This window comes from Cetorhinus maximus, chromosome 8 (genome assembly GCF_964194155.1).
Source record: "Cetorhinus maximus chromosome 8, sCetMax3.hap1.1, whole genome shotgun sequence".
Taxonomy (NCBI): Eukaryota; Metazoa; Chordata; class Chondrichthyes; order Lamniformes; family Cetorhinidae; genus Cetorhinus; species Cetorhinus maximus.
In genome coordinates, this window is record NC_135886.1 from 9,771,651 (window position 1) to 9,843,739 (window position 72,089).

General features: G+C 42.5%; 1 protein-coding gene across 1 annotated transcript; it reads right to left on the reverse strand.

The window, feature by feature from the left end:
- Window positions 1–3,513: 3,513 nt before the first annotated feature.
- On the reverse strand, window positions 3,514–54,619 carry LOC144683420 (lamina-associated polypeptide 2, isoforms beta/delta/epsilon/gamma-like). The gene is made up of 7 exons (XM_078546414.1): window positions 54,356–54,619; window positions 22,539–22,662; window positions 21,288–21,413; window positions 17,112–17,147; window positions 10,667–10,746; window positions 4,685–4,752; window positions 3,514–4,555 (listed from the first exon to the last, which is right to left on the reverse strand). Exons 1-7 carry the CDS (start codon window positions 54,569–54,571, stop codon window positions 4,207–4,209), a joined length of 999 nt encoding a protein of 332 aa, XP_078402540.1. The 5' UTR covers window positions 54,572–54,619; the 3' UTR covers window positions 3,514–4,206.
- Window positions 54,620–72,089: the final 17,470 nt, after the last annotated feature.

The window sequence follows — 72,089 nt, forward strand, 5'->3', positions numbered from 1 at the left end:
GTCAGGATAACTTATTCCTACCTGTCCTGTGTATACATAGAAATATATGCATGCATACAAAAAATGAAGGCTCACTTTAAATATACAAACTTTATTTAAATTTGGATAAGGAATTTTAATAAATAAGGCACATTCAAGACAAGAGCTAGCATTAAAAAAATTTCCAAAACAAAGCACTTTAGATAGAAACATCACGAAATGAGAAAAACAGGAGTTAAGATGTGAACGCTGAGCCAATTGGACACCATTTATGGATAAAACAAAATGGTGTTTCTCAGGTCCTGATTGAACTTTGAGGGGACATTAGCAAAACAGCTCCAAACCAGTAGAAAATATAGTCACTGAGCTGCTTGCAAGATATCTTTTGTAGCTTGGGCTACATACAACATTGCACTACTTAAGTCCACAAAGATTTATTTTCCCAATTATCCATTGGAACTAAAAGCTGGTGTCTTTTAGCTGCTGAAAGCCGCTTGGAAACCAGAAACAACTGTAGAAAATACACAAAACAGGAGAAGTCGTGTTTGGAAACGATTCTCCATGTTGATCAAACACGCTAAATTCAACAGTGTCCAAAAGGCATACTTCAAGTAACAAGAATTAATCAACGCAACATTTTTTTCCCATTCTCAGAATGCAAATCTGTATCCTAAGAATACAGGTGGTATTTTCAAATCTGCAATTTAATGAAAAAAAAGTCAATTCTTATCTTAGTTTCATTCAAAAGGATATGGATGTAGATTTAAAAAGAAAGCAACATAAGTTGTGATTTTACAAACATATGGAAATTTTTCAGTTCTGTATTACCGCAGTGTTGCAGGCCCAGTCTGTGCTTAGGGTTTGGAAACTGCTTGACAAGCTGTGCAATAAAGAACATTATGGTCTTTATGCTATTTATTTAATGGAGTCAAGCTTATTGATGTGCCGCCGTTTTAATATTCTAATTTCAAGTTTCAATGATTGAACTATAAAAAAAATCCTGTGTACCAGGAACTTTGTATTTCACCACTTGAGGACAGAATTGAAAACTATGCAAATTCTTACCGAGTTTTAACATTTTTGAGGATTCCTTTTTCCCTTCTTCCCAAAATAAAACAAAATAAGACCAAATGTCTAATAATAAAATTATTGTAGTGGCATACCTTAACTGGCACACACAATCAGAAATCGAATCAGGCCTGGATAGTTAAAAAATAAAATTCTGCAGCAATGAACCATGTTTACAGGAGTCTGACAGTGCTTTTCTTCCCTGGATCAGCTAACCTTTATCTAAATACACAAAGATAAAAAGTTTTTACAATGAAAATTGAACAGGGTTCATTACAAAAAGAATGCATACATTCACACAGTAAAATCACAAAAAGGTGCACTGACAGAAGAACAGCATTCGTAATTTTGGACCAATATCCAGCAAGCGAAGCTGCCCCTTCCTCTGCATATTAAGCATTGTGTACGTGAACCTCACTGTGTATTAGTAGGTGTAGTGTACCGATAGCATTGTTAATAATAACTTGGGGTGCAGGTAAGCTTTTTTGGTGATACTTATAGCCAATTTGGAAAAACATATCCCAGAATATTACCTTTCTAAAAGACAGTTTACAGGAAGCAAAGGTGCGCTCCAGTTAACTTTGAAATTGATGCTTAGATGGATTTAGGGCATGTTAAGTTGGAAATCTGTTCCACAGTGAACTCTACAGCCTTGCCACAGATGCAGATACAAGGGGCTATTGCAGTTAGGTTATTTTGGAGTTGGAAGATCACCATGGCTTGTGCCTGCATTATGCATCTGTTACAGGAAACGCACCCTCCATAAAAAAAAATTAGCTGAAATGCCTACATCACAAAGAGGAATAGTAATTAAAAACTCAAAAATACACAATGGAAATTCCATGTGTTTTAAAGTACTAGGTTACTAAAACAGAATATATAACACACTTTCAAGAATGCCTCTCTATTTTTTCATGAATTTTGTACTTTTAGTTTTTTTTAAGAGAAGAACAAGAACAACCAGCATGTTGCCTTTGCAAGATCATGAAAATCTGACGTATTAATACTAAATGTAGACATTAGTTAGATTAGAGGGCCCATTAGTTTTGGTGGCCTATACAACTCCCATGCAATACAAAGAAAAGCAGCACAATTAGGATCCAAACTATTACAAGGTGTTCTCAACATTCAGGATACTCAGCAATGTGTAACATTTTAGGGGAAAAATACAAAACATTAGGGTTTTGTTGACTTTATCCCCCCCATCATTTTGTAATGTAACTCTGCGGATAAACATTCCAGCGACCCAGCTCACATTTTGCAGAGTCTCATTTCACAGGAAAGCTTAATGGAAAATTGGGAGCACCAAACTGGGTCCATTAACTTGTACACAAAATTGTTCAATTTCTGCTTTTCTTGATTCAGGTTCCACACTGGAAGCAAAGTATCTGATAAATTACCTCCAGGTCTGTTGGTAATATTTGAAATTCAAGCTTAAGGCAGAGAGATACAGGTAAGCTAATATCATGAAAGATGTCAATTTGTAAAGCATGTGATGTAACGTTACGGGAATAACATCAAATACCTCTTTTAAAGAAAAACAGAACACCAGTAGTGTTTCTAAAATTTGCAAAACCATTGGAGTCAGGACACATCTCGCTCTTGTCAATATCCGAAAGCCACATTTTAACTGGAAGAGCTTGATAAGACTTTTCTTTGGGTCTTTTTCTCTCCATATTCCCTGCTAGGTAGCAACGTCGCTCCTAGGCACCTACCGCTACGCAGTCTGCTGCTACAAGGGACATGAACACAGCTTGGGTAATTTGACCAGTTAGTACCCTCTCTGAGGCAAAGATAATCAGAAATTCATACCTCATTGATCTGGGACAGCACATCAATCATCAAGCACACTGCATTAACATCTGTCCTGAACATTTCTCATCGTTACTGATCTCAACAACGATCAATCCCAACATTACAGATTTTGAAGCTATTTATGTTGATTCTATTACTCCAGCAGGAGATTTGGCCACTGCCTGAACATGTAAACAATAGGGAATAGAGCAGTGGGAGGGAAGACAGATTTACAACCTAAGAAATGGAAACACAAATTTTTCTTTACTCATTACTTACTGACAATAGGCATCAAACAAAATATGGAAAAACTGTAAAATGAAATCAAAAGACTGAACTGGATTATGCTACTCTTAAAAAATGCAGCAACTGGATGGATAGCTTGATGTGCCCCAGTTACTGTGATCAATAATAGATAAGTGAAGAATATATACACTTCTGAATGCAAAGAGTTTTGAATTAAACCATGCATTAAATGGAACAAATAGACATTCAAATGATTATGAATAAAACTTAAGAAAATTGAATCTTTCAATAGTTTATTTAACTGGGCGATCTAATTTCCAAGACATATCAAAATGAACCTGGTTAAGAGAATTCTACCCATAAATTTAACAACTTGGAACAATTTTCTGATTTTTAAAAAAACAAAAACACTTTTAAAGATAATCCTGAAGTTTCAATTATAATTTAACCCAGAACATTAAAAAAATCACTACAGATTTAAGAGTACATAATAAGCCAGCATTAACAGTAAGTTATATATAAGTACCATTGTCCCTAAATATGCCAGTACTGAAAAGCTCAACACTTGGAAAATCCAAATTTTTTAAAAAAAAGCTATTCTAATCTCAAGGTTTTCTCTCTGTCCAAAAGTAAAATGACCAAGACACCGTGCCAGAAACGTGTACATACTAAATGGCACCGCGTAAATTTAATTTTGTTATAGTATGACTGGGACTGCTAAACAGTGAAATTGCTAAAGAATGAAATTAGAAAACCTGCTGGGGTGCAGAATTGACATTATAATTTGGGTAGGTCAATAAAAATGTTAGGGTTATGATGTCTTGTGAATCAGATGGTATAGAGACAGAAGTCGCACAACACATACAGCTAAACCGCCATTTTGTCAATTTTCTTTCCAATTGTTTGAATAAATTGGACAACAGTCTTCCTTAGATTAGAAATCTAACAGCCTCTTCATGGTTTAAATCGGTGGTTGGGAAGAAACTTTTTATTTAAAAAAACTGGCATGTCTGGATATTATGATATAACCCTCAATTTGATTAAAGCAGTGAAGTTCAACAATGTTTAACTACTTTACTGCACTCAATTCTGAGACCAATGCTGCTTTGTTGTGTACATCTACTTTGGAGCCACTTGTGGATCAACATCTGGTGCGGTTCGAGTATCCAGCTGCTCCGGTTCAGATGTCGCTGGGTTGCCTGTTTTATCCAGAAAGTACGCAAAAGGATTTTCTTGATTGCTTTCCATCGCTTGATAGACCAGGAAGAGGAGAAACACCACAAAGATAAACAGCAGGATCTGTAGCCACACTGGTATGAGACGTTGCGTTGGCTTTTTCTCCTTTGTAACCAAATAGGTGCTTCTCTCTTTATAGTTCTGTCTCTCTGTAGCCCGCGTCAGCAGATCATCAAAGTTGTACTGAATTGGTCGACCTGCTGCTCCTTTGATTGGTCGTCGTCGTGTTGCACTGTGCAGAGAACAAAAATGTGCATGTAGATTCATTAGAGGCGGGGTTCTTCGTCCCCGTACCCTGTCCCCTCCCAAACTACTGGTATTTGAGATCGTCAGGCTTAATTAAGAAAGATATGCATCTTACTTGATTCCTGATGGAGAATTCATTTCATCTGGAAACATCTGGGTCAGCACATCCCCCATCTCCTTTGGCTGCAATTAAAGAATAAACAATTTTTAAACCTTGCTTTAATACTTGTGATGCACCAGCTGGGTATAACAAGCTGAACAGCAAGTACAAAAACGCATTCTGCTTTATATTCCCAGATGCATTCAGATGTCGCCGAAGGAAATAGTACAGTAATCATTTTACACCTAGTCGGTGTAGATGAGGATTTGTAAAACTTTTCCTTCCAGTACAGCAGTAGACAATGAAGACCAACATTGCAGCAATAGTTCTGTTTTACCAATGATTGTAAATTAATTCAACTAAATGCCAAAATTAATCAACAAAATGAAAACCTACAGCATTGACTAGATTGAAGACAACAAAATGCTTTAATTATTCTATATAGCAATATGACACACCCAAGAGGCAATATTCCCTTTAAGTTACACTGTGCAGCAAACTAAGAATTCCTGCCCAGGCCACACACAATTATCCCCTTTAAAGTGGCAGTGCAAAACAAATTTAAAGGGGCCATGCACTTAAAGAAATCGTCATTTGAAATAAAAAATTACAGGGAATGTTGCCTAGAGGAACCAGCTTCAGTAAGTGAATGCCAAAAAGTAACAGAAGGTATCAGCTGTTCTACAGATGTTGACACCAGAGTAAATCCCCTCACATGTTTCCCAACTGCCCCCTCCCTACCCCACCAATAGTTGTTTCTTCTCCCCCTGTATATGCAGACTCATGCAAAGCTGCTGGTAGTAGACAACTGCATGGCATTTCTTCATGAGAGGTTGGATGGTAGTTATGGCCAAGCCAATTCCACTGTTCAGAACATTTAGATTTTCCTTCTGTCAATTCTAGCAGCAATTTCACAGCCAATTCTACTGTGGGAATTGTCTGAGAGATTGCTGCTAGAATTGCTGGAGGGAAAATCTAAAGGCTCCTGCGCATTCTTTTAAATTAATAAAGCATAGTAATTACGGGTAAGTAATTAATAATCACAACAGGGTTTTATCCCGGAAAAACTGAAAAACTAGGGGTGACATTTACATGAGGTACATGAAAATTGTGTTTTTATAAGTCAAAAGTCTTTAATTTTGTAAAAAAAAAAATGCTTTTCTGAAAGCACCCATTCTTGATAGGGAACTTCTTTGGGCTCTAGAAGTCTTCCAGTATCTTGCTAAGTGGATATTGTGAAATTAGATAGAAATTGCAGCAGGCTATGAAACTACAAAGAGCATTAGAGCTGTGTCATATACTTATTATCAAAAGAGTGGTCAAGAATCAGGAGCAGGATGTCTGGCTGATATTTTTTCTTTCCCTCTCAAGCAGAAATCAGTTAGCAATTACCATTGCAATAGCCATTTGTTCCCACCCTCTCTAAAAAGTACCCTTAATGTTGAAAACATTAATCAGAGCTTCACAGAAATGAGTTTTAAGGAAGATGTTAAAGGAATAAGTCCGGAGAGGAAGGTGCAGCCACCAATGGCGAAGTGGGATGCCCAAAAGGCTGATGCCAGAGGAATGGAGAACTCTTGGGTGAGTAGGTCAGTGCCATTTCTTTGAAAGTTATCCAATTAGTCCCACTTCCCTGATCTTTCCCCATAGTACTCCAGGTTTCTCCTTTTCAAGTAAATTCTCTTTTAAATTACTACCGAATCTGCTTCCACTACTCTATTAGGCAGTGCATTCCAAATCATAACAAATTTGCTGCATTAAAAACTCATTTTCCCTCGAGGATATTTTGCCAACTGTATTAAATCTGCATCCTCTGGTTACTGACCCTTCTGCCAGTGGAACTAGAGTAAATAGGGAAAAGCTATACTTTTGAACGCCTCTATTAAATCTTCCCTTAAACTTCACTGCTTTCACAATTGTATAGGGAAGGGGGCAGGGATGAGAGAGAGAGAGAGAGAGAGAGAGCGAGCACACTCATCGAGGAATTTAAAAGGGGAAAAAATAAAATCTGAAGCATTGGGGGAACCAAGAGACATGTCAGCAAGAACATGAATGAACTTGACATGCTGTGGGACTGGATACAAGAAGCAGTTTCAGGTGAGGTGCAGTTCATAGAAGGGAGACAAGAGCACTTAAGCTAATCTGGAGATGATAAAAAGAATACATTGGACCAGGAATCAAACTGGGGGATTTGTTTTATGGCTTGGTAGTACAGCAGCTTGTGCTTTTACTCTTGTATTCGGACAATACCATAGTCTCAGCACTCTGAAAATAAGGACTACTGTGAAAAATAGGTGCATCGCACGGTGCATATACTAAAGGAAAAACAATATAGTCACCCATATAGAAAAATAAGAATAATTTTATTTGGCAATAATATTTGCCAAGGTTAATTTCACAAAGATTAAAATATTAAAAAAGGACTGAATTCTTTAAAAAAATTCAATAATGCAGTCAGAAGAGGAAGACTGGCAGAGAATAAATACTCTGCTGTCAATAGTTGACTGCAAGCTAATTATAGGCTTTCTCATCAGTGACTTCCTCAGGTGATAGTGAACATTGAGTTTCCTCTGCTTAGCAATAATTTGCAAAAACCACAATATGTACCTGTACCCTGCAGTCACTTCCATTTACATTTACTAAAATATTAAACTAATATTTACATATGAATCTAAACATTCAATAACACAAAAAGGTACAGTGAGACTGTTGTTCATGTGTGCTGGCTAATTGTTTTTGTCTAGTATGAGATGACAGCTTACTGGACTGAAACATGCTTCGGTGTAACATGAATTGGAATGTGGAAAGAATCAGACAACTCACGAACACTACACAACACTAATATTTTTTAAATGCTTTCCATGCTTGTAAGGTGTACAATTCACATTAAAACAGCAACATTCCTCGTTTTGATGCGGTCATACATTACATCAGACTTTTATAAATGCAAGTCAGTTCTGCTGGCGAGGGAATAGACAAAGAATGCAGGAAAGAGAGAGACTGAGAAAGAGAAATTAAAAAAGGCCTGGTTCTCTGTTAGCTCTATGGGCCCTATGCAAATTAAGTTTGCAAAAACTACTACCATCTTTAAATGTCACAATCAGAATTTGTTGAACTTTTTTCTTTACACCTCTCTCTCTTCATCCTCCAAAATATGCTTTCAGTTAACAGGTTTATTATAGATATAAAAACAAAAAACTACTGTGGATGCTGGAAATCCAAAACAAAAACAGAATTACCTGGAAAAACTCAGCAGGTCTGGCAGCATCGGTGGAGAAGAAAAGAGTCGATGTTTCGGGTCCACATGACCCTTCAACAGAACTGAAGTATAGTTAGGAGAGGGGTGAAATATAAGCTGGTTTAAGGTTGGGGGGGGGGGGGGGGGGGGGCGGCGGGGGGAGAGAAGTTGAGGGTGGGGTGGTTGTAGGGACAAGCAAGCAGTGATAGGAGCAGATAATCAAAAGATGTCACAGACAAAAGGATCAAAGAGGTGTTGAAGGTGGTGATATTATCTAAGAAAAGTGCTAATTAAGAATGGATGACAGGATACTCAAGGTACAGCTCTAGTGGGGGTGGGGTGGAAAGATTGACAAGGTATTAGTTGTAGATTTAAAAATAATGGAAATAGGTGGGAAAAGAAAAATCTATATAAATTATTGAAAACAAAAAAAAACAAAAGGGAGGGGGAGGAAACGGGGTGGGGATGGGGGGAGGGGGAGTTTAAGATCTAAAGTTGTTGAATTCAATATTCAGCCCGGAAGGCTGTAAAGTGCCTAGTCGGAAGATGAGGTGCTGTTCCTCCAGTTTGTGTTGGGCTTCACTGGAACAATGCAGCAAGCCAAGGACAGACATGTGGGCAAGAGAGCAGGGTGGAGTGTTAAAATGGCAAGCGACAGGGAGGTTTGGGTCTTTCTTGCGGACAGACCGCAGGTGTTCTGCAAAGCGGTTGCCCAGTTTGCGTTTGGTCTCTCCAATGTAGAGGAGACCGCATTGGGAGCAACGAATGCAGTAGACTAAGTTAGGGGAAATGCAAGTGAAATGCTGCTTCACTTGAAAGGAGTGTTTGGGCCCTTGGACGGTGAGGAGAGAGGAAGTGAAGGGGCAGGTGTTGCATCTTCTGCATGGGCATGGGGAGGTGCCATAGGTGGGGGTTGAGGAGTAGGGGGTGATGGAGGAGTGGACCAGGGTGTCCCGGAGGGAACGATCCCTACGGAATGCCGCCGGGGGGGGTGAAGGGAAGATGTGTTTGGTGGTGGCATCATGCTGGAGTTGGCGGAAATAGCGGAGGATGATCCTTTGAATGCGGAGGCTGGTGGGGTGATAAGTGAGGACAAGGGGGACCCTATCATGTTTCTGGGAGGGAGGAGAAGGCGTGAGGGTGGATGCGCGGGAGATGGGCCGGACACGGTTGAGGGCCCTGTCAACCACCGTGGGTGGAAAACCTCGGTTAAGGAAGAAGGAGGACATGTCAGAGGAACTGTTTTTGATGGTAGCGTCATCAGAACAGATGCGACGGAGGCGAAGGAACTGAGAGAATGGGATGGAGTCCTTACAGGAAGCGGGGTGTGAGGAGCTGTAATCGAGGTAGCTGTGGGAGTCGGTAGGCTTGTAATGGATATTGGTGGACAGTCTATCATCAGAAATTGATTTATTATTTATTTAATTGGTTTATTATAGAGCTGATTAACAGCATAAAGATTTAGCTCTGTGCCTGATGCGAGAACTTTCAATCTTTTTAAAAATCTTTGTTCCTGATGCACTAACCCAATAAATGAAGACTGCAGATTTGACTGGAATATTCACACTGCAAAGGTAATTATGCATTTAATACTGAGATATAATTAGGGCAGCAGAGTGTCATACTGTAACTATGGATGAAGATGCACACCTTGAATGAACTGATTAATTTAATTGGTGATTATATTCAGAACTGTGCAGTTCCCAAAGCCTAGACTGTATACTAGCTGCATCATAAAACTGGTTACAATTGCAATTAAAAATATTAAATTACATAGAATTTTCAGCACAGAAACAGGCTATTTGTCCCAAGTAGTCTATGCCAGCATTTATGCTTTGCATGAGCCTCCTCCCTTCATCTATTCCTATCAGCATAACCTTCTATCACTAACTCTCATTTTTATCTAGCTTCTCCTTGAATGCCTCTGTGCTATTTGCTTCGACTACCCCTTGTAGTAGCAAGTTTCAATTTCTAACCACTCTTTGTGTAATTAAGTTTATCTTGAATTCCTCATTGGATTTAGTAAAGACAATTTATATTCAAGGCTCCTAGTTTTGGTTTCTCCCACATCTATCCTATCAAACCCCTTGATAATTTTAAAGACTATTATTTGGCCACCTAGAGAACAACCCTTAGCTTGTTCAGCCTCATCCTTGTAAATCTTTTCTACACCTTCTCCAGTGCCTCCGTGTCCTTTTATTCATCGAAACAAGAACAGTACATTTTTGTGTGTGCTCTCAACAAGGTTTGGTACAAATTCAAAATAACTTCACCACTCCCTACTTTTCCTACCAAAATGTAAGAACTCTCACATATTTATACTGAATTTGTCAATTACACACCCATTCTTCAAGTTTATTAATGTCATGTATTTTGTTGCAGGCTTCATTAAGTATCACCACAATTTGATGATATTTTCAAATTTTGAAACTGTACTCCCAATTCTACAGTCCAAATTTTTTACTCGAGTTGTTAATAGCAGCAGCCATAAAAGAACACCAGGTTCCACCTTTTGCCAGTCTGAGTGGGGAAGCATAAATAAATAGTATACAAGGATAAAGACTGCATTCACTTCTCAGGAGGGTGCAGTTAAAACTATTTCCTCACTTCTGCTTCCATTCAGGTATTTTATTAATGGGAGTGGTCCATTTTAGTAATTTAATCAGACAAAACAGACCAGCCAATTGGGAACAGTTTATTAGTGAACTGATCATATGTTCAGTTATGCTTCTGCACCACATTTATATGGCCATCATTACCTGGATTGGTTCTGATTTGCTTGTACTACTTGCAGCTGTGGCAGTGACTTTCATTGTGCTTTGTCTTTGGTATGAAGAATCTAAAGAGAAATACATTGATAATATGATTATCACAATTTCCTAAATTCAGTAGTCAGAACATAATTGGGGATTAATGCCATTAACTAAATCATTCGAAGAGGCAGTTTTATAATTCAGAATCAAATGTTGTTATGCCTCACAAATCCACTCCACATTATGATGTTATGATTTGAGAGACAGCATGTATTCAATGTCCTAAAGTGAACAAGGCTCTATTTTAAAGTCAAGGCTCCATAAATGATGTCTTGAGATATTAGAGTCTAAATTTTTAGTGGAAATTCCCAAAGTAGATGATACAGGACAAGGTGATTCAGAGGATACAATGAACCAGTTGGGCAAAAGTTGGGAACAGTTAAAGACATTGCGCACTACTTTATCATGGATTGCCTCAGTAATTCAAAAGCAATGCAAATCAGTTAAAAGCAGTGGCAAAATTATCTTGATTACAAGTGAATGTTGATTAACTTGATTTCATTATTTCAAAATTCTAAGAAGGTGAACAAGATCACGAGCATGAATCATAATTAGGGCTCTAAATTTGCATCTGTTGTACAGAATTCATGGGAACAAAAAATGAGAACCTGGGAAATTCAAAGTTTCTTAAAAGCAAAAGCATGAAACAAAAAATCCTGTCCATCTTTAGCTTGCTATACTAAATGTTCATAATCAATCATTTGATAGAGTGTATTGATTCACAGTGAAATACTGCCTGTTTCTTGTCTCTTTTGTATAAAATGTAGAAGTGTAAAGGTACAGGTAAACACACAAGCAACAGAATGTCCGTGTGTTGTTAACCTAGAAAGTTGGTGAGTGGTGGTTACCTGCAGAGAAGGGAGATACACACACACATTCTTCCCGACAGCTGAGGTAATGGAACAGTGGGCGGAATCGTTCCAGATTTGCACTAAGTGCAATAGCAGTCAGGTAAAACGATGTTTTATCCGCTGGCCACAATGGCGGCTTTTCATGCCCGTATCATCCCAAACCCGCCGCATTAATTATGCATTTCCGGGAAATGTGTCGTTTCCATGGCAGGCAGGCTCTCATTTGCCTGCCAGGCCATCACCTCGCTGCTTCATCATGCCGGGTACCATATTTCAAGTCCAGCCGTACGCAGTGGTGGTCAGCGTAAATGCCCTGCAAAAGAGGTCTGCCACCCAGTGCTGCTACAGGGTGAATGGTCTCATCCGTTCAGCCAAGGTAACTCACTCTTCTCATCACTCTCAACAACCCATCATACATCTACAGGGATCGTACATCTCAAGGGGCAAAACCACTAACGCTTGAACACACCCTCATATCTCCATCAGGCTCATATCCTTGACCTCGCGTCCCCATCCTGTCCATGGCTCTGCTCACCACACAAACATTCCATGCAGTGTTATGCGCCCTGCTCACACTCTCTCCATCTGTTTCCATGCAGGAGAAGCTTGCTCACATCATCAGAGAGAGGTTTCAGACTGGGGATGGAGTGGCTCACGTTAGGCCCCTCACTCACTTTGAGGAGTGTGCCATTGCGCTGACTGGTGAGGACATGGACTCTGCCTGCAGTGACCGTGAGGTCGGTGGAGAACACCCACGTGAGAATCCTGCATCATATCATCCCTCTCTCAACGCAACTGAGTGCTCTCTCTCCTGCTTTAGACGCTGCTGCCAGGTTCACAGGGAGCTCTGCCAAGCAACCGACACCCTCAGCCAGCCAGTCCCTCAGATCCATCCATGTCCTTGCCGCCAGCCAAGAGGACACCTCCTCCATTGAAGAGCTGGAAATAAACAGCCTGGAAGACCCGTCACAGTTCTTACCCACACTCTCCACCAGCGCAGAGATTCACACCTTGGTGGAACCTAGATCTAGAGCTGACTCGGGTTCACAATCTAGTGGTCACCGTACGGACACACAGCAGCATCAGGTGGAGGCAGGTTGAACCGAGCTCCCAGGCACTCTGAGGGCTGCTGGTGAAGAGACATCTGTAAGGTCCGAGTCAAATAACGAACCTCTGGATTAGGCCTTCCAACTCATCCTGGGGAGTAGGCAGAAGGCGGGGAACATCACGTGGAGCTATCGGAAGCCCTCGACAGAGTAGCTCGCAAGTCGGAGGAGTGCATCAGCCTGCTCTCTGATGAAGTGGTGCCCACATTTGCGCGTATGGAGTTCTCATGGGGAGGATGGCGGATGCCTGGAGACCCTTGTCCAGCAGAACGCCGAGATGCACGCAGACCTGCACTCCATTGCGGGACCCATGGGCGAGTTTATGCAGTGGCAACCCAAGAGGGAAATGGAGCACCTCAACGTCCCTCCAGGTGCTTCATCCCCTCAGCGAGTAAGGCCGGGCCCTTGGGCACCTGAAAGGAGGAGGAACGGCAGCTGGACACCCCTGGGTCATCCACTCAGGAATCTCAGAGGCTGCCCACTCCCTCCGATTCCCGTTTGCCTGTGAACTCCTCAACCTTGTCCTCTGTCACCACAGAGGGAGCAGCCAGCCCACGAGTGATTCTGGAGGGAGGGAGGAGCGTGCGTGTAGCAGGGCCTTTCGGAGATTCGTACAAGCATTCTCCCACGCAAGCAGATCTTTCCCCATCACACTCATCTCAATGTGCTGAGCATTTTCAATGCTGCCTGCTGGGGTTCACTTTCAGTTGTCCATCTGTGCTGACCTGAATCTCCGCCCACCCACTGATCACACTCCCATGCAGCACCTGATCTCGCCCACCACAACTCTCATTTCATTTTTGAGTTGGACAGCATGGTGCCAATTCAGTTTTACTTTTGCTCCCCTGTTCTTTCCCCTCCCCAAGTCACCCATTTCCTTTCCCCCATTACAGTTGACCCCCTGGTATCACATTCCACCTCCCCTCCGTGACCTACCAGCCACAACCCTTTTCCTTCAGGGATGTCCTCATGAACGTGCAAGTTCCTTTCTTCCTGAAAATCCCACCCCCATTAACCACCTTGACCTCTTCCTTCCCACCTCCAAGGTCCATGTCTGCCTCAGAGTCCCCACCAATCACTCTCACCATTCCTTGTACTGCTACCGTCGAACGCTCACCCTACTGCCTCACTCTAGCCTCAGTCATTCTCACTATTTCCTCATACCACACCCACCCTCAGTTCGCTCCCCAGGAGGCAGTCATGCCCTCCCTTGCACATTCACCTTGACATCTCCCACTCTGGACCCCCCTCCCCTGCCCCGGACCCCTCCCCTACAACCCCCCAACCCCTGACTCCTTCCTCCGCCATTACTCCTTCCCCCCTTCCTGACTCCTTCCCCCTTTCTGACTCCTTCCTCCACCGTTACTCCTCCCTAGTCCCAGACTCCGTTCCCTCTCCGCACTCCCCTCCCACCCCCTTGGACTCACTCCCCTCTCTGCACTCCCCCCTCACCTGACTTCCTCCTCTCTCCTTCCCCCCACGCCTTCTACCCCACCTTACACCTATCTCCCCAGTTGCCATCTTCTCCCCCACCCCAATACTTCCTCCCCCCAGAACCCCAATACTCCCTCCCCCCAGACATCTTCATTTCCAACCCCGCCAACCTCACCTCCCCGACACCTCTTCCTCTCCCAGTCGATCGTAGGCCTTCCTCTCCCATCCCCTCGACCATCATCCGTTGTGAGCATCAACGATGACTTTCCAACTTCCGTGAGCTGCTTCACAGCTGAGCCATGCCAAGATAATTAACCCAGCATGCCATGGATGTTCCTCCAGTCTGCCATTGCTGAAGGGCTCAGCATCTTCTGCTCCTCAGATGTCTGCAATGTGAGCAAGGCCCTGGCGCCAAGTCCCGACTTCTGCACGTCACACTTGTTAAGACGGGTCCTGCACTGGCGTATTTTTCCGCTGATGTGGGTGGACGATCCGGGGGAGGGAGGGGGAATTGAATCCGGCAGGCTGGACTTATAATGATATGCTTATGTATTACAATGAGGTTCCCAACGTTTGATAGTGGGGAACGCAGCCTGCGATCAATGGGCAGAGCAGACAATTGCAAACTGGTTTCACAACATCGTGAAACTAATTTTTGGCCTCCTCGCCATATTGTCTGCTCACACCACAGAGCACGCCCAATGCCAGCGGGCAAGGACAATTCCGCCTAGTGTCTCCTTGTCATAATTGTTTAAAAATAAGTTACTGACCTTCAGGAAAAACCTCACTCAAACCCTATTTTGAATAAATAGAGCACCTGCGTTTTGGCCCAGTCAGTACTCAATTTTCTAATTGGCATTATCTGTTTTTAAAAAAAAATTTGTATATAGATTCTAGTGAATAGTTGAGCTATAGAAATATAAAAAATTCAGGATGGAAGGCAGCTTTTAAAAAATATGTTATTCATTCATTCATGGGATGTGGGCGTCGCTGGCTAGGCCAGCATTTATGCCCATCTCTAAATGCCCTTGAGAAAGTGGTGGTGAGCTGAGTGGCTTGCTAGGCCATTTCAGAGGACATTCAGAGTCAACCACATTGCTGTGGGTCTTGAGTCACATGTAGGCCAGAACAAGTCAGAATGGCAGATTTTTTCCCTATAGGACATTAGTGAACATATGGGTTTTTACCCATCATGCCTGAAGTGATGCTGTTTCCATGTCAGAGTAACCTCCTCTTTCCAATTTCCCTGCATGTGTCCTATATCTTTTCATATTTAGATCTTCTATAATTTTCCTATCCTAGTATCCTACATCACTCTCATCATAAAAATGGGCACCCTCCAACTCTGGAATGTGACTATTCTCCAAATTGCACTTGCTTGGTTGAGGTTTTCACATGCAGCAGGATAGTGTTATTCTTCTAGCTTTTTTTTTATTCGTTCCTGGGATGTCGACATTACTGCAAGGCCAGTATATACTGCCCAACCTAAATGCCCTTGAGAACGTGATGGTGAGTTGCCTTATTGAATCGCTGCAATCCATACGGTGAAGGTATACCTAGTGCTGTTAGGGAGGAAGTTCCAGGATTTTGACCCAGCGACAGTGAAGGAATGGCAATATAGTTTCAAGTCAGGAAGGTGAATAACCTGGAGAGGAACATACAGATAGTAGTGTTCCTGAGTCTACTGCCTTTGTAGGTGATATAGAGGTTTGGAAGGTGCTGTCAAAGGACCTTTGACATACTTCGGGCGGTTCTAAATTTTCCTCATCGTGACTGGCTCTATATTTCCTGTTTATTATAATGTATTTTTATGTCACAAGTGTCTCATGTTATAAATTGAAAAGCTTCCTAATCATGCTGGATCTGAATAATGATTAAACGAGTATATAACTTAAATTTTCATATTTAAAGCAGAAATATATGGCATGGATTCAGCTCTGTTTATGAGTCCCTGACTGTTTATGCTGTTTTCTAGGGGTAATCTCCATATGTCATGAGGATAATTGGGCGCATTTTGACATTGGCAAGATGGGCACAACACTGAGTCCATTTTTGGATCTAAAGTTTGGGTTGCTTCCAAGGAGGAAACTCCAGGCCATCGGTTATGCTTTGTGATTGTATTTAGGGGAGCACATACCCAAGCATGTGTATGGCCACAGGTATATGGAATCAACCAAGGACAAAGAAGGGCACAGTACATCCGCAATTAGCTGAAATTAGCCAGGGTACATTTGATTAGAGTGCCTCTGGGGTGAGGGGAGAAACTGACCAGAAATCCTGCTTTTGATGCTTTTTCAGCCACTGTTGGAAATGCATCTAGACTAGATATTGAGTGAGGGCAGGATTGGGCTCATGTTATGATACAGCCCAATGGCGCTCACCATCAGGGGTCGATTATGATTTTCTCACACCTGGGCAATGTACTGGAGGGTGCTTGTGAGCCTGCACTTGGGTAAGGGGTTGATATTTTTCATCCTCCCTAAATGTAGCTAGACCTTTAAGAAAAAAAAGTGTCCATGCTTCACCTGGATTTTTTTCTTTTCCAAGTGTGAAATTGTAAAATTTTACCAAAAATCTTAAGGAAAGTGTACAATTCCAAGAATAATCCAATGATTTATATGCAAGTATAATATCTGATTTACATTCAGCTGCACCAAGAAATTCTAAAATACACTTTTTTGTTCCTTCAAGCAAATAATTTCATCTGCAGATCAACACAACCTTTTGCATAAAACATCAAATGGATATCTCACTTCTAGAAACAGTCTGAACTGAAAATTTCATACGGTCTTTATTCTGAGCGATCTAAGCAAGCAATCAAACACAGTCAGACAGTGTTGGAAATAAACAGCAGACTCAATTTCCAATACACTATACAGAGAAACTGCAACTTAGGTTAGGGGGTAAATAAATCTATACTGGGACTATTATAAATTTTAATGGTCTGTTCAGGCAAATAAGAATGCCTGGCTTGTGATACATAACCTAGCTTCAACTCACCAATTATGCTATGTGTGGGGCCCTCGGGAGGAAAGTCTGCAAAACAGAATTACAATTTTGTAGAATTTTCAATTTAAAAAAGCAAAACATTTTAGAATAGATGAGTCAGAAAATCTAGCAGATATGATATTTTAATAAATGATCAAAGCATATATATTTTGGGAACTCAAACACATTGATAAACATCAACCAACCTAGGTACATCAACCAACCATTTCACAATCTCCACTCTAAATACAGGCCATTATAACATGGTATTATCTGAGGTCCTCAGAACTTGTTATATACATGAATTGGAAGATGAATTTTGAAAAATTAAAAAAAATAATTTGGAATGTTACAAATATAAGCAAGGATCTCTCCTTAAAGCTCCACCTTCATACACTTGCCAGATCTTCTGCATACTACATGCTAGTTTTCAAAAGAATATGACCCTCATATTCTTGTTCCTCATTCCATTCTGGCACTGATTGATGGATGCATCCAACAACTGATGAGCACTGACAAGTTGAAACTTCAGGCTATACAGAGATTACATGGAACAGGGCAATATATTGTTCTTTTACTTACTAGTCGCAAATTAAACTGCAGTATAGACCAACGCTGTTATGGCTCGAACTGAAATGAGTTTGTAAATGCTCAATCCTACTAGGTAAGAATCCACACCATAAATATTTGGCACCAAGTGGCAATCTGTCTCAGTGTGAGAAATGGAAATGCATTACTAGTGCTGTAAAGGATATCCTTTTAGATTGCAATACAAATAGGGCAAGGTGAACCAAAACTTCATTCTAACTAACCTGTTCTGTACTTAAAGTTCCAGATGTAGAAAACAGTTAGCTAAAAATGCAATCTCCAAACTGCCATTTTTTTCATCTGGATAATCAAAAAATTCATTCCAAACTCATGCATTTAATTTGATTACATTATTGAAAGCAAAGCCAGATAGCATCACTAATAAAATAAAAACATCAATATAATACAATAAAAACACCAATAAAATGTTTTCCGCTGAAATATACAATCCTAAACACTAGGAACGGAAGATAGTTGTATATTTAGTGCTGTCTCAGGGTCACTTCATTGGTTTATTGAGCTTTTATTTTACAAGTTATGAAGGGAGACAGTCCAGACAGTTAATGATTTGGATTTGTGAATCAAAAATACAATTTCTAGATTTACAGGTGACACTAAATTGGTGGTGGTGGTGGGTGGGATATACTGAGGAGAACTGCAACAAATTTAATAAACATAAAGAGCGGGCAAATAATTGGCAAATCAAGTTCAACAAAATTGTGAAGCAGCACATTTTGGTAGAAAGAATAGGGAGGTCACTTATGTCTTGGAAGGTGCCAAGTCTGGGTTGGGTAGAGGAACAAAGATATCTTGAAGTACAAGTACACAAATCACTAAAAGCTGTACCACAGGTTAACAAGGTCATTAAAAAAGCAAACCAAGCACTAGGTTTTATTTCTAGAGAGATAGAATGGAAAAGCAGGGAAGTTATGCTAAACCTGTATCTAACCTTGGTTAGAATACATTTAGAATACCGAGTGCAGTTCTGGTTGCCATAACATAAAAGGATATAGAGGCACTGGAGAGGGTGCAGAGAAGATTGACAAGGAAGATTGACTAGGAAAGGATTGACAGGCTGGGCCTATTTTCTCTTGAAAAATGGCTGAGGGATGACCGAATAGAGGTCTTGATAAGTTTTGATAGAGCAGACAGAGAGAATGTTTCCTCTTGTAGGGAAGAGTACAGCTAAAGGCCATCAACATAAGATATTCATCAAGAAAATCAATAAGTAATTCAGAAGAAACTTCTTTACTCAAAAAGTGGTAAAAATGTGGAACTCGCAACCGTAGAGAAATGACTGAAGTGAATAGTACAGATGTATTTAAGGGGAAGCTAGATCACCTTGTGAGGGAGAAGGAATGGTTACAATGGTAGATTTAGATGAGAAAAGATGGGAAGTGATTTGAGTGAAGCATTAACACCGGCATGGACTGGCTGGGCCATATGGCCTGTTTCTGTGCTTTACATCCTATGTAATGATAGTGATAGACTTCAAAAGGATATAGACAGGCTGGTGGAATAGGTAGACACATGGCAGTTTAAACTTACTGCAGAGAAAAGTGAAGTGGTGGGAGGAATGAGCAGAGGCAGTATAAACTAAAGGATGCAATTCTAAAGGCAGTGTAGGAAAGGAGAAATCTGGGAATATATGTGCACAAAGTGTTGAAGATGATAGGGCAGCTTTAGAAAGTCATTAAAAAGGTAAATGGAATCCTGAGGTAAAGAGTACAAAAGCAAGGAAGTTATGATGAGCTTTTATAAAACACTGGCTCGGCCTCAACTGGAGTATTGCATCCAATTTTAGGCACTACACCTTAGAAATGATGAGAAAGCATTGGAGAGGATACAGAAGAGCTTTATGAGAGCGTGTCAGGGATGAAGGACTTCAGTTACAAGGACAGATTGGGGAAGGTGGGATTATTTTCTTATAGAAGAGAAAGTTGAGTGGAGATTCGATAGAAATGTGCAAAATCATGAAGATCTAGACAGAGCAGATAGTGGAAAAAAAACATTCCGTTTGGCAGTGAGGTCAAGAACCAGAAGCCGCTAACGTAAGGTGATTGGCAAAAGAACCAAAGACGACATGAGAAAACATTTTCTTACCGAGCGAGTGGGTAGGATCTGAGAAGTACTGCCTGAGGGTGCAATGGAGGCAGAGTCAACTATAGCTTTAAAAAGGGAATTAGATAAGCACTCAAAGGTAAACAATGTGCAGGGTAACAGGGAAAGGTAGGGGGAGTGGAACTAGCTGAACTGCTCTAGCAAGGGCCAGTGTGGACTCAATGGGCTGAATAGTCTCCTTCTATGCAGTTAGCATTCTATGATTCCACAGTGGGATGATAGTCCAAAATGTGTACTCCTGGGCTGCATTTAATCATATATTTAAAATACTAAACTCAGCAACCATGTATACAGCCAGGTGCCAACTGCACTGACACCATCCTTTTATCGGGATTAGTACAAGGATTACATAAATGTTACAAATTCAGACCTGTCATAGATATCCTCCTGAGCTCAATTTCACCAGCCATTCCTGCAAGTAGTCTCTGCATCTTTCTTTTATCAAAGTTGACTTACAGTGCTCTATATTTATTTCTGATAATATAGTTGGGGATGTAATAATAGCACTGCCTTGTAACTGGGTATTAATTTCTTTCACAAGTGTGTTTCTTCAATATCTTCACAGATGGACAAAGCAAATATTTGGTAAGACAAGGGCAGATATGAATCGTTAAAGTCTTTCTATTCCACAGTAAAAATCACTTAACTCAATCCTTAAAACTAATCTTTGAGTGCAGTGTCAGCATTGCCTTGGTGGTAATACTTTTGCCTGAGTCTGAAGGTTATGGGATCAAGTTCCACTCCAGAATCTAGACTGGCAATTCAATGCAGTACCGAAGGAGTGCTGCACTGCCAGGGGTTGGTTGTTGTTTATTAATTTCCAGAAAAATATAGTATAATAGCCACCATTTGTCTAGCAGTCTCTTTAAAAAGTGGAGTATACTTTGCTAAAATAAAAGCCTGTATTAAAAATAACTTTTCACATGACACATGGCAACACAGTAAAATGCAATTTCTCTTTCAGGATTACTTCTTCACGAGTAAGAAATTCTTAGTTTATAGACTGGTCCATTGCATGATGCAGCAAATGTCAATTTGACAAGAAAGGGCAGAGTTGGATTTAGCAGGAGGTAGAGAAACAAGCTTGCCACCAGAGGAGGTTGGAAACAAAAGCAGTCAGCAAGACTCATGAAAGAAACCGGAGCTCTACTGGAGGAAGGGTCACATTAGAAAAGTTACTCCATCTTTTTCTTTTAAATGCTGCTTGGCGTGCAGTGCTTTTCCAGTTTATAGACATTATTACTTATGTAAACATGCAAGAAATTAAAAATGAAATATAAACAGAAAAAGCTCAAAATACACAGTAGGTCGGGCAGCATCTGTTGAGAGAAACAGAGCTAACATTTCAGGTCTATGGCTTTTCATCAGAATTGGAAAATGTTAACTCTGCTTCCATCTCCACAAACGCTACCTGACCTGCTGAGTATTTCCAGCAATTGCAGGATTTTGCCTTTATATTGAAAATGAAGACGACTTTACCATCTTCCTCTTCACTGTCTGAGTATTGATCAACATCTCCTGTTCCATTTTGTTTGAGTGGGGGCACAGCAGGGCCTTGTCCCATCAATTTCAACAGCTTCTTCTCATAAACCATCCTGGTAGTGGCTACAAAAGAGTAGAGAAGGCAGCAAGGTCAACAAAAATCAACACTGAAGAATGATTATTAAATAGACAATCTGTGGAATATTTGGGAGGATGCAGCAGGTAAGGAAAGTGGCAAAAATCAGGAAAATGTCTGTTTAAGGTTAATCAATTGTGGAAGGGGAAAAAATGGAAAGTTGAGAGAAAAAAAGACACAGCATAGCAGAAAAGGGCAATGACTTATTTGTAAAAAAGTTGCATTTTTGTTTGACTAACAGACTCAACTGAGACAAGGGAATAAACTTTATCACCAACTAGCACTTAGTAGTACAACAGAGATCAAGAACTTGTCATGGGGGGGTAAAATTACAGCTTCAAAGTTAAATTGCTAAATTATTACACCACTGAAATCAAGAACATTTCTACAGAAACAGAACAACAACAATAACTGGCATTTATATAGTACCTTTGACATCGTGAAGCACCCTGACACGCTTCAAAGAGGTGTAAAATCTGACAGAATTTGACACTCAGCCAAAGGGGGAAATATTAGAGCAGGCGACCAACACTTGGTCAAAATAGGCAGTTTCTAAACAGAGTCTTGAATGAATGAGAAGTGGAGTGGTATGCCAGAACCTAGGGACTAAACAGCTGATAGCACAGTCACCATTGATGGGGAAAAAGCAGGAAATACATTCCCTGATTGTTGTACGGCTGAGGAAGTTTACAGAAATGAGGAATGAGGCCCTGAGTGGACTTGAACACATGGTTGAGAATTTTAAAATCGAAACACTGATGTACTGGGAGTCAACGCAGAATTTTAAACAGAAGTAGTTATCAGAACATAGCCTGGCTGCATCCAACAAAAGTACTCTTTATCCTATTGTAGTCTACAAGTGGCCACTTCTACATAAAGCTTTTTAAAATTCATTTACAGGGTCGGGGCATCGTTGGCTAGGCCAACATTTATTGCCCATCCCTAATTGCCTTTGAGAAGGTGGTGCTGAGCTGCCTTCTTGAACCACTGCAGCCCACATGATGTAGTTAGATCCACAGTGCTAGGTACATTTTTAAAATTTGCATTGTTTTTGTATTCAGAAACAGAAGGCAGTGACTGAGCAGTGTAGAAAAATATCTTTGTGTACCTACCCACAATAGGACCAGGTGTAACTCCATGTTTCATAAGCTGCTCTTTTAATTCTTCGTTGCTCAGCTGTGTGACATCCATTTTGTTTGTATAGTTACCTTCAGCCTCTTTTAGTTTGGGCAGTTCCTTAGTTACAAAGAAAACAAAAGACAACTGTAAAGTTTAATTGCAATTGCAACAAAGGCTGCAGTATCACTGGCCTTTAAAATAACAGCAAAAATTGTCTTGCAACACAAAAGGAAGCTGACTAGAGATAGAAGTTACTTTACATGTGCAAAATAGCTTCTTAAAGAGGGGTATGTAAATCAGTAAGATAAACACACTAGTAATGAATCATAGAATGACACGGAAATAACCACAGATCCAAATGGATTCATTAGGTAAAAATTTAGTTTGGAAACACACATCAGCATGCGTGTGTCCAATTTATAAACAGCAAAGTCAGCAGTTTTGTTAAAAGACAGGTCATAGGCTTTAAAATGCAGCCATTCTATTCAAAAACATGTCAATAATCCATAGGATATATAAAATAGTTCTATTTTATTTCCATTGCTAATTGGTGCTTGAGGGTGTGTTTACCTTTCAATAAATTCCACACAAACTAAATGAATGCTAAAATTTCATGAGGACAAATGATTCAACATTACATCCTATTAAGTTTCAGTAATTTAACAAAACTATGAGGTGGCTAGCTTTATAAAACCATCAGAACCTCACAAGTTGCAGGTAGGACTGAATTTTAAAGGCAATGGTTAAAAAAAAGATGGAAATTGCCCCAGCATATGATGAGAACACTTCTCAAATCAGAGGAATGTATTAAATTACCAAAAGGGAACAGTTAATATTCCTTATTGATAGAATAACCCTCGTCTCATTTCTAGTGAGTCGATAGAGGAGACTTGGGAGAAAAGTGCACCGTCATTAAAATATCAACGTTTTAAAGTTGGAAATTACAGTCATTCTGGGACCTACTGTAGGGGAAAAAAATAAATGCCAAGGCATTGTTTGTAACTTCTCCCTTCCCCACCCCACAACAGAGATTGGAGGTCTGCAAACATTGTACCATTATTTAAAAAGGGTGCGAGGGATAGGCCAGAAAATTATAGGCCAGTCAATCTGACTTTGGTGGTCGGCAAATTACTGGAAACAATTCTGAGATAAACTGTCACTTAGAAAGGCACGGACTGATCAGGGATAGTCAGCATGGCTTTGCTACGGAAAGATCGAGTCCTACTAACTTAAGAGGATTCCTGAAGGAAGTAACAAGGAGGATTGATGAGGGTAGTACAATGAATATTGTCTACATGGATTTCAGTAAGGCATTTGGCAAGATCTCACATGGCAAACTGGTCAGGAAAGTGAGATCTCATGTGATACAGAGGATGGTGGCAGGTTGGATCCAAAATTGACTCAGTGCTAGGAAACAAAGGGTAATGGTCGATGGATGTTTTTGCAAATGGAAAATGGTTTCCAGTGGTGTTCCACAGGGCTCAGTGTTGGGGCCCTAACTGTTTGTTTTACATAATAATGATTTAGACTTAAATATGGGAGGCATGATTAGGAAATTTGCAAATGACACCAAAAATTGGCCATGTAGTTGATAGTGAAGAGGATAGCTGTTGACTTCAGAATGATATCAATGGTTTGGTTAAGTGAGCGGTGAAATAGCAAATTGAATTCAATCTGGAAAAGTGTGAGGTAATGCATTTGGAGAGGGCAAACAAAGCAAGGGAATACTAAATAAACTGAAGTTATTGAGAGGGGTTGAGGAAGTGGTAGTCCTTGCGGTGCATGACCACAGGTCCTTGAAGGTGGCAGGACAGGTGGTTAAGGTGGTCAAGAAAGCATATGGAATGCTTTTCTTTATTGGGCGAGGTATTGAATACAAAAGCAAGGGTGTAATGATGGAACTGTATAAAATGCTGCTTAGGCCATGGCTGGAATTTTGTGTACAGTTCTGGTCAACACATTACAGGGAGGACATAATTGCTCTGGAGTGAAGATTTACAAGAATGTTGCTTTTCTTAGAACAGAGGAGGTTAAGGGGTGACCTAACTGAGGTGTACAAAAGTGTGAGGGGCCTAGATATGGTAGACAGGAAAGACTTGTTTCCCATAGCTGAGGGATCAATTACCAGGGGACATAGATTTAAAGTGATTGGTAGAAGAATTAGAGGGGACATGAGGAAAACTTTTTCACCCAGAGGGTGGTGGGCGTCTGGAATTCACTGCTAAGTTGGTGACTGAGGCTGAAACACTCAACTCATTTAAAATGGTACCTGGATCGGCATCTGAAGTGTTGTAACCTGCAAGGCTATGGACCAGGTGCTGGAAAGTGGGATTAAAATGAGTGGCTAGTTTCCTTTTTCTCTTTTTAGCTGGCACAGACATGATGAGCTGAATGGCCTCTTCCTGCACCGTAACTTTTCTATGGGAAGAATTTTCTCCCTGTCGTGCGGGCTGGGCGGGAGCAGGCTTGCAGCCAATTGCCGGCCTGCGATCGGCTGCACGCCGCCATTTTACGTGGGCGGGCCAGTTAAGGACCGCCCAGTGTGACGTGCACCCTGAAGCGCTCAGCACTCCCTGTGCGGGCGGGGGGGGAGGAGGGAGAGTCAGGGCCTGCGCTCTTTCGTGCATGTGCGCGAAAGAGCGCAGAAATCTCTAAGGCACAGAGCTGCCTTGGAGTTTAATTTCATTGTGAAAACCTGAAAAAAAGATTTGGAAAAATTATTTGGACATGTCCCCTCATATGACAGTGTCACGAGCTGGGACATGTCTATGAATTTTATTAACATTTTTTAATTAAAGTTATAAAACCTTCATGAAGTCTCATCCCGCCCGTGAATGAGGTTCCATGAAAAATGCGAAGGCCATCTGGGCTCTTCGCCTGCCCGCTAACCTTAAGGTTGGACAGGCAGCCCTGGGGGTCAGTTTAATTAATTAATTAATGGCCGTAACAGGCCTTTGACAGTTCAGCGGGCATGCAGTGGAGTCGGCTGCTCGCCCGCTGAACTGAGGCTCGGAATGATGTGCGGTGACGTCAGGACGCACGCCCGATGTCACCGCTTGTCATTTTACTCATCGGTGAGTGGGGCCCACTCCTACACGACGACCAGAAGATTCAGGCCTATGGTTCTACACACACATTTGAACTATTTTAGAGCATGGGCAAAAGAGCTCACAGATCTCCCCGAAGCAAGTGCTGCCTCAGGGAGATTGGCTCAGATTTGAGGTTTCATGCTCTCTCAGAAGCCCGCCAGGGCTCCTGGCCTGCCCGCCAACGTTAAGGTTGTAGGGACGCCTGCCCGACGTCACCCTGCGTCATTTTACACATCGGCAAGTGGGGGCGGGACCTGCCCCCACTCGCCGAACTGAAGGTTCCACCCCATGGGTATTTTAAATTGGGGTCAGGTTTATTGTTGGGGGCAGCTAAGAAAATTAAAATGAAAAGCACTTGCAGGCATGCTGTTTGCACACCCATTAATAGCATCAGCCAGCACATATTCAGAGTTAAAAGTCAGGAATCCTTGCAAGTGGTTTATACAGTATTAGCACATGTCCCAATCAGCATCAACATCTTTCCTAGTGATATTAATTAGAGCACATGACAATTAAGCCATATAATTCCACGCCAAATCTAACTTCATTTTATCACTACATGATGAATGGATCCTCAACCCCATTCTTCAAAAAAAAATCTTGCTACCTAATCCTGAAAGATTAGCACATTACTGCATGATCTATTTCTGGCCCTCACCTTTTCTCATCTCCTCACTGCCCCATAGTGACATCATCTAAAGACATGTTATCAGGTTCTATACATATGTGATGATACCCATCTCCATGTCATGACTAACTCTCTTGGCCCTCCACTGCCTGTTTTATCAGCCTGCTTGCTTGACATCCAGTCTGGATGAGTAGCATTTTCTTCTAATTAAAATTAGGAAGACCAAAGCCATTTCCTTCAGCTACTGCAACAAATTGTTCTCTCACCAACAAGCAATTAGGGATGGGCAATAAATGCTGCCCTAGTCAGCGACACCCACAGCCCACAAATAAATAAAAGAAAGCCCATCTCTGTTCTCAGCCAGTCTCAGTGTTGGAGACCATTCGCGAGCCCAGCATCCTTTTTGACCTGAACTGGGCTTCTGACCCAATAACTTTTCCATTACAAAGACAACCTACTCCCACCCCTGTAACTTCAGCATATATGCTGCTGAAAGCATCATCCATGCTCTTGTCACTTCCAGACTCAAGTACTGGAATGCTCTCCTAGATGGCTTCCCAACTTCAATAATTTTGAGCTTAACCAAAAATTTGCGACCTGTATCTGAACTCATACTCAGTCCCACTCACCTGTAATTCTGCTTGCTGGCATACATTGGAGTGACAAGTCTACCAACACCTCAAATTTAAAATACTCCCCCTTGTTGAATCACATTCTCTCAGTCCTTGCTATCTCTCCATCCTTAAAGAATGATAGGTGCCTTCAACTCTGGGCTCTTAGACACCTCCCACACTCTGCCCCATTATTGGTGGCCATGCTTTGATCTGTATAGCCACCCAGGGCCTCAGAATCCCTTCCCAAGGCTCTCAACTTCCCTCTCCTCCTCAAAACCTAGTTCCTTGACCAAGCTTCGAGCCACTCTCCTAAACTTTTTTGGCTTGGTGTCAATTTTTATCTGATTACGCTGTGGTGAGGCACCTCGTACTTTTTTTTAAAGTTAAAGGGCTACATAAATGCAAGTCATATTTCTACAATCTAGCTATGTTCGCACATCAAAAACACGACTGGCAGAGATGCATGTGTTAAAATATTACAAAAAATAAAATTTACAGATATTTCAAGACCAACTAGTTACATCAGCCTTGGCTCAATGTTAGCATTCTTCTGTTCTCGCCTGAAGGTTATAGGTTCAAGCCCCACTCCAGAGGTTCATAATCCAGGTTGACACTTCAGTGCAGTTCTGAGGAAAAGCTGCACTGTCTGAGGTGTCATATTTCAGATGAGATGTTAGACAGAAACTTCATCTGCCAATGGCACTATTCGAAGAAGAGCAAGTGAGTTCTCTTAGTGCTCTGGCCAATATTTAACCCTCTATCACAAAAAAAACTACCTGGTTATGTATCTCATTGCTATTTGTGGAAGTCTGCCATGTGGGAATTGGCAATTACAGTTTCTAAATTTCAAGAGAAACTACACATCAAAAATGTTTCATCAATGTAAAGAGCTTTGGGGTATCCAGAATGTTGTGAAAGGTGTTATATAAATTTCAATCCTTTCCTTTCTATATTTGCAGTATTTTATACTGCTGTTACTAAAAGCTTTCATCTTAAGCACAATGCAGCACCTACATTCCAAAATCAACTCAAACACCTACTTCAGCACAAAATCCATCAGAACATTTGTTTTTTCATTGATTTGCTCAGAAGCCACAACTAATTTTGAAGACTATATTTTCTCTGCGTCACAAACAGAATTTGTGTGCTTCCTTTGGAGGGTCTGCAGAATTCACTTCCCCAGAGAGCAGTGGAGGCTGAGTCATTCAATATGTCCAAGGCAAAGTTAGACAGATTTCTGATAGATAAGGGAGTCAAAGGTAATGGGACCAGTCAGGAAAGTGGAGTTGAGACCACAACTAGATCAGCCACAATCTTACTGAATTGCAGAGTAGGCTCGAGGGGCCAAATGGTCTCCTCCTGCTTCTATCTTCCTTTCACTGCCTGTCATCAGTATTTTCATATGAGGTGTGTGTTTTCTTACCTTCAGTGTCTGTATCCTAATTAAAATAATTTAGACAACATGCTTTTTGTGAGTTTAAAAATAAAGGAGATTATTTATTATCACACATTTACCCCGAATTTAACATGTTTCGCTCACTCGTCTCACACACAAAGATTAGATACAGATGAAGGTAATATATTTATTACCTTAGCTTATAATTATCTCAGTCTCTTTCATGGCAGGCCTGTAGTTTCTAAGATGCAGTTGATGCTTTAAAGTTAAAGTGAAGGTCTTGTAAAGCATGGGATTCTCAGCAGGCTAAGAGGTTTCTTGAGGTCCAATTTCTAGGAACATGTTTCTAAGGCGAACCTTAACCAGAATAGGTTGGGAAATCCTTCCCTCAGACTCAGACATTTACAGCACAGGAGGAGGCTATTCAGCCCATCATGTCTGTACTGGTCAACAAAGATCTAACTATACTACTCCCATTTTCCAGCGCTTGGCCCATAGCCCTGAAGGCTATGGCAATGCAAGTGAATATCTAAATACTTCTTAAATGTTATGAGAGTTTCTGACTCAGCCACCCTTTCAGGCAGTAAGTTCCAGACTCCCACCACCCTCTGGGCGAAAACCTTTTCTCCTCAACTCCCCTCTTAGCCTTCTACCTCTTATCTTAAGTCTATGCCCCCTTGTTATTAGCCCCTGTGCTAATGGAAAAAGTGCCTTCCTATTCACCCTATCAATACCCCTCATAATCTTATACACCTCAATCAGGTCCCCTCTCAACCTTCACTGCTCCAAGGAACACAGCCCCAGCCTATCCAATCTTTCCTCATAGCTCAGATCCTCCAGCCCAAGCAGCATCCTGGTAAATCTCCTCTGCACCCTCTCCAGTGTAAACACATTCTTCCTATAATGTGGTGACCAGAACTGCACACAGTACTCCAGTCATGGCCTAACTAGCGTTTTATACAGTTCCAGCATAACCTCCCTGCTCTTGTATTCTATGCCTCGGCTAATAAAGGCAAGTATCCCATATTCCTTAACCACCTGATCTACCTGTCCTGCTAGATTCAGGAATCTGTGGATATGCACACCAAGGTCCCTCTGATCTTCAGTACTTTCCAGGGTCTTACCATTCATAGTGTAATACCTTGCCTTGTTAGTCCCCTCCCACCCCCCTCAAGTGCATTACCTCACACTTTTCTGGGTTTAATTCCATTTGCCACTGCTCTGCCCATCTGACCAGTCCATTGATATCCTGCTGCAGTTTAAAGCTATCCTCCTCACTACTTACCACCCTACCAATTTTCGTGTCATCCGCGAACTTCTTGATCATACCCCCTACATTTAAGTCCAAATCATTTATGTACACCACAAACAGCAAGGGCCCTAGCACTGAGCCCTGCGGAGACCCACTGGAAACAGACTTCCAGTCACAGAAACATTCATCTACCATCACCCTTCCACTTCCTGCCTCTCAGCCAATTTTGGATCTGACGTGCCACTTTGCCTTGGATCCCATGGGTTCTTACTTTCTTGACCAATCTGCCATGAGAGACTTTATCAAAAGCCTTGCTAAAGTCCATGTAGACCACATCTAATGCATTACCCTCAGCAACACTCCTGGTTACCTCCTCAAAAAATTCAATCAAACTTGTCAACACGACTTTTCCTTAACAAATCCGTGCTGACTATCCCTGATTAATCCGTGTCTCTTCAAGTGCAGATATATTCTGTCCCTCAGAATTCTTTCTAGTAACTTCCCCACCACTGAGGTTAGACTGACTGGCCTGTAATTTCCTGGTTTATCCCTTTTTAAATAATGGGACATTAGCAGTCCTCCAGTCCTCTGGCACATCACCTGTGGCCAGAGAGAATTTGAAAATTACTTCCAGGGCCCGATATCTCTTCCCTTGCCTTCCTCAAAAGCCAAGGATACATCTCAACCACTTTTAAGCTAAACCTACTAGTTCCTCGTCTATATGTTAACTTCCTCTAATATTTCCACAATCCTCCACCCTGATGTATACAACTGCGTCGTCCTTTTCCAGTGTGAAGGCTGATGCAAAGTATTCAATGAGGACTGTACCCATGTCTTCCGGGTCCATATACAGATTAGATCTATGGTCCCTAATTGGCCCTATTCTTTCCCTAGTTATGCTCTTGCTCTTTATATATTTAAAAAGCCCCTTTGGGTTTTCCTTTTTCTACCCACCAATGCTTTCTCATGCACTCTCTTAGTTTTCCTAATTTCCATTTTAAGTTCCCCTATGCACTTTTTACACTCCTCTAGGGATTCTGACGTATTGAGCCCTCGGTATCTTCCATAAGCTTCTCTTTTTTCCTTAATCCTAACCAAGGTTCTACGGACTTAGTCCCCCGCTTTGTCTTTATGAGAACATATTTGCCCTGTACTCTCGCTATTTCCTCCTTAAATGCCTCCCACTGCTCTGGCACAGTTTTACCTGCAAATAGCTGCTCCCAGTCCACTTGGGCCAAATCATATCTCATCTTAGTAAAATTAGCCTTTTCCCAGTTTAGAACTTTTATTCCTGGTCCAATCTTATCCTTTTTCCACAACTATCCTAAATCTAACTAAGTTATGGTCACTATCTCCAAAATGCACCCCTACTGATACGCCTTCCATCTGCCAGGTTTATATCTGAATATTAGGTCCAGAACTGCCCCCTCCCTCGTTGGGCTTTCTACGTACTGGCTAAAGTTCTCCTGGATGCAACTTAAGAATTTTGCTCCCTTCCGAACCTGCACACTAAAACTATCTACGTTAATATTTGGGTAGTTAAAATCCCCTATTACTGCCTTATTACTCTTACACTTCTCTGAAATTTGATTACGTATTTGAACCTCTGTCGCTCCGTTTGGGGGCCTATAGTACACACCCTTTTTGTTTTCCCCTTTTGTGTTTTTTACTACTACCCATATAGCTTCATTTGATGATCCTTCAAAGTTATCATCTCTCCTCACTGCTATAATTGATTCCTTGATCAATATTGCGACCCCCGCCCCCTTCTCTTCCATCCCCCTCTCTATCTCGTCTGAATACCCTGTAACCAGGAATATTGTGCTGCCAATCCTACCCTTCTTTTAGCCAAGTCTAGGTCATAGCTGTATCATCATACTCCCACGTGCCTATCTGTGGCCTCAGCTCGTCTGTCTTATTCCTCAGGCTCCTTGCATTAAAATATATTCCATTTATCCTTGCTAAACTCGCTTCTTTCTTATGTAGCCTATGTTTCCTCTGCCTTCCAGACCCTCTTACTAGCGTTTTAACTTCTAATTCCATCTCAGCTTCTCTCCCCTCTGAACTATTTTTCAGGATCCCACCCCCCTGCCAATTTAGTTTAAATCCGCCCCAACAGCATTAGCAAACCTCTCCATGAGAATGTTGGTCCCGTTCCTGTTAAGATGTAGCCCATCCAAAATGTACAGGTTCCATCTCCCCCAGAAACAGTCCCAATGACCTAGGAATCTAAAGCCCTCCCTCCTGCGCCATCTCTCCAGCCACACATTCATCTGCTCTATCCTTCTGTTCCTATGCTCACTAGTGCGTGGCACCGGGAGTAATCCGGAGATTACTACCTTTGAAGTCCTGCTTTTCAATTTCCTACCTAACTCTCTAAAGTCTGCTTGCAGGATCTCATTTCTCTTTCTTCCTATGTCATTGGTCCCAACCTGGACCATGACCTCTGGCTATTAACCCTCCCCCTTCAGAATGCCCTGCAGCCATTCCATGACATCCTTGCCCCTGGCACCCAGGAGGCAACATACCATCCTCAGTCACGTCTGCGGCCGCAGAAGCGCCTGTCTACTCCCCTTACTGATGAATCCCCTACCATTATTGCCCTTCCACGCTTCTTCCTCCCCCATAAGCAGCAGGACCACCCACTGTGCCATGGCTTTTGCTCTGGTTGGCCTCCAGAGGGACCGTCACTCTTCACCATTTTTGAAGGCCGAGAAATGGTTTGCGAACGAGATGCACTCGGGGGATTCCCTCACTATCTGCCTGATCCTCTTCTTTTGTCAGGCAGTCACCTACTCCCTCTCTGCTTCCACTTCCTTAAGCTACGGGGTGACCACGTCCCGAAATGTGCTATCCGTGAGCCTCTCAGCCTCATGAATACACCGTAGTGCCCCCAGCTGCTGCTCAAGCTCCAAAACCTGGAGCTCGAGTTGCTCCAGTCAGAGGCACCTCCTGCACACATGGTCATCCAGACCACCAGGAGCGTCTAGGATTTCACACATAGCGCAGAATGTGCAAATCACGGGACTGAACTCCCCAGACATATCTTAACTAAACAGAATATGGACCCTTGCTTTTATTTTACCCTTACTCCTACTTGAGTGAAGACTAGATGCTAGATCCTCTAGATAGACTAGATCCTATAGGTGCTGCTCACTGCCTGTCCCAGGGTCCTCCTCTTGCACTCTCTTCCCTCTAGTAAGATCTCCCACTTTGAAGGTATTGCTGTGTATTACCTTGGTTGGTTGGGTGACTTGCAGCTAGTTCAATGGCTTTCGGTGGATCTCTGTCTGCAAGCAGCTTCTTGCTGGTTTTAAAAGCAGACAATAAAATGGTTTCCTGGTGATGTGTATGTTGATTCTAATCATCCTGTGCTGTTGTTTGACACCTTGAGATTCACCCAGCCTAATCTGGATGAGGGAAACCATCATAACATAATGGAAGGCTGATAGGACCATTCACACCCATTTTACATACATTGAGTTTCAATGTTCCCTTTTGTCCAGGGTGAAACAGAGTCAAATTTTTCCAAAACAAAAACAGAATTACCTGGAAAAACTCAGCAGGTCTGGCAGCATCGGCGGAGAAGAAATCAATTAACATTTCGAGCCTTCATGGCCCTTCGGCAGAACTGGAGCATAGTTAGAAGAAGGGAGAAATATAAATTGGTTTAAGGTGGGTGGGGGGGGGGGGCGGAGAGACACATTGAGGGTGTGGTGTGGTGATTGTGGAGATGAGCAGCTAATCAAAAGATGTCACAGACAAAAGGGTCAAAGAGGTGTCGAAGGTGGTGGTATTTGTCTGAGAAAAGTGCTAATTAAGAATGGAAGACAGGATATTCAAAGTACAGCTCTAGTGGGGGTGGGGTGGAAAGACTAAAGGTTTTAGTTTTAGATTTAAAAATAATGGAAATAGGTGGGGAAAGAATAATCTATATAAATTATTGAAAAAAAAAAGCGGGGGGGGGGAAAGAAACGGGGTGGGGATGGGGGGAGGGGGAGTTTAAGATCTAAAGTTGTTGAATTCAATATTCAGCCCGGAGGGCTGTAAAGTGCCTAGTCGAAAGATGAGGTGCTGTTCCTCCAGTTTGCGTTGGGCTTCACTGGAACAATGCAGCAAGCCAAGGACAGACATGTTGGCAAGAGAACAGGGTGGAGTCTTAAAATGGCAAGCGACAGGGAGGTTTGGGTCTTTCTTGCGGACAGACTGCAGGTGTTCCGCAAAACGATCGCCCAGTTTGCGTTTGGTCTCTCCAATGTAGAGGAGACCGCACTGGGAGCAACGAATGCAGTAGACTAAGTTAGGGGAAATGCAAGTGAAATGCTGCTTCACTTGAAAGGAGTGTTTGGGCCCTTGGACGGTGAGGAGAGAGGAAGTGAAGGGGCAGGTGTTGTATCTTCTGCGTGGGCATGGGGAGGTGCCATAAGTGGGGGTTGAGGAGTAGGGGGTGATGGAGGAGTGGACCAGGGTGTCCCGGAGGGAACGATCCCTACGGAATGCCGTCAGGGGGGGTGAAGGGAAGATGTGTTTGGTGGTGGCATCATGCTGGAGTTGGCGGAAATGGCGGAGGATGATCCTTTGAATGCGGAGGCTGGTGGGGTGATAAGTGAGGACAAGGGGGACCCTATCATGTTTCTGGGAAGGAGGAGAAGGCGTGAGGGAGGATGCGCGGGATATGGGCCGGACACGGTTGAGGGCCCTGTCAACGACTCAACCGTGTCCGGCCCATATCCCGCGCATCCTCCCTCACGCGTTCTCCTCCTTCCCAGAAACATGATAGGGTCCCCCTTGTCCTCACTTATCACCCCACCAGCCTCCGCATTCAAAGGATCATCCTCCGCCATTTCCGCCAACTCCAGCATGATGCCACCACCAAACACATCTTCCCTTCACCCCCCCCCTGACGGCATTCCGTAGGGATCGTTCCCTCCGGGACAGCCTGGTCCACTCCTCAACCCCCACTTATGGCACCTTCCCATGCCCACGCAGAAGATGCAACACCTGCCCCTTCACTTCCTCTCTCCTCACCATCCAAGGGCCCAAAAACTCCTTTCAAGTGAAGCAGCATTTCACTTGCATTTCCCCTAACTTAGTCTACTGCATTCGTTGCTCCCAATGCGGTCTCCTCTACATTGGAGAGACCAAACGTAAACTGGGCGACCGTTTTGCGGAACACCTGCGGTCTGTCCGCAAGAAAGACCCAAACCTCCCTGTCACTTGCCATTTTAAGACTCCACCCTGTTCTCTTGCCAACATGTCTGTCCTTGGCTTGCTGCATTGTTCCAGTGAAGCCCAACGCAAACTGGAGGAACAGCACCTCATCTTCCGACTAGGCACTTTACAGCCCTCCGGGCTGAATATTGAATTCAACAACTTTAGATCTTAAACTCCGCCCCCCCCCCCCCCGCTTTTTTTTTCCAATAATTTATATAGATTCTTCTTTCCCCACCTATTTCCATTATTTTTAAATCTAAAACTAAAACCTTTAGTCTTTCCACCCCACCCCCACTAGAGCTGTACTTTGAATATCCTGTCTTCCATTCTTAATTAGCACTTTTCTCAGACAAATACCACCACCTTCGACACCTCTTTGACCCTTTTGTCTGTGACATCTTTTGATTATCTGCTCATCTCCACAATCACCACACCACACCCTCAATGTGTCTCTCCCCCCCACCCCCCACCCACCTTAAACCAATTTATATTTCTCCCTTCTTCTAACTATGCTCCAGTTCTGCCGAAGGGCCATGAAGGCTCGAAACGTTAACTGATTTCTTCTCCGCCGATGCTGCCAGACCTGCTGAGTTTTTCCAGGTAATTCTGTTTTTGTTTTGGATTTCCAGCATCCGCAGTAGCTTTTAGCTTTTTGTTTTTATCAAGTTTTTCAGGTATTTTTATTTTTGTTTTGAAACAGAGTCAGGTTGGCTGGAATTCTACAGTCCTTATGCACTGATCCATCCTTAAACAAAGAGATCTGTGAATTCCCAAGATGGCTGTGAATGTCCATATTTAATTAAGTATTCGCCTGAGACTTAGGACTAGCTGAACCTCAAAATGCCAAAGGTCACATGATTTGTAGCAGCCATTTTAACAGTCTGTTCGTGTCTAGTTATAAAGTACTGTATTGATTGCAAGTTCGTAATATACTGGGACATGACACTTTGGAAAATTAAATTGATTTGATTGGAGGAGGGCACAATCACATTTCAGTAACCAATACTGGAAGTCACAGAATTCTGCTGATATTAGAGAAGCATGATGCCTTCTCAAAACCTCATGGGGATAGATACTCAAAAAACAGAAGCATGTGTCACTGACTGTTCACATTTGGAAAGGTCGTCTGTCGAAAGGCCCGTCTGATATCTACAAACAGGCACAGAATTCCTAAATGAAAAGTGAATGAGGAAAAAAAATAGTGGTCTCTGCACAGTTGCATAACGTTTTTTGGGAACTGGTGATCCCTGTACTAATTAGCTAAACTTTTAATTTCATTAGATAAGCCAACACATTTTTATCTGCACATAAAATATTACTGTGCTCTAAAAGGTCATGAGAATTTGGCTGGTACCAAACTGTAACTAAATCTTCAGGTATGCATAATGACTATTTAAGAGCTAGTTATTTAAATAACTAGGCATCCTCGGTTTCTGCAACATAAAGTCTCTGTTGGCTGAAAAAAGTGTTTGGGGGGGGGGGGGTTTCAGTTAATTTCCAACTATAATTCTTCCCTCCCAAATTTTAGCACAGTGGGGCAAAAATATATATGGTAGGAGAATAAAGTCACAGGTCAAATTAATTCCATTCAAATTTTTACTTACATGTGAATTAAATTTGCACAGAACCACTCTGATGCAAGCAGCAATTTCAGGGGATAAAAGTGAAGGGGGAAAAATTAGATTAGGCTCACTTTCAGTAGTGAAGTAGGCGATCTGATCAAAGTGTGTGTCTTTTTCAATGTTTGCCAATTGAGTCTCCGGTGGCAGCTTGCCACTTTAAAAATGTCCAATGCCTAGCCAGCAATGGCTCACAGGAAAGTCCCAGGGGTTTATGGATAGGGGTTAAAAGAAAGAGAATGGAAATGTGGCTAGTGTTGGTTGGCAGTGGCCTGTAGTAGTGCTCTAGTGCCAGGAAAAACACGCTCCTTCCCACGTCTCCACATGAAGGCAGGTTTAAATGAGAAAACTTGCCTTCTGGTTAGTGGCCTCTAGCAATCTATTTAAGGACGGTAGGTTAGTCTGCGGAAGACTTAAAAAAAAACTGAGCCGGTCGCTTATACTGTTCAGTCATAACAAATTTCTGGGAAAGGTCCTGAAACAGATGTTAGACTGTCTTTATGCAAGGGGCTCAACACCTATTCCAGGCTGGCACTAGGAGTGCCTCAGTAGCACCTTTCCTAATTTCACATTGGGCACATTTCAAGCATCCTTGGGTGCCAAAGACAGTGTCGAAAAGTGGTCCTCTGTTGGCTGAAAAAAGTTTGGGGTTTCAGTTAATTTCCAACTATAATTCTTCCCTCCCAAATTTTAGCACAGTGGGGCAAAAATATATATGTGGTAGGAGAATAAAGTCACAGGTCAAATTAATTCCATTCAAATTTTTACTTACATGTGAATTAAATTTGCACGGAACCACTCTGATGCAAGCAGCAATTTCAGGGGATAAAAGTGAAGGGGGAAAAAAGGGTAGAAATTAGATTAGGCTCACTTGCAGTACTGAAGATCTAATTAAGTGTGTGTCTTTTTCAATGTTTTACATCTGAGAAAACACAAAACAGACATTGAACATACTGGAGGGTTTAGTTACAGTTTGGTATTAGCCAAATTCTCCTGACCTTGCAGAGCACGGCAATGTTTAATATACAGATAAAAAGAGAATGTGTGCTGACTTAACTAATGAAATTAAAAGTCTAGCTAATTAATCCTACAGTTACCACTTTTTTTTGGAACGGGTGCCAAGGCTGTCCCAAAAGTTAAAGGGCACGTCACCAAGGGTTGAAGGTGTTAGCCAATATCTTTAAGGGATAGATGAATGAAATAAAAGGGGCTGTATATCTATGAAAAACATACATAAGTGAAGAGCATACTCAGAATGCACACCTCCTCCACACTGTGTTAACTCAACGTTATTATAATTACATAGATAAAAACAAAAAACTACTGCGGATGCTGGAAATCCAAAACAAAAACAGAATTACCTGGAAAAACTCAGCAGTTATTACAATTACTCAGCTCTTCCTTGGGGCTTTGATACTCTGCAGCTACAAAGCTGAAGAAAGAAATCTTTTTATTGAGAACTTCCAGCTCACTCAGGAGGTTTCAGGCTAATCCACATGCAGCAACCTGCTTTGAAAGCTCTGCCCATGTTTAAGAAGTATTTAGATGAGCACTTGAAACGCCATAGCATACAGGGCTACGGGCCAAGTGCTGGAAAATGGGATTAGAATAGACAGGTACTTGATGGCCGGCACGGACACAATGGGCCGAAGGGCCTGTTTCTGTGCTGCATAACTCTATGGGAAAAACTCCCCCCCCTCCGTGCGGGAGTGGGCGCATGTGCCTCCGATCGATGCCCCCGATTGGGGGCGCGTCGTCATTTTACGTGGGCAGGCCAATTAAGGCCTGCCCAGTGTGACATCCGCCAGGAAGCGCTATGCACTCCCTGTGCGGGCGGGGGTGGGGTGGATTCCCTCAACCGGGAGTGCATTCTTTCACGCATACGCACGAAAGGGCACACAGATCTCCCTCAGGCTAAGTGCTGCCTCAGCGAGATCGGCTCGGAATTAAAATTTTTAATAGAAATGATAAAAAAAATTTCCCTGACATTGTCACATAACTTTTATTGAAAGATTTGATAAAAATTTAAATACCCCCATGAAACCTCATCCCGCCCGTGGATGAGGTTTCATGCTTTTTCCGAAGTCCGCCAGGGCTCCCAGCCTGCCCGCCAACCTTAAGGTTGGACGGGCAGGTCCAGTAATTACCTTAATTAGGTTTCCAACGGCCTCAATAGGCTGTTGATAGGTTGTTGGCGTGCAGCTGACTCGGCTGCGCCCCCGCCGACCTGAAAATGGAAATGACACGGAGTGACGTCGGGAGTTTCACCTGAATTCATCCCGCATCATTTTACGCGTCAGCAAGCGGGCCCTGCTCCCGCTCGCCGACCGGAAGATCCTGCCCTATGACTCTATTTTGACAGTTGTGACAAATTCCACTACAACAGCTGAGACATTGTAACAAAAAAAAAGTCAATTTGCCCTAACTTCCAATGTTCACAGATCCTTTAAAAAAATTCAGGATCCTCATCTTCGCCAAAAACTAATCAGTTCTTGCTTGGGCCATACACTGTGTAACAGGTTTTGTCAATAAACAGCCAATAGTTTTCGAGATACACTGCTTACAGACAAACAGACTAACAAACGGGGGTGAAAATATTACCTCAGCCCACATTCAGTGACAGAGATATTTTTCTATGAACCAAAATCCAGTTGACAAGAGTTCAGGTTACCCCTGCCCTCTCCCACCTCAACCTTAAACAAGCCCTTCAGTTCACTATCTTATTCCGGTAGTATATAGCTGTCATCTTACATTAAGTGAGGGGAAAAAAAACTGAAGGTTTATTTTACGTACTTACACCAGAGCTAATATTCTACAAGCTAGCTTCATACAAGCAATACAACTGTGATTGAAATCTGTTCTTTTCCCTCCTCTACCTCACAACCAATAACACAATCAAAATTTATTTCCTCCTCCAAGAAGCAAAAATTATTGAAATAATTTACTGATGGCAAATTGCATTTATATAGCACCTTTAAAGTGTTAAAAAGGTCCCAAAATGTTTCACAGAGCACTCTAAAACAAAATTTGACACTAAGACACATAAGGATATATTTGGGACATGACCTAAGCTTGGTCAAAGAGGCAGGTGTTAAGAAAGTAGAGAGGGTCGAGGGAGTTCCAGAGCTTAGAGCCTTGGAAGCTGAAGGCATGTCCACATGTAAAAATTAAAATTGCAGATGCTCAAGAGGCCAGAATTAGAGGAGAATAGACATCTTGGAGGTTTGTGGGCTGGAGGAGACTACAGAGATAAGGGAGCAGCTAACCATGAAGGGATTTGAAAACAGGATGAGACATTTAAAAATTGAGGCATTGCTTAACTGGGAGTCAGCGTAGGTCAGTGAGTATAGGGGTGATAGGTGAACATAAGAGCATAAGACATAGGAGCAGAAATTAGGCCATTTGGCCCATCGAGTCTGCTCCACCATTCAATCATGGCTGATAAGTTTCTCAACCCCATTCTCCCGCCTTCTCCCCGTAACCGTTGATCCCCTTACCAATCAAGAACCTATCTATCTTGGTCTTAAATACACTCAATGACCTGGCCCCCACAGCCTTCTGTGGCAATGAATTCCATAGATTCACCACTCTCTGACTAAAGAAGTTTCTCCTCATCTCTGTTCTAAAAGGTCTTCCCTTTACTCTGAGGCTGTGCCCTCGGGTCCTAGTCTCTCCTACTAATGGAAACATCTTCCCCACTTCCACTCTATCCAGGCCTTTCAGTATTCTGTAAGTTTCAATCAGATCCCCCCTCATCCTTCTAAACTCCATCGAGTATAGACCCAGAGTCCTCGAACGTTCCTCATATGTTAAGCATTTCATTCCTGGGATCGTTCTCGTGAACCTCCTCTGGACCATCTCCAGGGCCAGCACATCCTTCCTGAGATACGGGGCCCAAAATCGCTCACAATATTCTAAATGTGGTCTGACCAGAGCGTTATAAAGCCTCAGCAGCACATCCCTGCTTTTATATTCTAGTCCTCTTGAAATAAATGCCAACATTGCGTTTGCCTTCCTAACTACCGACTCAACCTGCAAGTTAACCTTAAGAGAATCTTGGACTAGGACTCCCAAGTCTCTTTGCACTCCAGATTTCTGAATTCTCTCCCCATTTAGAAAATAGTCTATGCCTCTATTCTTCCTACCAAAGCGCATGACCTCACACTTCCCCACGTTGTATTCCATCTGCCACTTCTTTGCCCATTCTCCTAATCTGTCCAAATCCTTCTGCAGCCTCTCCGCCTCCTCAATACTACCTGTCCCTCTGCCTATCTTTGTATAATTTGCAAACTTAGCCAGGATGCCCTCAGTTCCTTCATCTAGATCATTAATGTTTAGTGAAAAGTTGTGGTCCCAACACTGACCCCTGCGGAACTCCACTAGTCACCGGCCGCCATCCTGAGAAGGACCCCCTTATTCCCACTCTCTGCCTCCTGCCAGACAGCCAATCTTCTATCCATGCTAGTACCTTGCCTCTAACACCATGGGCTCTTATCTTACTAAGCAGCCTCTTGTGCGGCACCTTGTCAAAGGCCTTCTGGAAGTCCAAGTAGATAACATCCATTGGCTCTCCTTTGTCTAACCAACTCGTTACCTCCTCAAAGAATGCTAACAGATTTGTCAGGCATGACCTCCCCTTGATGAAACCATGCTGACTTTGCCCTATTTTACCATGCACTTCCAAGTATTCTGAAATCTCATCCTTAATAATGGACTCTAAAATCTTACCAACGACCGAGGTCAGGCTAATCGGCCTGTAATTTCCTGTCTTTTGCCTCACTCCCTTATTAAACAGGGGGGTTACATTAGCGATTTTCCAGTCCTCTGGGACCCTCCCTGACTCCAGTGATTCCTGAAAGATCACCACTAACGCCTCCACTATCTCTTCAGCTATCTCCTTCAGAACTCTGGGGTGTAATCCATCTGGTCCAGGTGATTTATCCACCTTCAGACCTTTCAGTTTTCCTCGGTAATGGCCACCATACTCACCTCTACTCCCCGACTCTCTTGAACTTTGGGGATGTTACTCGTGTCTTCCACCGTGAAGACTGATGCTAAGTACCGATTCAGTTCCTCCGCCATTTCTTTGTTCCCCACTACTACTTCTCCAGCGTCATTTTCCAGTGGCCCAATGTCCACTTTTACCTCTCTCTTACCCTTTATATATCTAAAAAAACTCTTGCAATCTTCTTTTATATTACTGGCTAGTTTACCCTCATATTTAATCTTTTCCCTCTTTATTTCTTTTTTAGTTGTCCTCTGTTGGTCTTTGTAGGCTTCCCAATCCCCTGGTTTCCCACTGCTCTTCGCCGCATTGTATGCTTTCTCTTTAGCTTTTATGCTGTCCCTGACTTCCCTTGTCAGCCATGGTTGCCTCGTCCTCCCTTTAGTATGCTTCTTCTTCCTAGGGATGAATTTTTGCTGTGTCTCCCAAATTACTCCCAGAAACTCCTGCCATTGCTGTTCCACTGTCTTTCCTGCTAGGCTCATCTCCCAGTCAATTCTGGCCAGCTCCTCCCTCATGCCTCTGTAGTTGCCTTTATTCAACTGTAATACCGTTACATCTGATTCCAGCTTTTTCCTCCCAAATTGCAGGGTAAATTCTATCATATTATGGTCACTTCCTCTTAAGGGTTCCTTCACCTTAAGCTCCCTTATCAAATCTGCCTCATTACACATCACTAAATCTAGAATTGCCTGTTCCCTAGTAGGCTCCACCACAAGCTGCTCCAAAAAGCCATCTCGTAGACATTCCACAAATTCCTTTTCTTGGGATCCACTACCAACCTGATTTTCCGAGTCTACCTGCATATTGAAATCCCCCATGATCACTGTAATCTTGCCTTTCTTACATGCCTTTTCTATCTCCTGGTGTATCTCGTGTCTCACATCCTGACTACTGTTCGGAGGTCTTTACATAACTCCCATTATGGTTTTTTTACCTTTGCGGTTCCTCAACTCTACCCACACAGATTCTACATCATCTAACACTACGTCATTTCTTGCTATCAATTTAACTTCATTTCTTACTAACAAAGCAACCCCATCCCCTCTGCCAACCTGCCCATCTTTTCGATAGGATGTATATCCTTCGATATTTAGCTCCCAGTCCTGATCCCCTTGCAGCCATGTCTCCGTGATGCCCACCACATCATACCTGGCAATTTCAATCTGCGCCACAAACTCATTTACCTTATTTTGTATACTGCGTGCATTCAGATACAACACCTACAGTCCTGTATTTCCCGTCCCCTTTCTCATTGTCGTCCCTTTATCTGATGTGCTTGAAGTTAGATTCCTAGCCCTTTCCAAACACTCTGTCCTATTTTGTGTTCTGGAGACTTTAATAGCCTCTCCTGGGCGCTCCTTTCTTTTCAGTTTTAAACATGACTTGGGTGGTTACGGTGGCTGAGTTTTGGATGACCTCACATTTATGAAGGCAGAGCGTGGGAGGCCAACCAAGAGTGGGTTAGAATATTCAAATCTAGAAGTAACAATGGTATAGATGAGGGTTTCAGCAGCAGGTTAAGTTGAGGCAGAGGCAAAGGTGAGGATGAGGGTTTCAGCAACAGGTTAAGCTGAGGCAGAGGCAGAGGCAGAGTCTTCTGATGATCAGGAGGTGGAAATAGGCGGTCTTAGTGTAGGAACAGATATGCTGTCGGGAGCTCATCTCATGGTCAAATATGACACCAAGGTTGTAAACAGTCTGGTTCACCTCAGCCAGCTGTCAGGAAGTAGAATGGTTTGGTTGCTGGGGAACGGAGTTTGTAGCAGAGGCCAAGGAAAATGGCTTCCGTCTTTCCATTGTTTAGTTGGAGGAAATCTCTGCTCATCCAGTACTGGATGTCGGGCAAGCCCGTATGAATAACTTTTAGTTAGTTAGTTTCAAATAGTAACGCTGCATAAAATTATGCAATACCTAGTTTATTCAATCCACAAAGTGAAATGGATGCCACAGTAGCTTATAACAAACAACGCTTGCACCTATGTCAGATCAACAAAATGAAAAGTTTGCTCCTTCTGCTGGCTGGAGAATGAAATGAATTTGGATTCAATCTTGCCTCAGCTGCTACTAAAGTGGGTACGAGCCCAATCACAGAAAATACAAAAATGGCTATAATTAAGACACATTTCTGCAATGAATAGAACATGTCTGGTTATGCTACACTTGGCACTGAAGGGGCGGATACTGACACCAGGCGCTTAAAGTGAGAAAATATACTTGTCCCAAAATATACATCCTGTACCTTGATAAGCAAAGACAAACCTTTCTACTGTGAGAACATTTTCCCCTGGTTTCAAATCCCTATGTTATAGATCAGGTTTTCAGTGATGTTGTGATAACACAGCCCAAACTAATGGCTTTGGTACTTTAAAAAAAATCAGGATAGGCAAAAGTTAATTCAATCACTCTTCATTAAAAGGCCCATGAAAAATTTCAAATAGTTCCTTCCACTTTAGATTTAGTTTCTATACTGTTCCAGAATTTAGCCTCAAATTGTTTCCCAGGAATCTAAGTGTTCAAGATGATTTTTTCAAGCATAGATGATGCAGTATGCCTGAACTATGATGAAAAAAAGAAATCTTTTTCTGAGTCATAACAGCACAGAAGGGTGCCAATCAGCTTAGCGAGTCCATATCAGCTGTCTGTAAAGCAATCCAAATCAGTAGCATTCCCCTGCAGTCCTGCAAGTTTATTTCTCTTAAGTGCCCACCCAATATACTTTTGAAATCATGATAGTCTCCGTACCACCCTCGTAGGCAGCGAGTTCCAGGCCATTACCACTCGCTGCATAAAAATGTTCTTCCTCACATCACCCCTGTCTGCATCTCTTCCACAAAACCTTAAAATCCCCCAGCCCTTGTACCATGTAACATAGGTACATTTAAGGGGAAGTTAGTTAAACACACGAAAGGCAAGGGAATGGGTTAAACTGCTAGGGTGAGATGAAGTAGGATCTGACGAGACCAATGTGGAGCATAAACATCAGCATGGACTAGTTAAGCAAAATAGCCTGTTTCTCCAAGCTCAAAATCACCAGCTTTTTTGTTTGAACCCAATTAGGGACCAATGATCCCTGCTCGATGTCTGATATTTTTAGCAACATTCACTAGAAACACACACATATTGTACATGCTGAGAAAGAAACAAAAAGGTATGACCAATGGTTTGCTGTATTATTCTGCATGCATTTTCACAGTCTACAATATAAACGAAACAAAACCTTTAAACTATAGCTTTAAAGAGAAAATTCAACCTGCTTCATCCCTTCCCACTGGCAACTTTGGAAAGAATCCTGGAGTACATTAGCCAAAATTATATTTTCTCCAGTTACAGCTACACTTTTATTTAGTTCACTAAAGAGATTCTTACTTCATAAAGCTTTGGCATTGATGCAGGATGTTTAAAAATAATGTATTAACACTAACATATTTCTTGCTGTTCACGGTTTGTCACGGGATACACTTCTCTTTGTTAAGCAGCAGCATGTCATTTAACATTCAAAGGAGGAGTTGTGGGTAACATGATCTGTTCCTTTATGCTATAGAGGTCTAACTGGTGTAACAAGGAAATTGATTTCTGATGGTGCTTTCCAGGTTCAAATACAACAACAATTTGTCTGTAGATTAATGGCTCCTCTCAAAGTTTTGAAGAAACCATAGAGAATGACTGGCTTTTTTTAAAAACACACCTTGAGTATTTGCACAAACACACCTACAGGACTTGCAAATGAAAATGTGTGATGAATGCATCCTTAAACTTTGCTCGGTGGCCTGAGGTTTAGAGAGCAGTTACGATGTTTGGTATGATTTAATTCTAAGCAGAGAGCATTCAGTGAAGGGCTGGAGAGAAATGTGCAGTGGGTAGGACAGTAGGCAGGAGGAAGCAAACAAGCAAGGGAACAGAACACAGCACAGGCAGGTGAGAAAAAATAGCACAGCTGAGAAAAAATAGCACAGCTGAGAGAATACAGTGCAAGGGAAGAACAGAGATGAGGAACAAATGTGTGCGCAAAAATTAATTCAAAAGAGAGCTGGAGAGAGATAAAGGCAGGGGGACTTTTGGGTTAATTTTGGGCCCCATATCTCAGGAAGGATGTGCTGGCCCTGGGGAGGGTCCAGAGGAGGTTCATGAGAATGATCCCAGGAATGAAAGGTTTAACATATGAGGAACGTTTGAGGACTCTGGGTCTATACTCGATGGAGTTTAGAAGGATGAGGGGGGAATCTGATTGAAACTTACAGAATACTGAAAGGCCTGGATAGAGTGGACGTGGGGAAGATGTTTCCATTAGTAGGAGAGACTAGGACCCGAGGGCACAGCCTCAGAGTAAAGGGAAGACCTTTTAGAACAGAGATGAGGAGAAACTTCTTTAGCCAGAGAGTGGTGAATCTATGGAATTCATTGCCACAGAAGGCTGTGGGGGCCAGGTCATTGAGTGTATTTAAGACCGAGATAGATAGGTTCTTGATTGGTAAGGGGATCAAAGGTTACGGGGAGAAGGTGGGAGAATGGGGTTAAGAAACTTATCAGCCATGATTGAACTCGATGGGCCAAATGGCCTAATTTCTGCTCCTATGTTTTATGGTCTTAATGGTATTGCAGACATAGTAAACAGTATTTGTTCTAAAATTTGCTCTTTGCTTTCCAGTCAAAATACTGTATGAGAGAAAAATATTTCTGTACGTTCAAATTATAGAATCTGGATAGCCTTTTATTAAATAGAATGACTGAGAAAGAGGCTAATTATTTCTGGAATGAGCTACAACTCCCTGTTTCAGATGAGATGTTAAGCTGAGGCCCTGTCCTATCTGGTGGATGTGAAAGATCACATGGCACTATTTAAAGAGCAGGGGTGTTCTCCTGGTATATTCAGTCAACATTTATCTTTCCATCACTATCAAAACCAGGTTATCTGGCTATTTATCTCATTGTTGTTTGTGGGAGTTTGTTGTGCATAAATTGTTTCCCTACATTGCAATAGCGGCATTACTCAAAAAAGGACTACATTAGCTTTGCGTTGTCCAGAGATCATAAAAGGCTTGATACATAAACACAAATTCTTGGTTTCAAGTCCCACTCTTTCTGCCTAGCAGAGAGTGAAAGCAGCAGGAGAAATTTGTCTCTCAGAGTGACATTAATACATTCCAGGAATTTGACTTCGCTAGACCGTCCAGCAAAATTGCATCTCAGGCTTCTCAAGGAACAGTCTCTACAGTGACATTCGAAGAAATTAAAATGCATACAAGAGAATTGTTTAGGGAAGTTTTAATTTGTCATGAGTTACTTATGATATCTTTTTGTTTAGAAACTTTATTTTCATAAGGTCCCAAAGTGACTGCCAAATCAAGATGGTCTTTAAAATGATTTTCAAAAATATAAAATCAATTTCAATGATTACCACTTTTAAAAAAATCGATGGCTATTACTTCACTGGCAATTTTTGATTGGCACATTCTATATATTTTAGTTTTCTTGTGTTAAATACTGGATGCTCACTGGCGTCAGAATGAAAGACTATATAGAATATAATAAGAAATAAAATGCTGGAAATTTATTGCAAAACTATGGGAAAGACTTTCTGTGGATTTTCCCCGATCTTCTCTCAGTCACAATGGAGAGTGGAAGAAAGCCTACGGAATTTCCAGGCCCCAAATCATATACCTTAATGGGCTAACCTTCCTGCATGAAACTAGAAAATATGTACGGAAGCATAATAGATGAGTGCATTCCTAGCTGCAGACAATTCATCCCTACAATGTCTAGCACTGGTCATTGAAAACAAATTATGAATGGAAGCCCTAACTCATTTCTCCACCCTCCCAACTCACTGCCTGGGATCACTGCAAACAAAATGAATGCTTTAAAAAGAATAATTCAGTGCTCAGTACAGCTGATATTTGGCACCTGTCATCTATGACTCCACTGAAATTCAATTCAGACTGCTGGTAATCTAGCCTTTATCATGCAAGCAATGCTATAGTAAACTTTATCACACAATCAATGTTGAAGGACATAAAGTTGAAGGAAATTACCATTATAAATCACACTAATACTCTCAAGGGTATTGCCTGCCAAAATATTCAGTTACTTTACTATGCAGAGTGGTTGTTATTTAGAATGTATTGTCCGATAGGTGGCGAATATAGATTCAATAGTATCCCTCAGAAGGAACTGGATAAATACATGAGTGAGAAAAAAAATGTAGGGATATGGGGAAAGAGTAAAGGAGTACAAAGAACAAAGAAAAGTACAGCACAGGAACAGGCCCTTCAGCCCTCCAAGCCCGCGCCCATCATATTGCCCGTCAACTAAAACATTTTGCACTTCCGGGGTCCGTATCCCTCTATTCCCATCCTATTCATGTATTTGTCAAGTTGCCTCTTAAACACCACTATCGTACCTGCGTCCACCACCTCCTCTGGCAGCGAATTCCAGACACTCACTACCCTCTGTGTAAAAAACTTGCCCCACACATCTCCTCTATAGTTTTCTCCTCTCACCTTAAATCTATGTCCCCATGTAATTGATTCTTCCACCCTGGGAAAAAGCTTCTGACTATCTACTCTGTCCATGCCACTCATAATTTTGTAAACTTCTATCAAGTCGCCCCTCAATCTCCGTCGCTCTAGTGAGAACAATCCGAGTTTCTCCAACCTCTCTTCATAGCTAATAACCTCCAGACCAGGCAGCATCCTGGTAAACCTCCTTTGCACCCTCTCCAACGCCTCCATATCCTTCTGGTAATGTGGCGACCAGAATTGCATGCAATATTCCAAGTGTGGCCTTACCAAGGTTCTATACAGTTGCAGCATGACTTCCCAGCTTTTATACTCAATACCCCTGCCAATGAGGGCAAGCATGCCATATGCCTTCCTGACTACCTTATCTACCTGCATTGCCACTTTCAGTGACCTGTGGACCTGTACACCCAGATCCCTCTGCTCGTCAATGCACTTAAGGGTTCTGCCATTTACTGTATAATTCCTGCCTGTATTAGACCTTCCAAAATGCATTACCTCGCATTTGTCCGGATTAAACTCCATCTGCCATTTGTCCACCCAAGTCTCTAACCGATCTATATCTCGTATCCTTTGACAATCCTCTTCACTATCTGCAACTCCTCCAACCTTAGTGTCGTCTGCAAACTTACTAATTAACCCAGTTACATTTTCCTCCAAATCATTTATGTATACTACAAACAGCAAAGGTCCCAGCACTGATCCCTGCGGAACTCCACAAGTCACAGCTCTCCATTCAGAAAAGCACTCTTCCACTGCTACCTTCTGTCTTCTATGACCAAGCCAATTCTGTATCCATCTTGCCAGCTCACCTCTGATCCCTTGAGACTTTACCTTCTGTACCAGTCTGCCATGAGGGACCTTGTCAAAGGCCTGACTGAAATCCACGTATATAACATCCACCTCCCTTCCATTGTCGATCATCTTTGTCACTTCCTCGAAAAACTCGATCAAGTTAGTGAGACACAACCTCCCCTTCATAAAACCATGCTGCCTCTCACTAATACACCCATTTGCTTCCAAATGGTAGTAAATCTTGTCACGAAGAATCTTCTCCAATAATTTCCCTAGCACTGATGTAAGGCTCACCGGCCTGTAATTTGCTGGATTATCCCTGCTACCCTTCTTAAACAATGGAACAACATTGGCCATTTTCCAGTCCCCTGGGACCTCACCCGTAGCCAGTGAGGATACAAAGATTTCTGTCAAGGCTCCAGCAATCTCCTCCCTTGCCTCCCTCAGTACTCTGGGGTAGATCCCATCTGGCCCTGGGGACTTAACCACCTTAATATTCTTCAAGACGCCTAACACCTCCTCTTTTTTGATCTCAACATGATCCAGGCTATCTACACACTCTTCCCTAGACAAATCAACCGCTAAGTCCTTCTCTTTGGTGAATACTGATGAGAAGTATTCATTTAGTATCTCTCCCATTTCTTCTGGCTCCACACACAGATTCCCACCTCTGTCCCTGAGTGGGCCTACCCTTTCCCTGTCTACCCTCTTGCTTTTTAGAAATGTATAAAAGGCCTTGGGATTTTCCTTAATCCTGGTTGCCAGTGACTTTTCATGACCCTTTTAGCCCTCCTGACTCCTTGCTTAAGTTTCTTCTTTATATTCTCCACAGGCTTCATCTGTTCCCAGCCTTCCAGCCCTTACGAATGTTTCCCTTTTCTTTTTGACTAATCTCACAATATCCATCATTATCCAAGGTTCCTGAAACTTACCATGCTTAAGCTTCATCCTAGCAGGAACATGCCGGTCCTGAATTCTTATCAACTGACGTTTGAAAGCCCCCCACGTCAGTTGTTGATTTGCCCTCAAACATCCCCCTCCAGTCTAGATTCCTCAGTTCCTGCCTAATATTGTTATAATTAGCCTTCCCCCAATTAAGCACCTTAACCCGAGGACTCCTGTTATCCTTATCCACCAGTACCGTGAAACTTACTGAATTATGGTCACTTTTCCTGAAATGCTCCCTTACTGAAACTTCGACCACCTAGCCGGGTTCATTCCCTAATTCCAGGTCCAGTATTGCCCCTTCCCTAGTTGGACTATCTACATATTGTCTCAGGAAGCCCTCCTGGGTGCACCTTACAAATTCTGCACCACCCAAACCCCTAGCACTAAGTGATTCCCAGTCAATATAGGGAAAGTTAAAATCACCCACCACAACAACCCTATTGCTTTTACATTTTTCCAAAATCTGCCTACATAACAGTTCCTCAATCTCCCGCTGGCAATTGGGAGGCCTATAGTAAACCCCCAACATTGTGACTGCACCCTTCCTATTCCGGAGCTCTACCCATATTGCCTCGCTGCATGAGCCCACCGAGGTGTCCTCCTGTCGTACAGCTGTGATATTCCCCTTAACCAACAGTGCAACTCCCCCACCTCTTCTACATCCCTCTCTATCCTGCCTGAAACATCTAAATCCTGGAACGTTTATCAGCCAATCCTGTCCATCCTTCAACCAAGTGTCTGTAATAGCAATAACATCATAGTCCCAAGTACTAATCCAAGTTCTAAGCTCATCTGCCTTGCCTGTTATACTTCTCGCATTGAAACAAATGCATTTCAGAACCCCAGTCCCACTGTGTTCAGTAATTTCTCCCTGCCTGCCCTTCCTCTTAGTCCTACTGGCCATATTCACAGGTTCCCAGTCATTTATTTCACCTGCTAACCTATTGCTCTGGTTCCCACCCCCCTGCCATACTAGTTTAAACCCACCCAAGTGACACTAGCAAACCTTGCAGCCAGGATATTGGTGCCCCTCCAGTTTAGATGCAACCCGTCCTTCTTGTACAGGTCCCACCTGCCCCGGAAGAGATCCCACTCATCCAGATAGTAGAACTAACTGAACTGCTCTTTGAAAAAGCCGATGCAGATTCATTGGTCCAAATGAGCTCCTTCTGAGCTACACTATTTCACGATACTGTGAAGACTACCTTCAATCACTATAAATGGAAGTTCCTGTTCTTTGTTGTTCCTCGCTAAGAAGTAGTTCTAATGCTCTTGGGAACCTTCCTTCAAAGTGATCAGCATTTGTGTGCAAATTTGAGCAGAAATGCTGACAGTTGCTAAACCATAGCAGGCATCACAGCTGAATCTAATCCTGTATTAACTCTACAATGCCACATGCGCACTTCAAGCAGCAATCACCATTTAGTAATCGGGAGTAGTCCCTGACTGAGATACTACCAGCTAATACAGCACAGGTCAGAAACTGAATCAGAGACCTTCCTGGTATATATGACTATAAAACTCACTCTTGCTGTTCACCTCTCTTCTGGAATTCTGCCATAAAGCTGCATTCCTGACCCTATTAAAAGCAACAAAGGCCAAAAATAACCGACTCTTTTATGGACCTTTCCAAACACAGGTATTAGCATTGGATTATAAATATCTGACAGGTCTCCCTGCTTAGCACAGATGGCAAATGCAGCATGTAGTTAAGCCATATGGATCAGAGGTAGCAGACTGAATTCCCAGTCTGTGCTGAGTTAGTCAATCTTAGCCAGAATCCATGCAGATTCTTTCCAACAGGTATCATAGGAGGAGGCAGACATACACAGAAGAAAAAAAAGTGAAAGACAAAAAAAAAATGAATACAGGAAAGAGAAATGGAGGGAATGTCCCTTTTAAGTTTGTAAATACATTAATGAATTCTCTATCCCACACATGCCAATATTGGGTAAAAACATTACTTTGAACTCATTATTTATTAAAAATGAAATGCTGCAGATGCTGGAAATCTGAAATAAATACAGAAAGTGCTGAAAATGCTCACAAGTCTGTCAGCATCTGTGGAGAGAGAAAAAGAGTTAATGTCTTGAGTCACATATGACTCTTCAAAACCGAAGGAGGGTAGATAGATTTGATGTCATTGAAAGGGGAGAGGTGGAGATATTTGAGTCTAGAATACTGTAAAGATTGCTTATCTATACCCAATTCATCATTTCAGAAAAAACTGGGCCATTCACCTCATCACAAATCAGCCACCCAGAGGTGGACAAATATGACATGGAACAAAAGACAAAGGGAGTGGTTATGGTTGTAGTAAAGAGACAGCATTTGTCGAAAGTGAGTGCAAATCAGAATAATGGACAACTCTGTATGAAAGAAAAACATGAAAAATAAGATTCAAACCCGAACATGGCAAAAAAAAACCCCCAAAATGGAGAACAGAGTTCATGGTCTGAAATTGTTGAACTGAATGTTGAGTCCAGAAGACTGTAAAGATTGCTCATCTATACTCAATTCATCATTTCAGAAAAAAACTGGGCCATTCACCTCATCACAAATCAGCCATCCAGATAAATCCTGAAAGAACCCCATTCAGCACTGAATTATTTCTTTTAAAAAATCTAGAGGGTGTGTCTCTGTTATTCTTGGATGCCTATTTCATACACTGATTGTTCTGAGGGATACATTTCCTCATGTGATTTAAGGAAGTGGACACAAAGCTAGAAAAATAAGAGATTAGAATACCAAACCAAAGGGGGGAAAAGGAAGAGAGAGAATCCAGTGAAAGTCAGTAAGGGTGAGGGTGTGGGTAAGCAGGGCAGGTGTAATTTGTAGAGGGAGTAAAGACAAAGGGTATGAGAAATTGTCAACAGTGGAAATGTCATAGGCTTATTGAACTGTTTCACAGGAGAAGACAGAGGGTCAAGGGTGCAAAAGTAAGTGGCCTGGTGATGAACAGGATTCAAACATTAGCTCAGAGTTAAACAGGATAAGAATATTGCAAACAGTCTGATTCAAATTGAGAACAAGCTAGGCCAAGGAAGGATATGAAATCAGTGATAGGGAAGTGAAATTAATGGTGTTAGCTGAAAATAATACCATCAATTTAACTGATGTTGAGCTAGAGTTATCTATTGAAAATTTCTCCCTGCGCTAACTTACTCATGTCCTATTTTGATTAATTTGTTTAAAAAAAGGTCTGCCTAAATGGATTTACCCTCTGAATCTTTCTAAAGTACTTGTACATGTATAAAAAAAGTTTTTTTTTGATATGTGTGTGTGTGTGTGTGTGTGTGTGTGTGTGTGTGTGTGGGGGGGGGGGAGGAGGAGAAGAGAGAGAGAGAGAGAGGGGGGGTGAAAGAGAGAAAGAAAGTTAATTTGTATTTTGTCTCTCTCCAGGCGGCAGACAGGCAACATGCTTGTGCCACTGCTACTAGCTAGCCACTAGTGTGGTTTAGGTCAGAAGTGTCCAAGTTTCGTACATTATGGGGACCCAAGGGGAAAATCATGGAGTCTCAAGGACCACATATTAACATTTTTCACATTATGATTAATATGAAGATATTTCTTGCCAACAGGCCTTGCTGATTTTATTTATTCTTTCCCCACCAATGAGGAAACAATCTAAAAACAGACTTTGCCAAAGCTCCAGGTCCACAAAATTCAGGATAGGACAAACAAGCAAATGAGAAATAAAACCAAATCAGGTTGGGCCAGCTTGCCATGATTTGGGGGGCACATGTGGCCTTTGGGTCAGTTGGAAAACGTATTCTTCCTGTGGCAAAGTAACGGCTAGGACAACATAGTTAACATTAAAAATGTATTTCGAAGGGTGTAGGGAAGGCAAGGTAGTTCTGTTGTTAATGAATGTTGATAATGTAAACCGAGAAAGGGACTGTAATTATCAATGGATATTAACCGAAGCATAGTTCACTTGAGCAAATTAGGTCTACTTAGCAATTCTCAACATCTCTCCTTCCTTCCCCAAAATCCCGATTGTTATTGGCATTAGAGGTTTAAAATGTAAAAAGAATAATTATACGTTTCAAACAGAAAGTAAACCTAAAGTGCAGTTTGCCAGCAACTCAAAAAGATTTCCACACACACGATTCCCACACACACGATTCCCACACACCCTGCTCCCAGTAGTAACGGCCATTTTGTAGCTTAAATATCTTTAATAAGCTTTGCTATCAGGTTGGGACATTATCTCTTGGTCGGTTACTACCTTAAAATAAAACTCACTACAAACAATGCGTTATCCTACAAATGATTCCTTCTTCCCACTACCGCCCCCCCCCCAATAAAAATCTCACATATTTAAGCTTGATATTTCAATTTATATTGTGCACAAAATCAATGCTATTTGAAAACCCAGATGTGAATAGAATCGAACAGAAATCAACAACAGCATTTTCTAAAGAATTCACGAAAGACGTGATACATATATAAAATTGTAGGGTGCACAACAACGCAAACAATTTACAGTTCATAAACAGAAGGAACCGCAAATCCAAATGCAACTAACACAGAGGCACAAAATCTTCAAACAAGAAACCCCACATACAAAGCCCATTATTAGGAATAGCAACAGAGAGCCCGACACTCCCCCAATAAAGAGATTCAACTCACAATTCGGCGCGCAACTAAAAATGCTTGAATACTGACAACTATTATCACACTCAAATACAAAAGCATACGCAAACACATACAAGTCCCCTAAACTCACGGTGCTTTTAACTTCTGAAGAATCCTCCTCGTCGCTGGAAAAATCCGCCCTCAATTCTGACTTATTCTTAGAAGTAATGTGTTTTAAATAGAGCTGCACATAAACCTCTTTCTTCTGCTCCCTCTGCGGTAAAGACACGTTATGAGCAATTAATTCACTCTTCAGTCTGCTTTTAGTTAAATGAGAAGGATCTTGGTTCTCCCCCATATCTGACATATTCAGCACGAGGGTCAGATCACTCTTGTTTATAAATTAAGGTTAAACACTAACCAAAGAAACAGCATACAAAACATCCCACTGCATACACGCATGTACGAATTACAAACTGTACATGAAAACAAGTTCAAGGCGGATTGGACGCGATTGAAAAAGGAAACCCATTGGACAAACTGTTATTAACTCCTTCGAGGCCACATCAAAGGCTATGGATATTGCAATAAACTCCTTATGTTAAATAGTCTATAACACCGCCAGCTTTACATTGATTTTTGGTTTACCTGGATACCACATTCTCCAAAGTTCCCTACCAACATAGATATCAGAATTCAGACAGTTAAGACATGAAAAACTTGAATTCATTCGTGGGTTTTGAGCATTACTGACAAGGTTGGCATTTATTGCTCATCCCTAATTGCGCCTCAGAAAGTGATGGTGAACCACCTTTTTCTTGTGGCCTTTGTAGGATTTTGACCAGCAACAGTGAAAGAATGGCGCTATAGTTCCAAGTCAAAATGTTGTGAGCCTTGGAGTGGAACTTGCAAATGGTGGTGTTCTCATGCATCTGCTGCCCTCCTTCTGCATGGTAGAGTTCATGGGCTTGGAAGGTGCTGTCAAAGGGGGCTTGGTGAGTTGCTGTAGTGCATCTTGTACATGGTATACACTGCTGTCATGGAGCACTGATGGTGGAGGAAGTGATTGTTCAAGATGGTGGATGGGGTGCTGATCAAGTGGGGTCCCCGCTCCAAACTGCATTCACTAGCTACTGCCTCCATCCCTCTCCCTGGGATTAAGTCTGAGGTTAAGCCAGCCTATTCACAACCTCTGTGTCACATTTGTTCATGAGGTGAGCTTTCGACCTCATAATCACGCCATCCTAAGACCATCTTTCTCCACTTCCGTAACGCCATCTGGTTTCTTCTCTATTTCAGCTCATCTGCCACTAAAACCTCCATTCATATCTTCGTTACCGATAGACTAGAGAATTCCAAGACAATCCTGGCTGGTGTCCCACATTCTATCCTCTGTAAACTTGATGTTATCCAAAACTCAGCTGTCCGTGTCTTAACTCACACTAAGCTCCATTCCCCTATCACCCCTGTGTTCAGTGACTTACATTAGCTCCCAGTCAAGCAGCGAGTTTAAAATTTTCATCCTTGTTTTCAAATCCCTCCAAGGCTTTGCCCCTCCTTATGTCTGTAATCTACTTCAGCCCTCAAGGTATCTGCACTCCTCTAATTCTGGTCTCTTGTGCATTCTCTATTACAATTGCTTCACCATGGTGGCCATGCGTTCAGTTGCCTAGGCACCAAGCTCTGGAATTCCCTAAAAAAAAAATAAAAAATACCTGGAAAAACTCAGCAGGTCTGGCAGCATCGGCGGAGAAGAGTACAGTTGACGTTTTGAGTCCTCATAATCCTTCAACAGAACTGGAATTCCCTCCCTACACTTGGACCTCACTTTCCTCATTTAAGACACTCCTTAAAACCTACATTTTTCAGGGCTGAAAGAGACATCCTTAGGCCCACTCATGAGTCTGCACGATATACAGTGTGAAATAATTGATCAGGGTAGCCATTATCCCACAGGATGCCTTTGATACACCCTATTTCAAATGAACTCCCATTCCTTTACATGCTAGTTGAGAAATCTGCCAGGGGGTTCTTTACCTGTCTACCGGAAGCCTACCTTCACTGGTCAATATATGCATTGGGATTCTTACAGTTCCATGGGCTATAAGATTGGTCTTATTAGCAACCTCGTAAATAGGACCTGAGCCATTTGCGCACCATGCAAGCTTGATGATGAAATAGGGCACATCAAAGGCATCCTGTGGGATAATGGCCACCCTGATCAGATCATTTTGTGCTGTATATGGCACAAACTCATGAACGGGCCCAAGGCCATTACTTTCGGCCTTGAGGAGTGCCCAGTGTACCTGAGATTACCCTGGAACGGCAAGGTGTCTCAAAAATTTGAACAACAGGTGAAACTAGTTGTTTCACATTGCCACTATGCAGTAGCAACACCAGTGGTATTCGCCACTAACAGGATGTTGCTGTTAAGCCAAAAAGATGTTCTCTGCCTTTCACACAAATGAGTAATGTGGTAAATGAATTTCAGTGCCAGTGGGATGCTGGTATGTAGGCCGTACATCCCAAGACTGGCAGATTATATCAAACGGCATGTCCCTTCTGCTGTTTGCAACGCGCAAGGAAGAGACCATACCCAACCAGCCCGTGCTTGGAAAACTCAAAACACAGTGTCCAACATTAGATGTGATTCCACGATTGGACAACATTTGCTAAATAATCCTCAGTATGCTAAGAATTACGGTGACAACCAATTTAAGATCGTCAGTCGGGCTCATAGAGTGGCACGTCTGCATGTACTGGAAGCTACATATATTAATACATGGTTTGTTCTTTGCAGATAGAAAGAACCAGAAAGATCCAAAATTCCTTTGATTTGGGGAAAGTTCCATTAGGTTGGAAAATAGCAAATGTAACTCCTTTATTCAAGACAGATAGAAAACAGGAAACTACAGGCCAGTTAACTTAATATCTGTCACAGGAGAAACGTTAGAAGCTATTATTAAAGATGTTATAGCAGGGAACTTAGAAACGTTTAAGGCAACCAGGCAGAATCAACATGGTTTTGTGAAAGGGAAATCATGTTTAACCAATTTATTGGAGTGCTTTGAAGGAGTCAATGTGCTGTGGATGAAGGGGATGTACTGCACTTAGGTTTCCAGAAGGCATTTGATAAGGTGCCACATCAAAGGTCATTGTGAAAAATAAAAGCTCATGGTATAGAGGTAACATATTGGCATGGATAGAAGAATGGCTAGATAAGAGGAAACGGAGGGTAGCCATAAATGGGTCTTTTTCTGGTTGACGGGATGCAACAAATGGTGTGCCACAGTGATCAGTGTTGGGGCCTCAACCTTTTATAATTTATATGAACGACTTGGATGAGGGAACAGATGGTATGGTTGCTAAATTTTCTGACGACATAAAGGTAGGTAGGAAAGTAAGTTGTGCACAGGACGTAAGGAGGCTACAAAGTGACACAGATTGGTTAAGTGAGTGGGCAAAGATCTGGCAAATGGAGTATAATGTAGGCAAGTGTGAAATTGTCCATTTTGGCAGAAGGAATAAAAATGAAGCATATTATCTAAATGGTGAGAGACTGCAGAGCTCGGAGGTTCAGAGGGATCTGGGTGTACTAGTGCATGAATCACAAAAGGCTAGTATGCAGGTACAGCAAGTAATTAGGAAAGCTAATAGAAAGTTATCGTTTATTGCAAGGGGAATTGAGTACAAAATTAGGGAGGTTATGCTTCAGTTGTACAGGGCACTATCCATATCTGGAGTGTTGTGTACAGTATTGGTCTCCTTATGTAACAAAAGATGTAAATGCATTAGAAGCAGTTCAGAGAAGATTTACTAGATTAATACATGAAATGGGTGGTTTGTCTTATGAGGAAAGGTTGGACAGATTAGGTCATGGGTCATGGTTTAAAAATAAGGGGTCGCTCATTTAAGACAGAGATGAGAATTTTTTTCTCTGAGTGTTGTGAGTATTTGGAGCTCTCCTCAAAAGGCAGTGGAAGCAGAGTCTTTGAATATTTTTAAGGCAGAGATAGATAGATTCTTGATTAACAAGGGAGTGAAAGGTTATCAGGGGTAGGTGGGAGGTTACAATCAGATCAGCCATGATCTTATTGAATGGCAGAGCAGGCTCGAAGTGCCAAGTGGCCTATTCCTGCTCCATGTTCGTACGTTTGTATGTACATACATTGCGCCTGTTCCAGCTAAACAAAATAGGTGTCAGTCATTCGCTGGTTCATTCCTCAGGACAATGCCTTGACTAATCAGAGTCATGCTGCCTGGTTTAAATTTCAAACAATGCTTGCAAGTTAACTGTCAGTCACCATCAACTGGTACATTCTCCATGGCAACACCTCTACCAATCAGAGTTCACTTGCCAATCAATCAGTACTCTCTTCTCATACAGTATAAATTGTTGTTCCCTTTACATTTGGTATTCTTGTGAATTGTCCTGATGAGTGCAAGATAAAAAGCTTTGACAAAAAGGTCCCTTTTCTCAGCAATATTCAAGTTCTATACTACCAAACGACTATTCGTCATTTTGCTGACGGTAATTTTCAGATTCACTACTTCATGTTCTTCTTGGGCCTTCATTCCTGGCTGTGTGATGCTTATTGAGCTTATAACCCAGTGTTGCTCCCCCTCTTTGTTTCTGGTTATATAGCAAAAGAAACAAGGAAACACTGTTACAAGCCATGGTTATTCTGCAGTGAATGATATAGAAACATTCCTTCCATCTTTGTTTTCTCTTATCATTATTGCTTCTATCTTTCATTTCTTATTGTGTAAAATTGAGGTCAAAAATGGCAACTGTCCACAATGGTATGGCTGAAAATCAAGTGCTCATTATGCAGGGAATTCACAGGTGTGAGACCTGTGCCCAATTATACTGTGCAGCAGGATGTTACAACGCTCCTAAGTACTATGTTTAAACAAGATAGTGGGAGAGATTGTTGTGTGCCAAAAAAAACGTTACAACGATATTCTAGGTCCATATGTATAAGAGGAGTAAATTAGATTGTAAAGAACAATTTAAGTCAAATAAAATGAATACCTATATGGAAAAATTCAGCTTTCATTTTCAGATCATCGTGCACTATGGATCATAGGACCATTTTACCTCTGGCCTCTTTGGAATGGCAGGACCTCCGCCCATCAATGTCTGTATACCTGACTGTAGTATAAGGGCCTGGCACGTATAGGGCTAATGTGGGAATGAGTAAAGCACAGCCCACACAGTGATGTAAGAGAACGCATGACCTACAACTAGGAGTCAATCGAGTGTTGAACAGAGCTATATGTATCAGCAAGTGTGGAGGCAGCTCCTAGCTTGAGCCCTTACATATATATGTACATAGTTCTTGTAGTTAATAAAAACATACAGTTAACCTGCTTAAGACTACAAAAACTTAATTAAGGCTTACCGGGCAGTGTCCAACACCGTACAACATGGTAGCAGTGAATGGAACAACTCAAAATCTCAGAGACTGCAGAAGAAAATTAAAATCATGGAAAACTGAAGGAAAAAATCAAAGAAGCATTCTGACCTGAAAAAAGCTCCAAGTGAGGGCAAGAAGGGAATCACGAGAGAAAAACTCCAAAGAAAGGCTTGGAAGCTGAGGGCAGAAATTAAACTTCTCACTGCAGCAGAAGACTCCACTGAATTCTGTGGAAGCCCAGCTTCAATACCCACAGTGTGCAGAGTCAGCAGACCTAGCAGGGGTGAGCTAAATCTGTCAAATTCCAGGATAAAGCCAGTCCTGAGAAACTTTTGAACAGTTCAGTGGTCAGAGATCGCCATTTAAAAACTCTGTTGGAGGGACTGGATTTCCCAGGTCAGCGCCTGAACATGTGGCATCCAAGCTTGCTCCGAAAAGGAAAAAAATAAATTAATTTAGAAGAATTGCAGCTAAAGAATCTGCTTTAATAATGAGCACAGGGTTCTCAGCTTTCGTGACCCTAAAGCATAGCGCTGAGACAGAGAAGTCTGCAGCAAGCAGCCATTGTTTAAAATCTTTTCAAGGCTGAGCGCAAGCACCATTGCAATGGAAGCCTGCCAAAACTGGCAGGCACGGGTGAACCCTTTGTCTTCAAACAAACAGCTACGCCATCTTGAACTTCAGCAACCTCTTATAGCTGAACCTACACTTTAAAAATTTTTAACCATGGATCAGAAATTCTCTCTTCCAGGTCAATTTGGACTTATCCAAGGTCCAGGTCAATCACATAATTGGGGACTTTGCAGAAAAAGATTCCTTAAATGTATGGTTGCTTCAGGTCTGGATAAAAAGACAGATGCTCAACACCTGCTTTACTCAGTAGGCTCAAAAGCAGACAACATTACAATATTATTGATAGACAAGAAATCAACAAATCATCTGTTAAATTTGAAGACTTATTAAAATCATTTGATGTTTATTTAAACCTAACAAGTAACAAAATCCTCACAGGCTAAATTTAGTAAACGTGTCCAGCAGCCAGGCGAATCTGTTGACTCATTCATTAACGATCTGTACAGGATGGCTGAAAGCTGCGAATACAGAGACCTAAAACCTGAACTTATCAGACTTAGAATAGTCATAGGAGTAGTGGACAATACACTCTCAGACATAATGCAAGCATGATCTAACCCTTAAGAAAGCAATGCAGATTGTTAGGCAGTCTGAACTCAGTCTGCAGCACTGGTCAATTTTAAGAGGAGAAAGTAAACCATGGTACAAAGGAAGCCTCATAGTCCAGAAAGCACAGAAACAGGGACATTCCCCAGGCCAAGGGAAGCAATACCATAACCAACCAGTAGAGCAACCAGGCCAGCATGGTACAGCAAAGTGCCCCACAGGCAAGAACAATGTCCTGCAATTTCAGCCCAATTCTTTCAATGCAACAGAATTGGGTTCCCCTTCTCCTCAAGCAGTCAGCTAGGGGCCCTCGGGCACCCATAGGGAGGAGGATCAGCAGATGCATACCCCAGGGCCATCCACCCAGGTGACTCTGGGAGTGTCCAGCCCATCTGAATCCCCTCCTCCTGTGACCAAGCAGCTCCAGGTCCACAGGTCAAGGAGGGTGCCACTACCACACAGCAGGACCCCCAAAGCAGGCCGGGGCCCTCCAGGTCTCAGCGCTCCAGAGGATGCACGTCAAAGTTATCACAGACAGGTTCATGTTCCTGTCATTCAGATATGAAACCTTGGCTCCTGCACAGGATAAAAGCAGGTGTCTCAGTTCAGGACCTCTTCACTGTGCAATGTGTAACCTTATACCAAAGTGATGGTCCGGCTTCACACTCACTGGACACATTATGATGCCTGCACCTCGATGGTGCTTTTCATTGCTGCCAGAATATCGTGGGCAGGCGTCACAGTGATCCGCCATTCTCTCTGCATGCTCTCAGAACCTGAGGTGGGGCCGGCCCCCATCTCTTCAGGATCTATGACTGGTGATGCTGTGCGCCTGAAGGGGTCAGGTGCTGAAGGTTGAGAAAGGATCAGGTGTATTTAAAGTTTCACGGCTGCATCTCCATATGTCCCCGGTCACAGAGCGCAAGTGAGCTGCCCTCAGCCAGATAGGAGTCAGACATTCAGAGATGCAATGTGAAGATCTATGGTGTCTCCTCACTGCATGTTGTCATCATCCTCCACGAATCTAGCAGCTATGAGGGGCTCCTGAGCGCGCCTGCCTTGTCTGGTCAGTGCAACGGCCTCATCGATGACATCCTCGCCTTCGAGGACCTCATCACCCTCATCCCCATTGATGTCCTTCTCAAGAGAAGAGACCTCCAGCTCCTCCATCTCCTTATCAGCAAGCTCCTCTCCCCATTGCAGTACCAGGTTGTGAAGGGTGCAGTATGCGACGATGCTGTGTGACACTTTGTGGACTGTATTGCAGGGTTCCACTAGACTGGTCCATGCACCAGGACCTCACTTTCAGCATCCCGAGGATTTGCCCCACCAAGGTACGAGTTTGTAGCATGAACCTCATTGTACCTTCTCTCTGCTGCAGTCTGAGGCTGCCGCACAGGTATCATCAGCCACATCCTCTGTGAGTAGTCCTTGTACCCGAGGAGCCAACCCTGCAGCCTCTCTGAACCCTGGAAGACATCAAGGATCCGAGACCTACTGAGAATGTAGGAGTGGTGGGCATTCCCTGGGAACTGTGCGCAGACCTGCAGGATGCGTTTGTGGTGATCGCACACCAGCTGAACATTCTGTAAGTGGAAGCCCTTGCAGTCGACATAGTTGGCCGCTTGTTGCCAAAGCGATCTGAGTGCCACGTGAGTGCAGCTGATGGCATCCTGCACCTATGAGAAACCTGCGATCTGGGAAAACCCCAGCACTCTTGCATCCTGGCAGTACTGGTTCCGGGCAAAATGCACAAAGTTTTGTGCCTTCGCGAAGATGGTATCTGTCACCTCATGGATGCATTTGTGGGTAGAGATTTGCGATATCCCACAGAGGTGACCTGTGGAGCCTTGAAAGGAGCTACTGGCATAAAAAGTGAGCGCAGTGGTCACTTTCACGGCCACTGGATACCCTCCATGTCCCCTTAGCGCCAAATCCTGCAGCAGGTGGCAGATGTGACTGGCCAGTTCCCTAGACATGCGCAGTCTTCGGCGACACTGGTTCTCGGTCATCTGCAGGAAGAAAGCGGTGTCTATAGACCCTGAGTCTAACTAGGCGCCGACCAGCGATAGATCGCTGTGGCTCTTGAACGGTGTGTGTGAGAACCCTAGCTGCCCCCTCTTCCTGAGGGTGCTGCTCCTCCCTCTGCCCAGCCAGGCGCCTCTGTCGCTCTCTTCTCCTTTGTTTCTGCTCTCTGTAAGCCATGAGGCATACAGTTAGGTCACCAGGCTCCATGCTCCTGATGCAGGATGAAAGAGAGAGATGCATGGGTTAGTTTGGGTGTTCTAAGAATCTTTCTTGTTTAAGACTGAACATACGAACAGGGAGCAGGAGTAGGCCATTCAGTCCCTTGAGCTTGCTCCGCCATTTAATAAGATCAGGGCTAATCTGATAGCAACCCGAAATCTGCATCCCACCTACCCCCGATAACCTATCACCCCCTTGCTTACCAAGAATCTATCCACCTCTGCCTTAAAAATATTCAAAGACTCTGCTTCCACCACCTTTTCAGGAAGAGAGTTCCAAAAACATGACCCTCTGAGTGAAAAAAGTTTGCCTCATTTTGGTTTTAAATGGACGTTCCCTTATTTTTAAACCGTGACCCCTAGTTCTAGATTCTCCCACAAGAGGAAACATCCTCTCCGCATCCACTCTGTCAAGACCCCTCAGGACTTTATATGTTTTAATCAAGTCACCTGTAACTCTTCTAAACTTCAGCGGATACAAACCTAGTCTGTCCAACCTTTCCTCATAAGATAACCCACTCATTCCACGTATTAGTCTGGTAAACTTTCTCTGAACTGCTTCCAAAGCTATTTAAGAAAGGATGTAAATTAAGTCACCAATACTGTACACAGTACTCCAAATGTGGTCTCGCTAGTGTCCTGTACAACTGAAGCATAACCTCCCTACTTTTGTATTCAATTCCCCTCACAATAAATGATAACATTCTATTAGCTTTCCTAATTACTTGCTGTACCTGCATACTAGCCATTTATGATTCATGCACTAGGACACCCAGATCCCTCTGCACCTCAGAGCTCTGCAATCTCTCACCATTTAGATAATATGCTTCTCTTTTATTCTTCCTGCCAAAATGAACAATTTCCCAATTTCCCACATTATACTCCATTTGCCAGATCTTTGCCCACTCACTTAATCTATGTCTTTTCATAGCCTCCGTATCTCCTCTTCAAAATTTACTTTGCTACCTATCTTGTGTCATCAGCAAGTTTGGCAACCATCCCATCCATCCCTTCATCAAGTTATTTATATAAATTGTAAACAGTTAAGGTCCCAGCACTAATCCCAATGGCACACCACTCGTTACATCTTGCCAACCTGAATAAGATTCATTTATGCCTACTCTCTGCTTCCTGTTAGCCAGCCAATCTTCTATCCACGCCAATGTGTTACCCACTGTACCATGAGCTTTAATTTTTTGCAATAACCTTTGATGTGGCACTTTATCAAATGCCTTTTGGAAATCTAAGTACAGTACATCCACCGGTTCCCCTTTATCCACAGCACATGTTACTTCCTGAAAAGAACTCCAACAAGTTGGTTAAACACAATTTCCCTTTCACAAAGCCATGTTGACTCTGCCTGATGGCCTTGAGTTTGTCCAAGTGCTCTAAGCTTCTAACATTTTCTCTACGACAGATGTTAAGATAACTAGCCTATAATTTCCTGCTTTTTGTCTCCCTCCCTTTTTGAATACTGGAGTTACATTTGCCATATTCAAATCTAATGGAACCCTCCCCGAATCTAGGGAGTTTTGGAAAATTAAATCCAATGCATCAACTATCTCACTAGCCACTTCTTTTAAGGCCCTAGAATGTAGTTCATCAGGACCCGGCTCTTGTCAGCCCGCAGCTCCAACAATTTTCTCAGCACTTCTCTGGTGACTGTAATTTTCCTGAGTTCCTCCCTCACTTCCATTTCCTGGTTTATAGCTGTTTCTGGGATATTACTTGTATCCTCTATAGTGAAAACTGATGCAAAATATCTGTTCAATCCATCTGCCATCTCCTTGTTTTCCATTATCAATTTTCCAGACTTACTCTCTTTGGGCCAACACATTCACATTGTTAACTCGTTTCTTTTTAAAAATTTATAAAAACTCTATCTGCCTTTATATTTCTGGCTAGCTTTCTCTCATACTCTAATTTTTCCTTCCTTATTAGTCTTTTAGTCATTCTTTGCTGTACCTTATATTCTGTCCAATCTTCTGACCTGCCACCTGTCTTTGCATAATTATATGCTTTTTCTTTACCATCTTTAACCTTTCTAGTTAACCACAGATGGTGTGTCCATCCCTTGGACTTTTTCTTACTTGTTGGAATGTATCTATTCTGTGCATTCTGAAATATCCCCTTAAATATTAGCCATTGCATCTCTATTGGCCTATCCATTAATGTAATTTTCCCCTTAAGGCATCGTGTGCTGCATGGCTACCTGGAACCCCACCCAGCTCCGCCCCACTCCACCTGACCAACTGGCGGCAGCTTCATCCACTGCATGCTGTACTCTCAGCACAGGCATTCTCCTAACCCACACTGCAAGGCTGCAAAATTTGCTTGAACCATGCAAGAGACTGGTCCAAACCTAAATGATGACACTGCAAGGGGTGTGAGCACCTCTACCAGTGACTGCTCCATGGCCAGCTTCCACAAGGAGATCGTACAACAGTTCTGCAGTCCACTAAAACGCTCATTAGTTTGCAGTCTGTACCCAAGGGGTGAAAAGCTCTGGAGCATTTGGTGGCACTTTTAGGCCTCTGCTTTGCTTGAGTGGGCAGATAAGCTAGAGACTCGATTCCAAGAGTGTCAATGTGGCTGCGCCTGAACTGTCTCAGCTGTGGAGGAATGGTCACTTTATACAAGGTTTCCCTAATGCGTGGCCGCTTCCTCCCTGCCACCACCACACGTACTTGTGCACTACCATCAACTGGAGTGCAGCCCACCCCCCAACTCACCTCAGCCACAGTGCAGCCCTTGCCGCACCACCTCTCAACCAACTTGCCTCAACTGCAGTGCAGCCCTTGCCCGGCACTGCACTATCTGCCAGCTGGGAAAATGTGACTTACCTGTGCTCTTGCCTGAATGCGTAGGGCTTCAACCTTGAGGTCCAACAGGCAACTCTCGCAAGCGGTGCTCAGCGTTACTGTGCACTCACCTCAGAGCTCCCCTCGAAGTGCAGCTCGCCAGGTACACACCTTATAAATGCTGTTGTGAAACACGTCGATGTGCAATCATGCCGACGTATTCGTATGATCCAGCATTGGGGGGGGAGGGGGGATGATTCCAGAGAACTGCTTCTAATGATAGGCAGATGTATTACAATTAAGTTCCCGACGTTTGGTGGCAGGAAATGCAGTCTGCCATTGATAGGTGGAGCGGACCGATTGCAAAATTGTTTCACGATGGCGTGAAACAGATTTTTGGCCTTCCTGCCATATTACCTGCTCACGTCCACCATGATGCCCGCTGCCAATGAGAGCGGTCAATTCCACCCAGTATATCTACTATATTCAGGCAAGCAAAATGAAAGTTAAATGGGTAATCTCAGGTATTGCAACAGGGAAATAATGCCAGAAAATAAAACCCCTAGGTCTACAACAGTTAGCTTCAGAAGGGAGGATCTGCTAATTATGAGGCACTACATACCACCACCAATCACAAATATAATTATTTAATATTAATTTCAAATGAAGCAGCACATCTCCTACCCTATCAGGACTATTATCAATCTACACATTATCTCTCCACTGTCTATGGAACAGTGACAGATATTGCAGGTTCATTACCACATGCATCACTCTAGCTGATCAAAAGGAAGACGGGGTCTGAGATGCCCATTGGCTTCTCTTGTGCATGATTTCAATTTTCTTCCCTGCTCTCATAAAGGTGTGTGCTGATGCTGGGGCTGGATTGCATAGAAGCAAGGCACTCTTTGGTATTTTAATCAAGTGGTGATTCTAGGAAGAAAACATTAGCAGGATTAGTCAACTGTGCCAGACATTACAACCAGCTTCCATGTGTCCCTGTTCTGTCCATATGTATGTGCACTTTCGCGTAAGTCATTAGCCCAGGGAACAGATCAATTTAGGTTTCTAAGTGCTGTAAAGATCAGATAACTCATAAAGTGATTATACCTTGGATCTTCCTGATCTATTTGGCTCAGTTATACACTACCAGTCACAAATAAATTAATTGGGGAAACTACTTACTAATATCTTTTCAAAAAAAATGTTGATAACGACATGCTTTTCAATTTTACAAAAAAAGACTATGATGCTATTAGAATTTACTTTTTAAAGGATGAAAGTTACCATGGTCTTAACATTGGGTAAGTCTTGGGATAATTGGTTCAATATGTGGATGGTCCAACAAGGGACGGCGCAGTGTTGGACCTAATTCTGGGGAATGAAGCCGGACAGGTGGCTGAGGTGGTGGTGGGGGAGCATTTTAGTGATAGCGACCACAACATAATACATTTTAAGTTCGTTATGGACAAAGAAATAGACAAGTTGCAAAAACATGTTTTGGATTGGGGGAGAGTGGATTTTAGTAAAATAAGGCAGGATCGGGCCAAGGTAGACTGGGAACAGCTACTTGTGGGGAAATCTACAGAGGAGCAGTGGGGGGGCGTTCAAAAAGGAAATGGGGAGGGTACAGGCTCAACATGTTCCCTCTAGGTAATAGGAAGGAGTAACAAGCCAAGAGAACCCTGGATGACCAGAAATATTCAGGTTACAATGAGAAGGAAAAGAGAGGCTTTTAGCAGGTACAAGGGAAGCCAATCAGTGGAGGCATTAGTGGAGTACAGAAAGTGCAGGATGGAGCTTAAGAAAGCAATTAGGAAAACTCTGGCTGGTAAAAGTAGGGAAAATCCCAAGATATTGTATAAGTATATCAATGGGAAGAGGATAACCAGGGAAAGAGTAGGGCCCATAAGGCACAAAGGGGGAAATCTATGGGTGGAGCCAGAGGACATCGATAGAGTGTTGAATGAATACTTCACATCCGTCTTTACCCAAGAGAATGAGGATGAAGCTATCGAACTCGGGGAGGGAGACTGCGAGGTTCTTAAGCAAATTGATATAGGGAGTGACAAGATATTGGAGGTGGTGGCAGGCTTAATAGTGGACAAATCTCCAGGTCCAGATGATTTGTGTCCCAGACTGCTGAGGGAGGCAAGGGAGGAGATCACATGGGCTCTGACCCAAATATTTAATTCCTCTCTGGCCACGGGCGAGGTGCCAAATGACTGGAGAACAGTTAATGTGGTTCCGCTATTTAAGAAGGGTTGTAGAGATAAGCCAGGGAACTACAGGCCAGTGAGTCTCACGTCAATGGGTAGGGAAACTATTGGAGAAAATTCTGAAGGAGAGAATCTATCTCCACTTGGAGAGGCGAGGTTTGATCAGGGATAGTCACCATAGCTTTGTCAGAGGGGGATCATGCAAATTGATTGAATTTTTTGAGGAGGTGACCAGGTGTGTAGATGAGGGTAGTGCAGTTGATGTAGTTTATATGGATTTCAGCAAAGCCTTTGACTAGGTGCCTCATGGGAGACTTATAAAGAAGGCAAATGCACATGGGATACAGGGTAATTTGATAAAGTGGATTCAAAATTGGCTTAGTTGTAGGAGACAGAGGGTGATGACAGAAGGATGCTTTAGTGATTGGAAGCCATGGTCCAGTGGCATACCACAGGGATCTGTGCTCAGTCCCCTATTATTTGTCATTTATATAAACAACATAGATGACTATGTGGGGGGTAGGATGAGTAAGTTTGCAGATGACACAAAGATTGGCCGGGTGGTTAATAGTGAGGTTGAGATATAGACGGGATGGTCAAATGGGCAGATAAGTGGCAGATGAAATTTAACCCTGAAAAGTGTGAGGTGATAAACTTTGGAAGGAGTAATTTGACAAGGAAGTATTCAATGAACAGCATGATACTAGGATGTTCTTAGGAACAAAGGGACCTTGGCGTGTATGTCCATAGATCTCTGATGGTGGAGGAGCATGTTAGTGGGGTGGTGAAAAAGGCCTATGGAACACTTGCTTTCAATCGAGGCATAGATTACAAAAGTAAGGAGGTCACGTTGGAGTTGTATTATTGCAGTGCAGCACTTAATCAAAGGAGTGCACATGCGAAGTAAGTGCTGCAAAGAATGCAAGCTATAAAAACACAGGAGCAGGAGTAGCCCACATGGCCCATCGAGCCTGTTCCATCATTCAATACGATCAATGGCTGATCTTGGGCTTCAACACCATTTTTCCGCCCTCTCCCCATATCCCTTAATTCCCTGAGAGACCAAAAACCTGTCTATCCCAGCCTTAAATGTGTTCAACGGTGGAGCTAGCACAACCCTCTGGGATTCACAACCCTTTGAGAGAATAAATTTCTCCTCATTTAAGTTCTAAATAATCGGCCCCTATCCTAAGACTGTGCCCCCATGTTTTAGATTCTCTGACCAATGGATACAAGCTCTCAGCGTCCACCCTATGAAGCCCCTTCAGGATTTTCTAAGTTGCAATGAGATCGCCTCTCATTCTTCTAAACTCCAGAGAATATAAGCCCAATTTACTCAGCCTCATAGGACAATTCCTCATCCCAGGGACCAATTTAGTGAACCTTTGCTGTACTGCCTCCAATGCAAGTATATCTTTTCTGAAATATGAAGGCCAAAACTGAACACAGAACTCCAAATGTGGTTTCACAAAAATCCTGTACAGTTGTAGCGAGACTACTTTATTCTAGTACTCCAATCCCCTTTGCAATAAAGGTCAACGTGCCATTTGCCTTCCTAATTGTTTGCTGCACCTGCATGCTAACTTTCTGCGCTCCTTGTACAAGCACACCCAAGTCACCTTGAACATCAACATTTACAGGTTTTCACATTATAAAAAAATTCTGTTTTTTTATTTTATGATCAAAGTCAACAACTTCACACTTCCCTATATTATACTCTACCTGCCATCGATGGCAAGCTATACATTGTAGAACCTCACTATTTCAAGCTTTTTGGATTGACTAAACGTTTTTCATTAGAAATAATGATGTTTTTTCTTGACTTCTTTCAACTCAGTGCTGCTTTAGTACACATCTCCCACTACCACCACCAGTTAAGGGCATGCCATTGGACTTGCCAATGGCTGTGAAGGATTTGGTGGAAAAAGCAAAAGTCTTTGGGAAGGCAGGTATAGTGGCAAACCCCACAGTTGGCTCAAAATTGCATTATAATGCTCTGGCACAATCAGTTTAGAATATTAGAGACAACCTGCTTTTTCCATCTCTGCTTCTGCAAGGAAACAGTCACCATGTTGTGTCTGAAGAATAAACAACCGGTAAGATCCAGCCCTGAGTGCTGCAGTTAAAACCACTGCCATATTGAACTTTATGCAACAGGCTTTCTCCAAGCCACTAATGCTGATATTTGCGTTTATCTGTACAATGTTGCATAAAACAGGTCACTATGCTTTTGCTTGGCGAGGAAAACATGTTTGTCATTTTCCCAGTGGAAAGAATGGAACAATTAAGAGTATGGTCCAGCACTTAGACCATAAGATGTAGGAGCAGAAATAGGCCATTTGGCCCATTGAGTCTGCTCCGCCATTCAGTGAGATCATGGCTGATCTGATAGTCCTCAACTCCACTTTCCTGCCTTTTCCCCATAATCCTTGATTCCCTTACTGATTAAAAATCTGTCTATCTCAGCCTTGAACATACTTAACAACCCAGCCTCTACAGCCCTCTGTGGTAAAGAATTCCACAGATTCACTACCCTCTGAGAGAAGAAATTCCTCCTCATCTCTGTCTTAAATGGGCAACTCCTTACTCTGAGATTATCCCCTCTGGTCCTAGACTCTCCCACAAGGGGAAGCAACCTCTCAGCATCTACCCTGACAAGCCCCCTAAGAATGTTATATGTTTCAATAGGGTCACCTCTCATTCTTTTAAACTCCAATGAATACAGGCTCAACCGACTCAACCTCTTCTCACAAGAAAATTTCGTCATACCCAGAATCAACCTAGTGAACATTCTCTGGACTGCCTCCCAGTGCCAGTATATCTTTCCTTAGATAAGGGGACCAAAATTGTTCACAATATTCTAGGTGTGGTCTAACTAGTGTCTTGTATAGTTTTAGCAAGACTTCCCGATTCTTATACTCCCCTTTGAAATAAAGGCCAACATTCCATTTGCCTTCCCTGTTACCTGTTGAACTTGTATGTTAGCTTTTTGGGATTTATGCACAAGGACTGACAAATCCCTCGGTGCTGCAGCCTTTTGCAGTCTTTCTCCATCTAATTATTCAGCTCCGCTATTCTTCCTGCCAAAGTGCATAACCTCACATTTTCCCACATTATATTTCATCCGCCAAGTTTTTGCCCACTCACTTAACCTGTCTATATCCCTCTGTGGGCTCCTTGTGTCATCCTCACCACTTGCCTTCCCACCTATTTTTGTGTCATCCACAAACTTGACGATAGTACATTCGCTTTCCTCATCTAAGTCATTAGTATATATTGTAAATAATTGAGGCCCCAGCACTGATCCCTTGGCACTCCATTAGTTACAGGTTGCCATCCTCAAAATGCCCCCTTTATTCCAACTCTCTGTCTTCTATTAGTTAGCCAATCCTCTATCCATGCTAATATACTACCCCAACACCATGGACTCTTATCTTATTAAGTAGCCTTATGTGCGATACCTTATCAAACGCCTTTTGGAAATCGAAATATATTATATCTACTAGTTTCCCTTTATCTATCCTGCTTGTTACCTCCTCAAAGAATTCTAATAAATTTGTTAGGCATGATTTCCCCTTCATGAAGCCATGCTGATTCTGCTTGATTAGATTATGTATTTCCAAATGCTCTGCTATTACATCCTTTATAACAGACTCCAACATTTTCCCAATGACAGGTGCTAACTGGTCTATAGTTACCTGTCTCCCTCCATTTTTGGATAAGGGTGTTACATTGGCTGTTCTCCAATCCCCTGGGACTTTTCCAGAATCTAAGGATTCTTGGAAGATTACTACCAGTGCATCTACTATCTCTGTAGCTACTTCCTTTAATATCCTAGGATGCAACCCATCAGGTCCAGGGGACTTATTGGCCTTTAGCCCCATTAGTTTCCCTAGTACCTTTTCTCCAGTGATAGTTATTGTGTGTATTTCCTCCCCCCATTTTTGCCCTTTGATTATTTAGTATTTTTGGAATGCTATTAGTATCTTCTACCTTAGTGCAGACTGAAGCAAAGTATTT

What these genes read in the sequence shown, in the direction of transcription:
- LOC144683420 (XM_078546414.1), bottom strand. Translation starts at nt 54,571, where the DNA reads ATGTCAGATATGGGGGAGAACCAAGATCCTTCTCATTTAACTAAAAGC. An exon ending in CTTCAGAAGTTAAAAGCACC is followed by an intron (nt 22,663 to 54,355) that starts GTGAGTTTAGGG and finishes TTTGTAACTAAG; the next exon opens with GAACTGCCCAAACTAAAAGA. An exon ending in GCAAATCAGAACCAATCCAG is followed by an intron (nt 4,753 to 10,666) that starts GTAATGATGGCC and finishes CTTTAATTGCAG; the next exon opens with CCAAAGGAGATGGGGGATGT.